Below are 70,895 nucleotides of genomic sequence, written 5' to 3'. Positions count from 1 at the left end.
CTGACAGTTTGCACCATGCACCTGGAAAAGCCACAGACACTCAACGCCAGCCCATGAAAGCAGGGAAAGGAGGGGGATTGTACCCTGCAAAGCCTCAGGGGTGGAGGTGCCCAAGACCATGGGAGCCCATTAGCATGACCTGGATGTGAGACGTGGAGTTGGAGGAGATCATTTTGGAACTTTAAGGCTTAATGACTGCCCTATACGTAAGACTGGGTAACTTATAAACAACAGAAATTTATTTCTCACACCTCTGAAGGCCAGAAGTCCAAGAAGAAAGTGCTGGCAGGTTCAGTTGTCTGGTGAGGGCTGCTCTCTGCTTCCAAGATGGCACCTTATTGCAGCATCTCGAGAAGGGGGGAACACTGTGTCCTCACTGGTCAGAAAAGATGGAGAGGGAAAAAAGGCATGAACTTCCTCTATCAAGCCCTTTTATAAAGGCACTAATCCCATTCATTGGGACAGAGCCCTCATGCCTCAATTACCTCTCAAAGTCCACACCTCCCAATACTGCTGCATTGGGGATTAAGTTTCAACATAAATTTTGGATGAGACGAAGACATTCAAACCATAGAGTCTGTCAGTCTTTGATGTCTGAAAATGTCTTTATTTCGTTCTCACTCATAAGTGCTAGTTTAGCTGGCTATGGGATTCTAGTTCATAGGTATTTCCCCCAAGAAAATTTGAAGATATTTCCCCATTGCCCTCCAGCCTTGATAGTACAGACCAGGAATTTTGCTAATTGTTATGCTTTGGAGGTAAATTAGTCTTTTCTTTATGGTGGTTTTAGAATTTTTTTTCTTTGTTTTTGGTGTCTTCCATTTTCACCATGATGTATCTGGTATAGACATATTTTTACTAACCTTCTTAGGATTCAACTGCTATTCACTGCTATTTCAGTCTGAGGATTCATGACTTCAGTCAATTCTGAAAGACTTTCAGACATTATTATTACTGTTTCACACATGACTTTTTCTCCTGTGGCACAATAAAAAGATATATCTAGTCTTTGCCTCATCACAGAACTTCAAAAACCCTTGGAATTTCCAGAGTCATAGGAATTGTTTGTTATACTAATTAGGTGACTCATGGTGGGCCCCTAGATAGCTTCAGGGTGGAGGCTGGTCAGTAGAAAGACCAGTCATGTGATTACTGGATTGAAAATTTGGGCAAGCCTAACTTCTGACCTCTGGGTAGTGGTGTGGGACTAGAGATTGAGCTCAATTACGCAGCTATCATACCTACATAATGAACGCCCAGTACAATCTCTGGATACTGAGGCTCAGTGGAGCTTCCTGGTTGGTGAATGCATTGATTTGCTGGGGGTGATGCACTTGGATTCCATCAGAAAACGACATCAGAGCTCTGTGCTGCACTTCTCCCCACCGCCTTGCCCTATGTGCCTCTCCATTTGGCTGTCCCTGATCTGTATCCTTGATAAGGAAACTGTAACTGTAACTGTTAACCATAGGACTTCCATGAGTCCTACCATTTTTCTAATGAATGATCGAAACTTGAGGGGTTGTAGGACCCTCTGGATTTATCAATCAGTCAGAAGTGTGAGTGACCTTTGAGACTTGATGTGAGGTGAGTCTTGGAAGGACTGAGCCCTTTAACTTGTGGGATCTGATGCTCACTCCGGGTGGTTAGTGTCAGAATGTATTGCAGTCACCCAGTTGGGGTGGAAACGAAACATTTTGGAAATTGTGCAGGAAGAAGTGCGGGTGGCTTGAGTACATCTGAAACTTGTGACTGATGTCTTAAGTGGGGGCAGTCCTGTGAAGGACTATGCCCTTAATCTGAGGGGGCTGAACTAACTCCAGGTTTTTAGTGTCAGAATTGAATTAGACTGTAGGACACGCAGCTGGTTTCAGAGAATTGGTGTCAAAATATAACCCCATTGCCTAGGTTGCATTTTTCTAGAATTCCTATATATATATATTTTAGATCTTTTTTGTCTTTTGTGATCCAGCTTCTCTTTTATATTTTTCTTCTCGTTACCTCTCAGTGCTGCATTCTGGCTAATTTCCTCAGCTCTATTTTCTGGTTAACCAGCTCTCTTTTGAGCTGTGCCTAATACGCTATTTTATTCAGCCACTGAATTTTTAATTTTAGTGACTACGTATTCAATTTCTAGAAGTTTTAAGGGATTCAAATCTTTCCTTTCCTTCTTATGATTTATAGTCCTTTTATCTATTAACCTTTTAAATACAATTATTTTACTGGAACTTCTGATCTTTCTAGTATCTCAAGTTCTAGTGCATGCAAATTTATCCCATGTGCTAATTCTTGATTATGGTGATGAAAACTTCTGATTGTGACTTCAGTTTCAGAAGTTCCTGCTCCATGCCCCACCCTGGGACTCCTCTGCAAACTGGCTTGAGTGCTTTGTGTTTTCTTCTAGGTACCTCTGATACTGCACCATTTTTAAGTTAATTTATGAGTCAAGTGATTCCTGTGCCAGGCAAGTGGTGTAAATTTGAACACCAAGTTCATGTGAGATATAGGGCTAGGATTTTGGTACCTCATAAGAGAGTTCCTCCAACATCTGCCTACAGAGACCAAAGAGAGAAAAGCTTTATTTTTATCTTCTCAGGTCAGTGGGTAGATGCCTGTCTCCCCTCATTTCTGCCCATTTCCATCTTGTTGAAGGTATAGCCCTTGAAGTGTGCTGGCTTTAAGTAGGGGACTCTTTCCTACCTTCTCACCTTTGGAACCCAAGGTCTATTCTTTTGACTTGGTGGGAACTTTAAACCCAAGCCCTCAGACTTTTATTTTCCGTATTGAAAACATATGACTCTTTAAACCCCTGTGATCACCTGGCTTTTAAGTGGTACATTTAATTGAGCTGCTGCCTGAGTAGAATTGACCGTTTTGAATACTTGCTGCACAGTTGTTATCTAGGGATTTGTTTTCCTTGCTTTCTTGGTTAATTCATTTTTTAAAAGAAAATTATGAATTACTGTTCTATGAATTGCACATTTTTCTGCAGTACTCCCTCAAACGATTTTTTTTTCCCCCAGAAAGGGTATATGGGAGAAAAACGTTTTGAGATTTCCTCTCTTAAAACATCTTCAGTTCCCCTTATGTTTGATTGATAGTTTGACTGGGTATGGAATTGCAGGTCAAAATTGCTCCGTTCTTGGTGGCATGGACTCTACCTCTGATCCCTCCACTGAAGGATGAGATAATTAAGGGGACTGATAAACCAAGGTGTGTGATGGCGCTGGCAGAGGTCCTGGCTGGCAGATGTCTGGCTTAGGTCTATCTAGTCGCAGGGCAAATGACTTACTGTGTCAGTGACTTATTGAGGGTGTGCTATAAGGAGAAACCATAGGAAAGTCAGGGAAGCAGGATATGGTGTTGGACACTAACCAATGACATGGCTCCAGCCTCAGACTGTTCCTACGGGATCTCTGCAGTGTGAGTGACACCACTGAGCTATCCCATTCTAAAGCAAAGGGGCTCAGGTTGTGTACCTCTTATCAATCAATCTTGGCTCTAATCCAAGATATCTGTCGATCTTAGAAGAAGAAGATGTCTGTAGTCCTTAGCAGAAGAGGACTTTTGGGTATACAGATGCGTTCACAGAGGAAAGGCCAGGGGAGGACATGGCAAGAAGGTGGTGTCTACAACAGCCTGCCCCCAGGAAGGAAGGTGTAACTTCCCAGGGGAGGGCAATCCTCTGGCCAGAGCAGCTATGAGTTTAATCATCACAGCAGCTGGGGGTGGGGGCTCTGCAATAGACCTCTGGGTGGGGTGACAACAGTGTTATTTCAACGTTTAATAAATGATTGTGCCTTTTGCTCTTCTCTCCCTAGCTGTGCCCTGTCTGGGAATATATGCCATTGCGAACAGTAGAGAATACATGATGCCTGTTCTGGAAAAATGGGCCTCATATTAGTCAACCATAGAAGAGACCACAGACTCCTGTTGTGGATGTTACTGGGAATGCCAGAAGAATATGACGTGCCTGTGTCACATTCAGGAGCTTGGGGGCTCTAGGTTGGAGAGTTGAGACAGTTCCCATCTGACGATGAATTGGATGAGTGGTAGGCACAGTGAATACTACAGAGTAAGAATAGGGAGGTAAAGTAGGGGAGACCTAGGGACAAGACCAGAAGAGAGGTTGAGTCCAGGTGGAGGAAGGCCTTAGACTGTGAGCAACAAGGCACTGCTGATGAAGCCAGCCAGAAGGAAAAGATACACAGCCCCAAAACCATTAGAGAAAACAGTGGCCAACATATTGACCAACTGCTAGATGTTCCTAAAGGAGCCAAGAAATCAGTGAGGACTTCCGGAGTCTGGGAGGTCTTCTGGGGACACTGGGATTTGAGCAATCTCTAGGGGATGATGAGGACTTGGGTTGGGGAAGAAGGGATGGGGAGGGCATTTAGTCAGAGGGAGCAGTACAGGCAAAGGCAGGAGAGGGGGCTGAGCTCAGCATCCTCAGTGCATCACCTGGGGCTGCTTTGTTGGGCGGTAAGTGCCATCTTGCCATCAAGGAGGGGGTTCCAGGGCCCAGAGGAGCCCTCACGGAGACCTGAATCCTGCCGCCATGTCCCCAGCAGAGTCCCCCATGTGTCCTAAAGGGCAAAATTGTTTTTCATATTTAAGTTAAAAATGGCTAATTCCATGGGGCTATGAGATCACCTGGAAGGGAAGGGAACACCCCAAGACCAGGGAGCTGGAGAGCTTTGGGTCTTTGTGCTGCCAGGACCTGGAAATTCAGAGACCAGTCCAGGGAAGCAGCAAGATCACCACTCCTGGAGGGGTCCTACAGTTTTCCCTCCTCAGGAGAAGATGACACGCACGGGGGGGGGAAGTCTAGGTGTGTAGCATGGATAGGGGTAAAATTTGCCAGCCACAGGAGAGGTCCCAATTTCTGGTAAGTGACCTGTCTTTGGACTTGTCCTCCGAGGTGGTTTTCTCTGCGGCTCCATTCCCTCTTGCTGCGTGAACACGTCCATATTATCTGTGTTACGGGCTGAGTTGTGTCCCCTTGTATTCGTCTGTGGAAGCCCTGGCCAGCAGGACCTCAGAATGTGACTGTATTTGGAGATAGAGGATTAATGTAAAATGTGGTCATACAATTGGGTTCTAATCCAAGATATTTGTCGATCTTAGAAGAAGAGGATGTCTGTCGTCCTTAGCAGAAGAGGACTTTTGTGTATACAGATGCGTGCACAGAGGAAAGGCCAGGCGAGGACACGGCTAGAAGGTGGCGTCTACAAGCCAGGAAGGGAGGCCTCAGGAGAAACCAGCCCTGCCAACACCTTCCCACCCTCTCTGCTTGGCTTCTTTCTGCTCTTCCATCAAGATTTCCCTGCAATGAGACCTCCCGGGAGAGCTCCCCATTTCTGGGCTCCTTCAGCCCTCTCGCCTCCCTTCTCAGAGCAGTGACCGGTCCTGGGGGCAGGATCTCTTGGTCACTTTCCCCCAAGCTGGCTGGTGTTCTCCTTGGGAGGGGCTGACTTCTCCATCCCTGTGTAGCACAGGCCTGGCCCAGCCCTGGGTGAGTGCGGCCTGCATTGGCTCAGATGTGTTGATGGCTTCTCCGGCAATCAGTGCCTTTCCTAGTTGCCTGCTGTGCCTGTACGTGTGCTGTGCTTTCTGCTGCTTCCAGATTGACTCTTGCTCATCCCTGCAAGGCCTGCATTGGTGTCACCTGCTCAGAAGCCTCCTCTATTGGGTTGGTGCGGCACTCCCCTCTACTTCCACTACAGCCCACAGGCCCCTCTGTTTTTGGCACTGTGTGTCATGGCTCTTTCTGCCATGCCAGGAACTCTCTGCGAGAGAGTGTGGTCTTCCTCATCTTCGTGGAAGATCCCGTTGTTCACTGCACGGGATGAGCTGCCCAGGGGAAGGGATGAAGTCAGGAAAGAACTGGCCAGTCTGTAACCGGAACCGAAAGGAAATTCAAGAGTTCAGAAATTCTTGGGTTTTCTGGGTTAGAAAATAAAACTATTTCTCATCTTTAGCTTCTCCCAGAGCAAGAGCAAGACACAGCCCTGGTAAGAATTCTAAAAGTATGAAGGTGGCACTTTAGTGAGTTCCTCACCGGGGACAGAAGGGCTCCTAGCAAGACAGAGGGCACGGTCTCACTGAGCCCCATGCTGCCCAAGTACTGGAATGCAGTCTAGACAGCAGGGCATGCCTCGCAAGGAAGCTGTGGGCATGCTTGTTGGCATATGGAGGGAGCCACGATCAAACCCGTGGAAAATCCTCATGTCTGAGAGAGCTCTGTTGGCAAAAGTGCTGCCAGCCTAAAAGAGATGGCAATGGTTCAAGATGTCAACAGATCTCTGGGTTCCTGATTCGCTTCGGGGCTGTAGAAGCACATGTTCCCCACTGCCCCCATCACACAGGATTGGGAGGATGCTGGAGAAGGAAGGAGCTTCCCTGGAGTGGACCCAGGAGTTGGGAGAGTAATGGCAGGGATGCTGTCCCCAGGGAGCAGATCCAGGATCTGATCAGAGGGTAGTCCCTGCCCTTAGGGTGTTGGGGCCTGACAGTGTTTTCCCAGAAGTGTTTTGAATTTCTCTGGACAGTTGTAGTTCTTGGTCTCTGGATAAAGAGGAGTTGTGGACTTGCCATATGCACATGACCCTGGACCTCAAGGCTGACGCTGCGGTTGGGTGAGGCTTCTAGAGAGTCTTGGGAAAGGCATGTGTTTGTTCAGCATGTGCACAGGAAGTGATAGAGCAGACTGTGGGAATTTAGGTTATTATTCAGCAAGCATTGGCTCCCTCTCTCTCCTACTAGAGACAATATATTTCCCACTCCATGGATATATGCTGACTTTGGCCACAGGACTTGCGTTACCTGATGGAATGTTGGCAGTTCATGGATGAGAAAGGCTTGAAATGTGCTTGTGGTGTTTGGTTTGTCTTCTCACCATCTTCACTTCACCTGGTCTTTCCCTTGGGTTGCTGTTGTCCCTTTCCTGGATTAGATTTGAGACCAAGCCACAGGGACAAGTCAACCCTAGCCAGACCCACAGCTGAGCCAAGCCCATCCTAGATCAGTGGCCTTTCCTAACTAACCAGCATCTTGTGAGTGATGCATGGGCAATGATGTTTTCAGTGACAGAGTTTGGAGTGGTTTGTTATGCAGCTATAGCTGACTGATACACCTTCCTTCTAGAGAGAATAGGTGGCAACCAAAGAAATCATAGCCAGGCCTGTTTTCTGGGCTGGGTGGAGCAGCACACAAAACAGCACATAGTCAAAGCAGGCAGAGCTGTGGCCCTCAATCCTTGAGCAAGCATCCATCTCTCAGCTTTCACTTGGCCTCTCTAGGCTCCAGTCTGAGTCCCTGCAAGCTATTCTGAGAATAATGAAAAAGGAGAAGGATGATGGGGCCATGGGTTCACAAAAATACCCTAACAGGATCATTTCCCTTAAATGAAGATGGAATGTGCCTTGTTCTTTTCAATTACAGGATAATAAACATTCTTTTCTCCTGATCAGCTTTCCTAACTACAGGCAATGCCGTTAACTGTAAAATGCCGAACACGGACTCCATGTACTGTCCCCATAACATTACTATTAAAGCTACCATCAGACAGTTATTGCCAGTGTTAGTTTTGAGCTACAGAAGGGAGATTTGATTTATCGAAAAATCACACACCCATGTGACAGATTTATGGGACCTCAGCAAATGTTCTTTTAACGAAAATTGTAATTTTAAATACTCCTCTGAAAATGGTGTCATTAAATCTTATGCCAGCCCATGTATTTAAACAAAATTCAAGTGGGTTTATTGTCTTCTCTTTCCTTTGATAATTAATCAGACGAAAGTTTATCTTTAAAATGGAGTTAGCAATTGCCTTGAAAAATACAAATTCTTGATTCTTTTTCCCAATCTGGCTGTCCCCATCTGCCCGTTGCCTCTGACTGGGTCCTTACAGGGCCAGAAGTGATTTTGCTTAAATAAACATAGTGTAAGTGGGACTTTTTACATTGCCTGATCACATTGCAGTGTGCATAGTTCTCCTGTGTCTCCTCTACTAGCCTGTGAACTCTCCTGGGGCAGGAATGAGATCGTGTTTGTGTTTATGCCCCTAGTGCCTCCAAGGGTGCTTTACACAGATGGGTGCTCAATTGTTGATTAGGACTGAATTGCAGGAGTTAATCTCCCAAGGCCTTTGGGGAATGGAAACCCCTGATGCATGATTCAATCACATCTGTGCAAATTCAGCACAATTGCTATCAGCGCCCACTTACCATAATGAAGGGTGAGCGTTGGAGTCAAGCATGTGCATGGCAAGTCAGGGTAAGGAAGACGCAAGCAGAGGTCCTGCACAGGAACGTGGGCTCTTCCCTGCTGTTACCCTGTGTCCCAGCCTGACTGGTGAAGACACGAGTGGGAGGCCCTGTTGTCAGAGCTACAGCATTAGGTGGGGATGGAGAGCGAGAACATGCTCTCCCTCCACCCTGGATGACCCCACATTACCACTGGCTTGTTCACATGTCTTCCTCTTTTGCCACCAGAAAAAAGCAGCATGAAGTCCAGAGGCTCTTCATGTCCATTTTGAGCTTGGCCCAGAAGCCATTCATGATTCTCTCAACCCACTGATGTAGTCCTTCCCTGGAGTCTTACAGAACTCAAGTTAGGTCTTGGTGAGACGTTGATTATAAAGTCACTCAATGCTTGCTCATATCTCTACACTTTCTTCTGACTGAATTAGACTGTAGCAACAGTTTCTGGTGTCCTTCCTGCATCTTCTGTCAGTTATCTGTGAGAGGGGTGTGTGGGCTTTAGAATGGGACAAGCCCGTGGTCTCCCCCTAGCTCTGCCACCTGCCTGGATTTCCAGAGCTGATAAGTTCCTGAGAGCTGGGGCCCTATGGAAAGACCCTCAGTAGGGTAGATAGAGAATCCCTAGGTTTGGGGCTGCCCAGACATGGTCACTTACTGCTAGAGCTTCAGGGCATGAGATGTGACGCAGGCCTGGTGACCTGGCTCATGGGTGGAGATTTCTGTGAGCTGACATGAAGCTGGAGTGCTGGGCAGGGAGCTGCAGTATCATTCTGCTCTCACCTGGAGACTGCAGTCCCCAGGAGCCAGCCCACCACCACAGCCTTTTCTCAGGTGGGTCTTTGGGAGTAAACTGAAAGGGTGAGGGTGTAGTGGGGTGAGGGAGCAAAACACCCCCAAACTTTGAATGAGTCTAGCTCATTCTTCTTCAGTGCTTAATGCTAATGTGTGGCTGGGTGAGGCTCTGCTGCCAACTTCTCAGAGTCCCAGTGAGTCTTCTAGCAGCCTGGCTCCGATTAACACAATGGCCATCCTCTCCTTTCCCTGCTATCTAGGACAGAGGGAGATGGTCCCACATCCAAGAGTTTTGTTGGGCCCCTCCGAGTTGGGGTTTCAGAGCCTGGCTGGCTGCTTTTGTAGCTCAAAGTGGGCATGAAGAACCTCTGGCCTTCACACTGCTTGAGATGGCATGGCTCGGAGGTGGGGGAGGTGGGCTTAAATAGAATATCCTGGAGGCCATTGGTTTGGATTGAGCTCCTGCCCTAGGCCCCACAGATGGAAACAAACCAGAATGGAGTCACTTGTGCTAGGTGCCACGTCACAAAACTGAACTTGGAAATGGGCCAGCTTTTTTAAATTAGGAAAAATTCATCACAACCAATTAGAAGGGGCCTGGTGTTCCTGAGCTGCTGGCAACATAAGGAAGTCCCTCTCTTTTAATCCTGTTAGGAAAGTCACTTTGAAAGCGCCCATCTTTTGTTCTCTGTGTCTGCTTCCCTCTACCCTTTCTGTCTGTAAAACCTACCTGCTCTGCTCAGCTCAGTGGAGCATCCATTTCATACATAGGATGCTGCTTGATTTATGAATTGCTAAGAAAAGCGAATTAGATCATTAAACTCATTTTGTTGAAATTTTGTCTTTTAACAGTGGGGAGAATGAACAAAAAGAAACAGCCTTTCAAAATAATCAAATGTACTAACTCCTGGGTAGAGCAGCTTTGTGCATTTTGGGGGAGTTGGGAAAATGATTTTTGTTTTCTTATTACTTTATGTGAGGAGTACAAACTCAAGGGCCATCAGCAGCTGAGCAAGGAATCATACCGAGTAGGTAGGGACAGCCCTGGGAAAGCCAGTCTGGCTTCAGAGGGTGGGGGCTCCTGAGGTCTGGCTGCCTTTGCATCCTCAAACATAGGATCCCAGGAAGATCCTGCATTCTGTGCTTTAAAAAAATGTTTAAAATCAGGATTTTAGTGTGGAATATCCCACATTTTAAAAGCTGGAAATCAATTAAAAGTGATCTTTGGACCTAACAAAACATATCTGCAAACTGGATTTGATTTCAGGCTGTCAGTGCATTCTGCGTGAATGACACTGCCCGTGACAGGGGTATGGGGTGGGGAAGGCAAGGGAGGAGATGGAGGGAGAGGGGAGGGAAAGGGAGATGGAGAGAAGGATTACCTGCTCATACCCAGGAGACTAAAGGGGAATAGAGGGTGTGTCTCAAACTTATCGGTGGAGAGAGCTTCAAGTGGATTGAACTTGAAGTGCTGAACTCCAGCCTAGACTCTGGCCAGAGGCCCCTGCGCATATCCCAGGCCTGGAAAGAGGACTGTCTGGTAGGGAGATGGGGCTTTGTGGACAGGGGCTGCAGCTTCCATAAACATGGCTAGGTGGTTGACAATTTGCGTTATAATAAGGAGCTATGTGAGACGATGGTTATGTTACTCTGCTTCACCAGAGTACCCATCTACATGTGTCCTATAACGTCATGTTGCATGCCTTAAATATACACAATAAGATTTATTTCTAAAAAGAGGAACTGGAGCCTGTGGCACCCGGGAGACCCTGGGGAAAGGCTTATCTTTTGGAGTACTTTGCCCTTAGATCATGAGAAACAGTGGCCAGTGAGAAATTGCCCCCAACTTCAGCTTCCAAAAGGGAGGTGGTCTTTTTTTTTTTTTGAGACGGAGTCTCGCTCTGTTGCCCAGGCTGGAGTGCAGTGGCGTGATCTCAGCTCACTGCAAGCTGGGAGGTGGTCTTTAAAAGGGATGAAAGCAGCCCATTGGCCTTCAGGAGGGTGAGACCACTTCCCAGGGGTGTGGAGAGGAACAGTGAGATGAGGTATGGGAGAATGTCCACCTCTCTCGGCTCTGCTGGCTGATGCACCAGCCTCCAAACTGGAGAAAGAGTAGCCTGGCCCTGCCCTGCAGGGCTATACCCTCCACGACAGGCCTGTGAAGGGAACTTCTGTGTTCACCTTGGGAATGGAGCCAGCCACAGTCACTGCACAGGAGTGTAGCCCTTGGTAATGGCTAGTCATTTCTAAGCTGTGTGGGCTGTGGGGTGTGTAGCCCTTTTGCTTTTGCCCAGACACACTTTCTGTCATGGGCAGATGCTATGGGAGATCCACTCACAGGTCCCTCTGCTGCAACCCAGCACAGACCCAGGGGTCCTGCAGCCTCAGGGGCAGAGCACAACCCAGGTTACAAAGAGGTAAGGCAAGGCCCACCTCCTACCCTGCCCACCCACTCCCAGGGCACTTGAACTGGAGCAACCAGAATATTTGCAAGGCCCTCAAAATGCCCCCTGCTATGAGAAGACCCACTGGTTTCCTGCTGCCTATTCTCTCTGATCTGAAGCCACTGCTGGGGTTCGGCCTTGGGGACATTAGACCTTCAGACCTTCAGATTTTCTCACCAACAGCCACAGCCTGGCCCTGGCTCTGAGGGGTTTACATTTCTTTTCTCCGAGAGTAGTTACAAAGTTCCCAATCAGAGAGTGTTTCCTGCTTAACTCTCTCCTACACATTCATGTTCGTTTAAAAATGGGGAGGAAAGGGGCCCTTGGATTCCTCCTCTTCTCCACCCACTGCTGGGCAGCGGGTCTGTTTTGGCAGTCACAGCTTTGCAGGCAACAGCAGCTGGTTGCCATGGGCACAGGAGGTCACTGATTCCAGGGAATGCTGGGAAAGCCATCTGAGTGCTGCCTCTTCACCTGTTTTCCTCCCTCTGCCCACGGTGAACTCTGGGTGTGCCTGACTTAGGTGTGCATTGTTTCCATGCTGTCCGTATGGCTTTGCTTCCTTTGTCTGTATCCTCATATGATGGGAGGTTCTGCTTTGGAAAGCTGAGCACTAAGCTCAGGCCTAAGGAGAGGGCAGCACTGCCACTGTTGGATGAAGTCTTCCAGGGCTAGAGAAGCTGGGTGGAGTTTCTGGGTGGAGTCTCTGGGTTGCAGTCAAGCTTTAGCTTCTCTGAGGAACATTTACAAGAGTCCTTGAAAAGAACAGGATCCAAGTCTTTGCTGTTGTGAATAGTGCCTCAATAAACATACATGTGCATGTATCTTTACAGCAGCATGATTTATAATCTTTTGGATATATACCCGTACCCTAGAACATAAAGTAAAATAAAAAAAAATATGCAATCAGGGTGCTATAAACTTTTAACAAGTTAGTGATGGAAAATTATTTTTTTTTTTTTTGAGACGGAGTCTTGCTCTGTCACCCAGGCTGGAGTGCAGTGGCACGATCTCGGCTCACTGCAAGCTCCGCCTCTTAGGTTTACACCATTCTCCTGTCTCAGCCTCCCGAGTAGCTGGGACTACAGGCGCCCGCCCCCCGCCACCTCGCCCGGCTAATTTTTTATATTTTTAGTAGAGACGGGGTTTCACCGTGTTAGCCAGGATGGTCTCAATCTCCTGACTTCGTGATCCGCCCGTCTCGGCCTCCCAAAGTGCTGGGATTACAGGCTTGAGCCACCACACCCAGCCAGTGATGGAAAATATTTCTAAAAAATAAAGTCTTCTCCTATTTAAAAAAAGAACGGGATCTGGTCGGGCTGTAGCCTGTGGCTGTAATGCAGTTTGGATGTTTGTACCCTCCAAATCTCATGCTGAAATGTGATCCTCGCTGCTGGAGGTGGGCCTAGTGGGAGGTGTTTGGGTCATGGGGGCGGATCCCTCATGAATGGCTTAGTGCCATCCTCAGGGTAATGAGTTACTGACAGATCTGACTGCTTAACAGTCTGGTGCCTCGCTCCTTTCTCTCACTCCTCCTCCTGCCATGTGACACGCCTGCTGCTCCTTTGCCTTCTACCATGAGTGGAAGCAGCCTGAGACCCTCACCAGATGCAGTTGTTAACACCATGCTTCTTGTAAAGCCTGTACAACTGTGAGCCAAATAAATCTCTTTTTAAAACAAATTTCCCAGTCTCAGGTATTCCTTTTTTTTTCCCCCAAACAAAATCTTTCTCTGTTGCCCAGGCTGGAATGCAGTGGTATGATCTCGGCTTACTCCAACCTCCACCTCCCAGATTCAAGCAATTCTCCTGCCTCAGCCACCCAAGTAGCTGGGATTACAGGCACCCACCACCATGCCCAGCTAATTTTTGTATTTTTAGTAGAGACAGGGTTTCACCATGTTGGCCAGGTTGGTCTTGAACTCCTAACCTCATGATCCGCCCGCCTCGGCCTCCCAAAGTGCTGGGATTACAGGTGTGAGCCACTGCGATACAGCCAACCAATGGGCATCTGGCAGAAATAGAGTCAGAAGGAGCCTTCCCTTCCATAGTGCCTTCTTCTCAGCCGGCTGCATACCTCTTCCAGGAGCTCCACCTCTGGGCAATGTGTCAGAGCAGAACATGCTTCTGTAGGCTGAGACAGTGCTCTCGGCTGATCCCCGCAGCAGGCATGGAGGAAACGGGAAAACTTCATCAGCACGTGGAACAGACCAGGCAAATCCACCCAGTGATCTAGGCTTGAGTCACCCAGGCCATTTGTCTGGAGGTTGAAAAAAAACTCACAGATGGTACAGTGGCAGTGTGGATCTTGGTGGTAACAGCCATCAGCACGTCTTCCCTTCAGTCATCGCTCTGGCATGAATGGGATGTCCTCCGTATCTGCCACATCATTTATCCTGGGGTCTTTAATTGCTTCTCTCCTGTTGGGTTCTCCTCCACCTTTTTTTGGTTTCCTTTTTTCTTGGCATTCATTCTCATGTGGTGGAATACATTCTCCAGCTTTTTATCTTTTGAGAAAGGGTCTGCTAAATGTATATTTTTTTGAAAAGTGCACATCCAACAATGATTTTTCCCCACTCAACACTCATACGTATGGTTTGGCTGAATATAGAGTTCTAGGCTGAAAGTGATTTTCTTTCAGAATTTTGAAGGCACCCCTTTACTGTTTTCTTCCTGTGTTACTGGTAAGAAGCCCAAAGCCATTTTGACATATGATCTTTTGTTTGGGCTGTTTTTTTCTTTTGGGTATTTTTTGACTTTTTTCTTTGTATTAAGTGATCTAAATCACCACAAAAAAGGAACATGGTAGAGTATGTTTTCATCCACTGTGTTGAGCTAATAGGCAGGTCCTTTTAATGTAGCAATTTATAAACTTCGTTTCTGGGATAGTTTCCTGATTAATTTCATCAATTATTTTCTTCCTTCTATTTTCTCTTCCTTTCTTTCTGGAATTCCTGTTACTTACATGTTATATGCCCATTAATTTGCTGTTTTATTTCCTGTTTTCCAGTGCTTGTCTTTATACTCTACTGTCTTGGACGTTTCCTTAATCTTATCTTTTAATATTTCTATTAAATTTTTCATTTCTGCCATCATGCTTTAATTTCTCAAGAGCCCTATTTTGTTCTCTGAATTTTCCTCTTTTATAGCATCCTGTTCTTGTTTCACAGATGCAGCATTTTCTCTTATCTAATTCTGAAGAGATACTAGTTTTATAGCCTTTTAATTTTTATAGTTTTTGTTATCCTGAATGGTCATCTCTTTATGATAAAAAGTGGGAGTCTAAACAGGTGACAGAAGTCTAAGGTCCTGGGCGAGCCTTGTCAACTTGGAGCTTCACTATAGGACTCATTGAGGAGCCCTTGTTGAGAGTATATTTAGGTCTTTCTTCTCGGACTGTGTAGATTCCACAGAGAAGAGTTATTCTGTTCCTTTATGGAGAGCTGTTTTAAAATATGGATTGGAGGCCAGGCGTGGTGACTCATGCCTATAATCCCAGTACTTTGGGAGGCTGAGGCGAGTGGATCACCTGAGGTCAGAAGTTCGAGAACAGCCTGCAACATGACAAAACCCCATCTCTGCTAAAAAAAAAAAAAACAAAAAAACAAAAATTAACCAGGCGTACTGGTGTGTGCCTGTAATCCCAGCTACTCGGGAGGCTGAAGGAGGCAAATCGCTCGAACCTGGGAGGCTGATGTTGCAGCGAGTGGAGATCGCACCACTTCGCTAAAGTCTGGGCAACAAGAGTGTAACTCTGTCTCAAAAAAAACCAAAAAGGATTGCATTATTTTCAGGTGTGGTGAGGCCAACAGATCAGGAGGCAAGACGTGCCACATAGGGCCACATAGGGAAGTACCAGGGTGGGTCAGGAGGCAGAGGGAATGAAGGGAAAATGTGGGCAAGGACCCTTATTGTGGTTTCTGTGGGAAAGAATGGGCGAGACAGTGTAAGAGGGTTTAGCAATGGGTAGTTTGAATAATCTCAGCCACCTCTGCTGTCGAGGGGCTGAGCCCACTTCTGGTCCCTGGTGCTGAGAGTATCACAGTAGGTGGGTAGTGGCCTGGAGTGTGAGAGCCCCATAAAGGAGGTGGTCGGGGTTATAGGCTCTGGACTGGTTGGTTTGCAATGGAAAGGCACACTCGCAGGCGACTGTGAGATTGCTTGCAATCTCTAGGAGTTAGCTAGCCCTGGGAGGCGTGGGCCTTCTAGGGTCAGCCAGGCCCCAGATGTCAAAACATCAGAATGCAGAATATAAAGAGAGATGGTTCATGCAAGGGTCAGAGTCCCACTGCTGACATTCTGGATACAGAGGGTGAGGGGCCTCTACATTAATCATGTCCCATGCATACAATCACCCAGACAGCTGTTTTTGATCCAATATTCACACTTTTGCCAGTGTCTGGCACCCGCACTGCAGGCTTCTATGGAAGGGGAGGAGGGGCAGTTTCCAGGGGCACAAAGTGGGTCAGGGGTTTCTTATGCACTCCCCCAGCTCTTTCCTTTAGCCTACCCCTGCCTGCCCACAGCACAGAAGACCCTGGCACTGCCGGCCCCTGAGGAATTTGAGCAGTGGTGGATAAGGTTGGGAGCATGGGCAACTCTAGCAGGGCGGAGAATTTTATCAGTGTTATTGTTTAAAACTGTCCATGTGTGGTGATAAAAGCAGCAGACTAACTGGTCATCGGTTTTATTCTTGCTTTACTTTTTCTATACATAATGCACGCTCCTACCACTTGCAGTAGGGGCCGATGGCTTCCTCTGTTGTCCCTGTCCCTCCCCTGTGGCATGTGACTGGCCTTCAGGATTCTGCAGCATCACTTGGGGTGGGTCTCCTTTTCCTCTGTTGCTGGCTTTGGATCTGACTGTCTTGAGTCTACTAATTCAGGCACCTCCAGCTATTGAAGTTTAATTGCTGCTGTCTTCTCTCCTGTTCTCCCATCTCTGTGGGTTTATGATTTTAACAAATCCTTTAATATAATTTTAATGGAATTTCAGGAGGGAGAAAAATTAGATAAATATATTCAATCCTCCATCAGAAACCAGAAGACTCTTTAAGAATTATTTTCATAAACATCCTCATAACCCTAATGCTTCTCTGGAGCATTCTGGATCCACAGAACCTAAGCCAGAAGGACCCCAGCATATGAAGATTTTTAAGCTACAGCAGTTGAAATTTCCTACCCATCCATTGAATCCTGCTGACTTGTTCACTAGGCCCCTGGTGTGAAGAGGTGGTTTGCATGGTGGAGGGGACTTCTGGGACCACAGGTTCATGTGCTTGGAGCATTGCACAGCTCAGAAATGGAGGGTGGTCTTCAGGGGACCCCACCACATTCATCCTCCCCACCCTTATCCCCTATTTCCATTTTTCTACCATCAGTCTTTAAGGCATATATTGGATCATATTGTTCCCCTGCTTAAAGCCCTCCAGTGCCTTGTCTCACTCAAAAGGTGCAGCTTTCTGACATGAACCATGTAGTTCTGCATGATCTGGGCTGTGGTTCCTTCCCCTCGTCCTCTACCTTCTCCTCACTCACTCTGCACCTCTCATGGGCTGCCCTGGGCTTGGAGGGCTCGTCTCTGCTCCTCTTCTTGCCTAGCTTCCCCACTTTCTGGTCTCAGATTGAGTGTCAGCTCCCAATACAGCCTTTCCTGAGCACCCTTCTGTCCAGGCCCTGCCTCGGCTGGGAGTTCCTGCCTGCTCTACGTCAGGCCAAGCCTGCTCTGTGTGGTTTTACCTCAGCTAACATCTGCCCACATGGGAGGGGAGGCAACGTCCAGACTATGGACATTCCCTTGTAGCGTGAGAGGAATGCCCACAAGAATCCCCATATAAGGGATTGACTCAGTTATCTGTAAGGAGATCCAAGAGTGGGCCCAGAAATGTGCAGCTGAAAACTTTGGGGAAGACTCGTCAAACGGCCCAGGCGCAGTCCTGAGAGGGTAGCATTGTGAAGTGACTTGCAAAGGTAGACAGTCCTGGGCGAGAACCTAAGCTCTGCTCTTCTTCGTTCTGTGCTAGTGTCATTTAAATGTCCTAAGCCTCAGTACCCTCACCCGTAAGTTGGAGATGGAAAGAGCAACCCTCTCATAGTCTGGGATTTGGAGATGGCATTGGCGAGGGCTCTCTGGCTCTTCCTGGCACAAAGAAACCCGGTACACGAGCAACCCTTGCCCTCTGGAGGTTCCAGGAAGGTGCAGTTGGTGGGTGCAGAACTGTGGCCTGACCCGGATGGTGGACAATGGTCATGAAAAGAACTGACAATGGAGGTGGAGTGCAGGGAGGATGCACTGGATGGTCCAGAGTAACGGTGCTGGGAATGAGAGGAGGGTTTTAGTCCCCAGGACTGGTAGGGGTTTCTAGAGGAGATGGGCTCAGACAGCCATGGGTACAGGTCCCTGGTGATGTGAACCAGGCGGACACTGTGCAGGACGCTGTTGCTGGGTTCATCAGCAGAGTGGGGAGTCAGTGATGAGTCTCCGCAGCATGTCACAGCCGCTCCCCGGGGACTGCTAGCAGCTTCCTGGCTCACCTCCTTTGGCAAGAGATGCTGCGATCTGCAGAGTGTGGGCTCTGTCTCTGCGTGTCTGCTGGTGCCAGCTTCCAAACTGGCATTTGACAGAGTGGTGCTCCTGTGCCCCACTCCGAACTACAAACAGAAGCGAAAGTCTTCTGAATTCCCCAAGGCAGAGAAAAATACGGAGCTTTCACTGCAAGCAAATGTGATGATATAGTTCTTTCTCTTTAAAAGTCTCATCAAGGGGATGGGAGCCTAGTCAGTTTTTACTAGTTAACACCATAGCATGGGAACAGCTTTTCTTCCGGCAGGATGAGACTTACGTTTTCATTTCTCATTAACTTGTCTCATTTCCGCTAAGATTCTATTCCTGAGAATTGCCTCGGTCTCTCTCACTTCCTGCTTGTAGCAGTTTCAGCAGGAAGTCAGGATACAAGGAGGAAAGCTTGGTGCAAGGTCTTTGGACCTTTGCCTAATCTCTCTGGGTTTTGGTCTGAGATGCGGCATCTATGAAGCGGTACACTCCGGATGCGTCCAGGCCAGCACACATCACCCGCACACACCCACACTTTACAGTGGTTCAGCTGGTGGGGCACACTGCGTTCTGACATCTGTCCCAGGTGAAGAGAACCTTCATGGGGGGTTATGCCAAGACTGGGGGTGGTCTCTATAATGTACCTGGCACAGAGCCTGGTAATTGAAGGTGCTCAACAAATGAGTGACTAAAAAGGAGAAATAGAAAAACTGATTTCAAAGAGCAACGCCCACACTCAAGTGGAATTTTCCATTGCAGACTAGGCAGTGGCCTAGCGGCATAGTGGGATGGGGCCAGCTAGCACCCCTTCAGTTGATAAAAGCGGGCACCCACAGAGGAAATGAACTGTAGCGACTGGGGTAAGGGAGAGGGAAGACTTAATCTTAGTTCCCAGGTTTCAGATGCCATGGAAAAGTCTAGAACGCTCTTTGGAAAAAAGAAGTGGCTGAGTAAGCAACATTCTCCTTAGCCCCCAATTTCTTCCTCTGCAAAAAGAGGATTGTAATGTACGCTCCTGGTTGGTATAGTTAAATGAGATAAAGTGACAAGTAGCTGAGAAACTAGAAAGCATCTAGGAAGGTTCCTCCCTCTTGTCCAGAAGAGTCTCTGGTTGTATGTGGTGGAGCCAAGACACGCATGAGGAGTGTTTTTTGAGGAAGAGTTTTGGTGTGACCACAGATAGAAGGGAGGGGCCATAAAGCATGTGTGGAGAACAAAGCCTGGGAGATTCAGCCAAGGCTAGAGAGGGTGGGGAGGAAGGGGAGGGTGGAGTGGGGCAGGTCTCTGGAAGGCAGCCCTGCTAAGAGGCTGGGGACCGTTGTTCAGGCTGCTCTAGACTGGTCAGGCTCAGGGGTACATGAGACACTTCTAGAGTCCTGATGAATGATCATTTACTAACAAACTCTCTCACTTGTCAGCAGGAATGTTGGTGGCCTCTGCTCATTGGCCAAGAGGAGGGCCACTCTGGAATGCTATCAATGAATCTCCCAGAAGTGCATGGACATGTGCATACACACACATGCACACACACACACACACACAGATATACATAAAGCAGCCACACCCTATGCCACTGTGGCTTTAATTTGCATTTTCTAAATGGCTAATGATGTTGAACATGTTTCCACATGCTTATTTGCCACTTGTACACCCTCTTGTGTAAAATGTATCTTCCTATTTTCTACCCATTTTCTAATTAGATATTTTTAACATTGGCTGTTGCATTTTGAGAGTTATTTTTATAGTTTAGATATTAGCCTTTTGTCAGAGATGTGCTTTGCAAATATCTTCTCCCAGTCTAGAGCCTGTCTTTTCATCATCTTAACAGGACCTTTATCAGGGCAGAAGTTTTTCAGTTTTGATGAAGTTTAATTTATCAATTTTTCCTTTCATGAATTATGCTTTTGGTATCACATGTAAGAGCTCCTTTCCTAATCCTAGATTCTGAAGATTTTCTTGTATTTTATTCTAAAAGTTTTACAGTTTTATTTTACATTTAAGTCCATTATCCATTTTGAGTTAATTTACGACATGTGAAACTTACACTGAGGCTTGTGTTTGCTATGGGTGTCCAACTGCTCCAGTCCCATTCATTGAACAGGAATCTTAAATATTTTTGAAAGCACTAATCAGTCATTTTAATATTAATATCTGATAACTCACTTGTGGTCACTCGTAGGTTTATTTCTTTTGTCTGTTTTTTCTCTTGATCCTATTTTTCAGGGGTATACCTGTTAATATGTGTTTGGATACTGGACATTATAAAACATCATAGGGACTATAGATGATGGTATTTTCCTTCACAAAGTGTTTATCCTATCCTCCATCAGTGAATGTGGAATAATAGACCCCTTTACTTTGTCAAGGGCTGAATGCCTTGAAACTTAGTTTCATGCTTTGTAGGGACTGGTTTGCCTCTTGTGCACATGCCCACTTTCAGAGTATAGCCTTCCCAACCAATATCCTGGAGTATTTACCAAGGATCATCTTTCTATGTGGGTCAAAAACTCCAATTTTTATTTCCCCAGCATCCAAATCTCTAATCAATTGCATTTCAGATACTGTCTGCTTGGTTTCTTTGTCTTTAGCCCTGCATTGCATGAGGGTGCTTTGGAGGGTGGGGAAGAAATAGATGTAGTATGTTTGTTTAACTTTTCTGCACCTCCCTACTTTCAGGTCTCTGAATCCTTCACTTTCTGTTTCAGCATACTCAGACTCCAAGTATTGTCTCCTCTGTCCCGTGATGTTGCCAAAAGCTCTCCCAAGCTTTGAGGTCATCCTCAGTCAAGCCCCTGCAGTCTCCCGGCTGCTCCGATAGCTCACCCACGCAGAGGGGCACCTGCAGCAGGACACAGGGCTCACTCAGGGCACCCCTTCTCTCCAGGACCTGAATGCTTAGGGCCTGCCTCTTCTTATGGCTGGACACAGCCTTTTTGTTTTGTTTTGTTCTTTGATGTAAGTTATTTCTAGTTGCCCTTGCCTGGAGTGTTAGTCTGCTGTAAGTTGCTCTGTCATAGTTGAAAGAAGTCCTCCAAACTCCGTGTTCTGACCAAGGTTTGCCTGACTCTAAATTCCTTGACCTTTGTATTCCAGCTAAACTTAATATACAGTGTTCATGAAAATACACCCATAAACAAGAAAACTCTCTGATAGAAGATTCATACACAAAGACAAACACACCAATTCATGCTTCATGTACGTCACACTCAGGGTTTTCTATTTTTACCGCATGCATCAGAAAACAGCCACTCTGGCTACTTTTCAGGTAACGGTCTTGGTCCTAATTTAAATACAAAAAGAATACAGAAAACACCATGGCTGACTGGAGGGCCTGGCATCTCCTGTGTCCTAGATGGCACCAGCCCCCCAGGCATGTGGAAAGAACCACAGTCCCCTGGAGCTATGCCACCTGCCCGGGGGCTCTGACCCATTCATGCAAAATGGCTGCACCTCCACCCTTGCTATATGGCGCTGTCCTTGGAGTGCTTTACATCTTCCAAAGCCACGTGACATCTGTGGACTCCCCAGTCTAGTAAAGCAAGAAGGGTGGAAGGGGTGCCTCAGTGGAGGCATATCTATTCACACCCACCCATCCACTTGGCATCTCTTTCTTGGTCACAGGACTCCCAGCGTGCCACGCCTTCCTGCTGCTCTGGGAGTCTCTGTCAGTTCTTCTTTCTCCTCACTTAGGATCTTACACTCTCACTACATGCTTGCTTGTGTTACCCACTCCAGCCAGACCACAATCCCTGGAGATTCCTGAAACTCTCAAGGTATCTCGGACCTCTGCTCCTCAGCAATGCCAATCAACACACTCCTCTCTCTCTTCCTGCCCTTCTCTGGGCTGTCACATGGGTGTAAGACACCACCTCAGGGAAGCCTTCCTGGATCCTCCAGCAGGGTTAGAGGGAGGCACCTGTGGCTGGGGACCCACCCCTGCCCTCTGCCGTGGCACTCTCTGCCCTGCTGCCATTTATGCTCTGTTTCTGTTTAGGCCTCTGGCAGTCCTTGGCTGTTTTCCAAGAGGCAGCCCTTACCATGGGGTGGTGCTGCTGAAGTCAGCCTCAGGCCAAGCCTTTCAGGCTGAGCCGCCAGCTCCAAAGAGCGAGCACAAGGAGGGCCTAAGGAGACATGCGGTCTCCTTTTAGGAGCTGGGCTGAGGACCCTGGCAGGGCTTCGGTGGACTGAAGGAGAAAAGGGGAGTGAGGACTTTGGATTTGCACCCGTGGCATGGCCAAATACTGGACAGTAAATATGAGCCAGCAGGTTCCTGGGTCAGGGTACACCAGCCTGGCGAAAGCATCACACCCCCATCTCCTTGTGCTCAGATGGGGAAACTGAGACTCAGAGGGGGGTACCCAGGCCACTCTGCCCTTGTCTTAGGTATTGGAATTAGGTGAGGCCTGGATGAGCCCTTAAAACCATCGTTTTGGGACCAGGACAGGATGGTTCTGGAGAGGAGGGGAAGAGTGAGCGGATGGGACATGGCACTCAGGAGAACTCGGGAAGAGATCTCATCTCAGCACCTGGCAGGAGACAGACAGCACAGTCAACTAGGCTATGAGGAGGGGTTTTAATGAAGAAACTCTTTACAAAGGTGTGAGTGTAGGCAAACCACGAGACCGTGCTGTCTCCTAGGCCTCAGAGCTTTGGGGCCCCAGGACCCAGGATGGAGGGTGTCAAGGGAGGGGGTCACCAGGACCCAGAGATGAGCGAACTTCCTGACGGCAGCTGCGGCCTCTGTTCACTTCTGGAAGACATGCGGGCTGCCCTGTTCCTGCTGAGGGAGAAGCAGCTGGGCGTTTCTACCCTGACCTCCCGCTGCCCTGGCCTTCTCCCTGTCCCTCTAACCTCTTCCTGGGAGTCTCCCCTGGCCAAATCCAACCCAGAGCAGAGAGCAAGGCAGCCACGTTAATGGTCCCTGCGGGTCAGGGCAGGGCAACGAGGGTGAAGACGGGGTGTGCAGGGTACAGGGACAGCTGGGGGAATAGCACTCTGTAGTGAGGGTGGGAGGCCTAGAGCTTTGCCATTTATGTGTCCCGGGTCCCTGGCCCCACTGTGTCTGCATATAAGGGGGCTGATGTGTGGCCTTCCCGAGATTCCCGGCCCTCGATCCCACTCTGCTCTGCACGCCAGACCCCAGGAGGTCAGCACTGGGGTTCCAGGCCCTGCTACTCCCAGGGCACACCCAGCTTTTCCCTCCTGGGAGCCCTCGAATTGGGTCGGGGTCTCCTTTCCCAGTACCTTTACTGCCTCCTTCTTGCTGTGCCAGTAAAGAAAACATCTGGGACAAGACACAGGGTGGAGTCAGTCAGGGAATAGGTGTGTTTTCTCTGGGGATGCTGGGGCTTGGGGAGGTCACTCACCCACCTCCAGTTATGGCCAGGAGCAGAGCACTGCTGAGACTCACAGCCCACAGGGAGATCCGCCGGTTCCTGCCTGGGGTGTGAAAGAGGGAGCCAGGCGGCTCAGAGAGAAGGCCGCCATCCTTTCATTCTTTGATTTGTTCACTCATGATTTGTTTGCAAACTCTTACTGAGCACGCTGTGTGCCCAGCACATATCTAGACAAGCAAACAATCATGGTGTGGGTTTCAAGGGAAATAGGACAGGAAATGGGAGGGGAAGTGACAGTGAGGATGGCTGACAAGCCTCTGGGGTGGGAGGTGTCAGGGAAAGCTCCTTAGGAAACAGGAGTCTGAGCTGGACTTGGAAACACAAATAAGGGATCAGTTCAAGGGCAAGGCTATGTCCCCAGCACAGGACATGCTCAGAACAGAAGCATGGGGCTGCCCGTATGCACTTGGTGTGCCTGAGGAGGAGGGGGCCCCCGAGGAGGGTGGGCTTTATCTAGGGGCATTCGGGAGCCACTGCTGGTTATAAACAGGGAGTGTCACAGGTAGAATTGCTCCTTGAGAAGGAGTTCAGAGTGCGACGTGGCCCAGAGGGACAGGGAGGCTAATGGGAGATGTTGCTGTAAGTTGGATGAAAGATGAGGAGGCCTGAGAGTGGAGGTTAGAATGAAACTATGGGAACACATAGAAGACTTATTTAGCAAGACATGGTGATTCTCCATGCTAAGTGGAGGCAGATTCCCGGTTTAGGAGGCTGAGGGCATGAGTGGGGCCATTTGTTGAGAAGGGCCCTGGAGGAAGAGCAGGTGTGGGGGTTCGATGGGATTGGGCATGTTTCACTTTTTCTTTTCTTTTCTTTTTCTTTTTTTTTTTTTTGAAATGGAGTCTTGCTCTGTTGCCCAGGCTGGAGTGCAGTGGTGCGATCTCAGCTCACTGCAACCTCCACCTCCTGGGTTCAAGCGACACTCCTGCCTCAGCTTCTTGAGTAGGGATTGGTCATGTTTCTAGGCATGGCATCTCTGATAACCAAGTGGCCTCCCAGAGTGATGACCTACAGGCAGATGCCTCCAAGGCTCTGGAGCTTGACATGAGGAGATCAAGAAATCCCAGGAGGTGCTGCCTTTACCCGGGGTGAGGATAGAGAACAAAAAAACCTTGAGTTGGGCAAAAGAGAATGACAGAGACAGTAACAGCTCTGGGAGTGCAGGGCAGGGAAGGGAGAGGCTGGAAAGCGTGGCGGCCACTTACCTGGGCAGAAAGTGGGGTCATTGCAGGAGAGGAAGTAAGTCTTGCAATCGGCACAGCTGGTGACCTTCAGTGTGGACTGTATGTCTATGGGAGGGGAGGGACAGGGGCTAGGGGATGCCAGGTGCCTTTCAACCCTCCCCCAGGCCCAGTCCCCTTGCATACTCACCACAGGACTCATTGCAGGCTGCCAGGGGTGAGAAGGTAGAGAAACTGAGGTGTTGGGGAGGCAGACAGAGCCAAGGGGGTCTGGGTTGCAAGTAGGAGATGGAGCTGGAGAAGGTGTTCATGGGCAGGAGTGGGGCTCCTGGGGATGGTCGAGGGGGCTGCAGAGTGAACTCTGCATGCCTTCGGTCTTGGCAGGTGCGGAGGGCTGGGCCACGTGCAGGGATCGTCCCCACCCCTTACCCTTCTCCTTTAGCCCATCAGATATCTTATTCAGTCTCGCAGTAAAGAGATTCTTGTGCATGTTGATCTCTTCCAGAAGTACTGTTTTATCTAGGTAGAGCAGGAGGGAACGGATGTTCAGTGTTACAACTTGCTCAAGGTTGGGTTTTCTGACCCTTGTTTCTAAATGGAAGTTCCAGAGAGCACAGAGAGACAGACGGCATTCATCTCCCAGCTTCACAAGACCTTCCACCCATGGCCACATGGGCCTCTGAGAGTGCCTTGGAGGGTGGGCCTTTGTCAACCCAAGCCCCAAGGCCCTGGGACTCTTGACTTCCTCACCATCTCGTAATGTTTTAATGGCTTGGTGTACTTGAGTGAAGAATTTGGCTGTTTCTTCTTCCAAATGGTCACGATCTAAGGATGAGATACAGGTAAAAGAGAAGTCAAGGGAGTAAGATCCCAGGTCAGGTAAAGAGGCCAGATCCAATTCCTAATCTCCTGGCTGTGGCTTACCAAGGTACCAGGGTTTGAGAAAATTATTATCCTCTAGGAACAGAGAGTGAACGCTTTGAGAAAGTTCTGTGGGTGGCCCCGGGGTGCCCCAGAGAATCTGAAGGTCGTAGTCTATCCAGGCAGACAGTTCCGGCCAGCAGCGGAGGCAGTTCTTCCCTTCGATGGCGGGCAGCAGACAGATGATCAGGAGAGGCAGCATCTTCTGGGGTCCTCCTACTGTGCCCCAGTGCCCTGCCTGGAAGTTCCACGTGGAACACTGGTGTTCTGTCCCCCTGGGAACCACATTCTTTTGGCAGGACAAAGTGCATTCTGTAGGGTGAGGCAAGGCTCAGCTGTGGAGTCACAATATGAATCCAAGCTTTGGGATTGGACCTAAGTGGGAGCCTTGGTACATAGTTCCTCCCTTGAACTTGGAGTCACTTGCTCAGCAGGGAAGGTCCTTGTGAGGATCAGAGGGACGGCTGCACTGCCTGGTGGTGGGTGCTCAGCTATCTTGACTGTGTTCATCTGGTATGGAAGAGTTTAATACAACTGAAATTTGAGAGGCAGAAAAGAGCAGCACAGCAAGAGGGTTAGTTGAGTGAAGAGAATCAGAATCTCTTCACAATTTTCCACAAAGTTTCAACCAAGGAGAAGTTGATGGAAAAAACATGTTTTCATGGCATAGATAAACTGACAGCTGTCTCATGTTTGGTCAAGCCAGAGGGGCTTAGCTTCTAATACCACAGTGCAGGCAAAGAGTATAGACAAGTTCCAGTCAGCATTGCACAGAAGTGCAGACAGAGAAGCCACGTTCAGAGCAGTGGTTCTTTTGTGAAATGCGCCCTGAAAAAAAGCAAAACTCCCTACTCTTTTGTCATAAAGAAATCCAGTGGGATCTTTGTCACTCCTCAGCTGTCAAGCTTTGCCCTTCCATGCCATGATTCCTAGGGCCTTGGGCTGGATCACGGGCAGCTAAGACTACCAGGCATTTAAGGAATGCCTCTAACATGACCAAGAGACAAAAACCATAGCAAGAATTCAAAACAAAGGCAAACAAAAACAGCAGGAAAAAGGAAGAGTACAGAGTTATGACAAGAAGCAGAATAAAACTTAGAACCTAGCCAGGCGCAGTGGTTCACGCCTGTAATCCCAGCACTTTGGGAGGTTGAGGCGGGTGGATCACCTGAGTTCGGGAGTTCGAGACCAGCCTGACTAACATGGAGAAACTCCGTCTCTGCTAAAAATACAAAATTAGCTGGGTGTGGTAGTGCATGCCTGTAATCCCAGCTACTAGGGAGGCTGAGGCAGCAGAATCACTTGAACCTGGGAGGCAGAGGATATGTGAGCCTGAGCCTAGATCATACCATTGCAACTCCAGCCTGGGCAACAAGAGCGAAACTCCTGTTAAAAAAAAAAACACAAAAAAGGAAAAAAAAGCTTAGAACCTAATTACATAGAACCTAATTACAATTAAATTAACAAAATATTGTTTTTCCCAGACAAGAAGAAGTTGCTATGTAAAAGGAAGAGTTATTGGAGACTAAAAATATGACAGTGCAAATTTAAAAATTCCATAGAAGTGTTGGGAGATCATTTCAGAAATCTTCCAGACAGAAGTACAAAAAGACAGAGATGGGAAATAGGAAATACAAATACAATACAATTAGATAATCAATCCATGAGGTCCAACATCCAGCTAATACAAGTTCCAGAAAGAAAATGGAGAGGTGAAAATTATTTATAATAGAAGTTGTGTAGGAAGTATATTCAGGAAGAGATTCTATTGTATATAGAGAGGGATGTGGCATTGAGGTTTGCTAGAAGAAATAGTTGAGGCTGGCTGCAGTGGCTCATGTCTGTAATCCCAGCACTTTGGGAGGCCAAGGGAGGTGGATCACTTGAGGTCAGGAGTTCAAGACAAGCCTGGCCAACATGGGGAAACCTCGTCTCTACTAAAAATACAAAAAATTAGCCAGGTGTGGTGGTGTGCACCTGTAATCCCAGCTACTCGGGAGACTGAGGCAGGAGAATCGCTTGAACCTAGGGGACAGAGATTGCAGTGAGCTGGGATTGTACCACTGCATTCCAGCCTGGGCAATAGAGTGAGACTCTGTCTCAAAAAAAGAAAAAAAAAAAAGAAGGAGAAATAGTTGAATTAATAAATTCAGGCTGTACTAGTCAGGTGGGCTCTGTGATGAGAGGGTGATTCCGAGTACTGCAGAGATGTTGCTCTATCCCTGGCTTTGTATGGAATCACAGATGAGGAATAAGCCTGTTTTTTGCTCCTAAGTCAATATCTCTGGAAAGGCAAGGCCTGGAAGGGCCCCAAAACAAAACTTCCATGTCCTCAAGATGTATCACCCTCTAGGCAATTGGTGTTTGTCACACTAGAAAGCTCACGCAAGACATGGTGTTCAGAATTTTTACTGGAGTTTCATTATGTAGGTGTGATTGACTGAATCACCGGCCATGTGATTGAAGTCGATCTCCAGGCCCTGTCCCTCCCTGGAGGTTGGGCTGATATTCCCTGGTTCAAAGCCCCAACCCTCTAATCACACGGTTAGTCTTTCTCTTGTGGTCAGCTCTTTTCCTGAGTCATTTTGTTAACATAAAAAGATACGGCTAGGTAGGGTCTCACAAGCCCACCATGAATAATAGACCCTCTTATCACTCAGGAAACTTCTGAGGATATAGAGTTTCCCTCTCAGGTACCAGGGACAAAGGATAGCCAGATTCTTTGCCACACAACAATAGCACATAAAGTTCTGATTACCCATTAACATTTGGGCATGAATTCATTCAGATCTAGGCTTTGTAATACTTCTTGGTCTCCTGGAATCTTCTGGGAGGATCTCAAGTCCCAGGCACAAGCTTTTGTTTTGCCCATTCTGAGTTGTGGAGATATTAGAATAGAGGCAATTAGAAATCCAGGGACAAGTGGAACATGACAAGGGCATCTATCTTAGCAAATTAACTCATTTGGTTGGTAAAATCATCTTAGAGGTCACTGACCTGCAAATCCTGTCCAGTTATTATAGATACCTTGTTTGAAAGAACAACATTTGATACATCCAAGAGGCTGGCACCTGGTTGGTCAATGCCTTTATAAAGGGTTGGATTTAGTTGTTTGATTTTTTTTAATGGAAAAATTACAAAAAGCTCATCATCAGATAACCTATCATAAATGAAATATTCATTTCATTTTCTTTCTGTTAAAACTTGTGTCTTGAAATGCTTTGTTGTATCTACTTAGAATGATCAATGGGGATGCCTGGGGGGAATCTCTCTTGCAGAATTTGTTGGTAGAGAACATTAAAATTGCATGAAGCCAGTCATGTAATTTTAATGACCATCAAAAGGATTTTGCCTAGAATTGGGAGGAATTGAAAGTGAGATGATGCTTGTGGGAAAGGTTGAAACCTTGGGTGTTCAAGGAGGCAAGTTTCTGGATCTATAGGGCACTCCCCCGTCTACCTCTGCTGCTGGGCAGAGACATTCTCTCCCTAGTTAGTGGCTGTGGAGAATCTGCAAAACACAGGGCGCCTGGCTGTCTCCTTCTGGTCCTAGAGAGCCATGCAGGGCTAGTGCTGGCAGTGGCCTTGCCCAGGACTCAGTGTAGCCCATCCACTGCTCTAGGGAGAAGTGGCTGACGCCCTGAGGAGAACAGATGAGGGTTCACATTCATGCTTTGTGCCCTCCAGACCAGTGCCCGACACCCCACTCCTACTCCTCTTTCTCTCGAATTCTTTCCATTTTCCTGACATTGAGTTCAGCTCTGCATCCATGAAGCCTGCTCAGGTCTCTCCACCCACAGAGATTTCTGCGTCCTCTCATCTTTGTCAGGGGCCACGTTTGTGTCTTTCATTAGGCAATTAGCCTAATGAACATGCCAGCTTGTGACAGGCTTTCTGTTGATTCAAAATGTCATTAAAATCTGCTGTAACCTATACTTTCTCAGGCCTCACCAGCCTGCTTCTAAAAACAGGTTACAGTCACAGTAGCATTTCCTTGGGCCATCTCCTTTTTGCAAGGTCTGCTCTCCTGGCTCCCCTGGCTATCAGAGTCCTTGGGCCATCTCCTTTTTGCAAGGTCTGCTCTCCTGGTTCCCCTGGCTGTCAGAGTCTGGGTGGCCCTCAGGGGCTGTCCATCTGATGCCATGATGCAGCTCATGTGGCTGGCCTGGGATGTCTGCTCCTCTCTCTGTGGCGCTGGACTCACCTGCCACTCCCCACACACCATGTTCCCAGCTTCTCCCCTGTTTCAGTGAAAGGGGTTCTCGCTACTTGAAGGAGCCCAGGGTTCACTTGATGGCCTTGATGAGATCCCGGGCCCTGACCACAGCCCTGGAGAAAAGGAAAAATGGCTCCTCTCATTTAGCCACAGGCCCACTGCAGAGCCTCTGTGTCCCAAGCTCTGGGTAGGCCCGAGGCCGCTGGCTATCTTCTCATGGAGGTGAGTGGCAGTCCTGGAAGCATGCCTGCTCATCGCCCTCTTGGCTTCTTACCATAGCTTCTTTCTCACAAAGCTCCTTGTCTGCAAGGATGAGCCTCCCCAGGAGTCTTGCAGACAGGTCTGAACGCTAAGGTAACGGAGACAGGTGGGGACAAGGACTGCATTTATGCTGGTCAAAGGTGATTTTGATGGGACAAGCTCTGGTTCCCAAATGAGGTATTTGTTTTCTCTGGAGAAGTAGGAGCAGAGATAGAGGCCCCCGCGCCAGGCATGGGATGTCTTTACCCTACCTCCTTGGGTTTTTGGGTTTTGTTTGGGGCCACGAATACATCTGAGGACGAGAGCACTATATCTCCTCTCTGAAGAGATGGTTGTCAAAGCTCTCATGATAAACACCTGAGGTCAGGAGCACATGGCCACTGCCAGGAAGGTGGAGCATCTTTGAAGGACAAAAAGGGCTTCCTGCCCAGCCCTGCTGACATCCTTCTCTACGGCAATGTGTTCTCCTTGTTCGGGAAGAATGAGGCTCTGGTCTTCCCACACACATCTCTCAGGGCTGGTGGCACTGCAGAGGGTCTAGAGACCCCTCCTCCGGTTGGGTGACTGCCCCTCTCTCAAGGCAGGCAGGGTGCTGTGTAGTGCTCCCTGGGTGGGGAAGAATTCTGCAGACATTAGGAACATTGTTGTAGGAATGGAAGGGTCCTGTCCCTGAAACTTACTAATTACACCTGTTTCCTTTCAGGTTGTGGCAGATGGTACGTTTCCAAAGAAGATGGAGCCTCATGTCCCACCCACAGACTCTTCTGCAGTGGGAACTGGCCACTCCCTCAACAAGAGGTAGAGTCCAGTTCTCCTCCCTTTGATTTGGGCTGACCTTACGGACTTGTTTGTAATTAGTAGAATGCAATAGAACTGACTCCTTGTGACTTCCATGTCTAGGTGAGAATGGCCCTGCAGCACTGGTCCTGCTGGGAAGCCCATTCTCTGGATGTTCACTCCAGGGACGCTCCTTCTTGGGATCCAGCCACCATGCCGGGAGAAGCCTTAGGTACATGAAGAGGCCACGTATGGATGGTCTGGGCGACAGTGGTCCCAGTCCAGATACCAACACGTGAGTTAACAAGTCTCTACATGACTCCAGCCCCTAAGCCTTTCAAGTGTTCCCAGTTAAGGCTCCAGATATTGTGGAGCAGAGCAAAGCCACGTCCAGGCCTGTGTCCTTTCGTCCAGCAAGAAATTCTCGGAACACAGGGCTCTGCAAAGTGCACAACACAAAGACTTATTCATTCAACAGGGGAAGGACTCGGCCTTATTAGTGATGGTCCAGGGGTGGGGCCCCTAGCTGATGGGGCCCTACAAAGCAGGATTGGAGGGCTCAGTCAGGGCAGGAAATCAAAATGGTGGTGGCCTGTTGCTGCCTGTGTGGCCCCAGTCCTGGGGACTTGTGCATGGAGAAGTTTGGGATCTCCAAGTGAGCTTTGACTACAGAACACCCGGAAGCCACACAGAAGCTCACAGGCCTAGGCCCCAGTTGAATGAACACTGTGGCCACTCCCACCCACCCCACCCTCCAAGAAGAAAAAGAGGTGGAGCGAAAAAGGCAGACAAGGTGCACTCTGACACTTCCTGCTGGAGGGTAGGATGGTGGAAATGGGGAATAAACCTTCATGCCATCTTTGCTTAGATGGATTTATTTCAAATCTTGTTCAGACATTTCTTTTCTTTTTAGACAGGGTCTAGTTCTGTTGCTCAGGCTGCAGTGTGCAGCACGATCTCTGCTCGCTACAAGCTCTGCCTTCTAGGTTCAAGCAATTCTCCTGCCTCAGCCTCCCGAGTAGCTGGGACTACAGGTGCATGTCACCTTGCCTGGCTGATTTTTTTTATTGTGTTTTAGTAGAGACGGGGTTTCACCATGTTGGCCAGGCTGGTCTCAAACTCCTGACCTCAAGGGATCCACCTGCCTCAGCCTCCCAAAGTGCTGGGATTACAGGCATGAACCACCATGCCTGGCAGACATTTCCTTACTGTGTGATCCTGGGCTCGATTCTTCACCTCTTGAGCCTCAGTTTCTTCATCTTTAAAATGGGGCTAATTAGAGTGCCACCTCTGGAGAGTTTTGAGATCTCTGTCAAGTGCTTAGCATAATGTAGGCCCTCAAATCTTCTAAATCCTTTCTCTTCTCTTTGGAAGGAACTTTAGGCAGCTGGGCCCAGTTGCCAATAATGACAGCAATGCATTATGAAGGGCATGCTGCGTGCCAGGCACAGAGCTTAAGGCATAGACCCCTTTGACACCACCGTCACTGGGAGGCTGCCTGCTAGTAGGCCAGTGTGCTGGGGCAGGGGAGTGGATCAGCTGCAAGGGAAGGCCTGCAGTGTCACTGACTAAGCTTCAAAGGAGTCTCTTGGCATCAGTAGAAAATATGAGGTCCCAGGTGGTAGTGCTCCTGTTGGTTCTCCAGCCATGTGACTGGGACCTCAGGCACGTGTCTGTGCCATACACTCATGGGTGAATATGCCCGTACCTAAGGGTGAGCCAGCACGAAACACAAAAACTGACTGCTATTGGCATTTGCATCTGGGAAACAGTGGATCCCTCTGGGGCCAGAGCATATGGCAAGGTATTTAGCTTTGAAGGCTGTGACAGGTGGGGCTGCTGTGGGCCAGGCCCTTGTGGAGACTCCTCTGGTGCCCAAGGAGGAGCCTCATGACAGAAGAGAATCCCAGACTCACGGCTGCTGGGCGAGTTTCCCACCCTCCCCGGGTGTCTCACCTGGCATGTGGCCTTCCCCTCATGGCTGTGAAATGCCATTTATTGTGTGCCTGCTGCCTGCCAAGGGCCGTGCCAGGAGCTCCGCAGAGACGATGGAACGTAGAGCCTTCTGCCACCCTGGGAGCTGATGCTGGCTCTTGCAGGGTCTGCTAGGGAGATCAAAACTGGAGAGTAATGAATGGGGCACGCACAGCCATGGTCTAGCCACGGGCAGATGCTCAGCAAGCGTCAGTTGTTGTTGTTAGGTTTGGATTGTTGGCTCTGCAACCACTCAGGGGAGGGTGCACTAGGGTCCTGCCTTCTCTTACTGGTCAGGGGCTGTGCTATGGGGTGCTGCTGCCTGCCAGGTCCCGCTCCTTGCCTTCCTGATTAGTTCCCTCCTCCCTGCTCTTTATCCTCCTTACCCTTGACTGTATTCCAGTATTCAGCAGAGCTATGGGATGCATTTTCTGATGGAAGGTTCCCTGCAAAGTGGTGAGGAAGGTGGTCAGTCTGGTCTTGGGCATCTGCTCTCAGCTCCTCGGGTCTCCATGTCTCCTCCTACTCCTCCCCAGACTCTGCTCCTGGAAACTTCTTGCCACTGTCTGAGCCACAGTTGCTTTTTGGAAAAAAAGACTGCCCTCCATCACTTACACGTCAGTATGTACAAGCGTGTGTCCTTTCTGCTGGGGGTGTTTGACTTCTTTGCTGTGGCTGGGTCTTGCCCTTTGGGGTTTATGCATCAAGGGGACACAGTCATCATTTCAGAGCCTGCTGTGTGCCAGGTGCTCTATCCACTGAGTCACATTTAATCTTTACAGTAAGTGTATCAGTCAGGGTAGGCAAGGTCAGGCCCTGGTAACAAACACCCGCAAATCTCAGTGGCCTAAAACAACAAAGATTTCTTTGTCTTTTATGTTACTTATCCATACAGCAGAGGTCTCTGGTCATTAAAGCCTCTCAAAAGCCGAGCAGATGGCACAGTTCCTCCCTTGGGTGTTAGGGGCCACCCTGCCAGGGGGAGAAGTGAGTGTAGGAGGGTCCTGAAAGCCTCCAGCCAGGAAGTGGAAGATGTCACCTCCACACACAGGTCATACACAGATCTAATTATATGGCCTCTCCCAGCCTCAAAGATGGCACCTTATGATGTGGCCTGGTGGGGGGCGCCTGCCGAGGACCTGCCCTGAGGAGAAGTGGCAATGTCTGGTGACCAGTGTGGGGGACTCCCAGCCCAGCCTGTGAGGAAAGTCTGCATTCCCACATGACCCATGGGAACGGGAGTCGCTCCTGCAGGCAAGGATGAAACAGCAGACGGAACCCAGATCCTGGACCCGAAGATCCATGCTGTGGGTGAAGAGTTTCATTTTCCTAGCTCATTAATCTTTATTGGAAAAGTCATTTGGAGGATTTTAAGAGGGTATTGAACCCACACAAAGCTCCAGCCTAGAAATTGGTCATGTCCTCAGGAAACCCAAAGAAGAAACATTTGGGAGCTGTTGATGACATGGTCCCTGCCCTCTCCCCTGCTGTTCCTCCCAGAGAACTCTGTGACTCCAGAGGGGGCAGCAGAGACAGAAACAGCAGGGGGCCTGGGGCCTCCATGTAGAGGCCCACTGCATGCTGAGCTCATGCCAGCGCAGGGTGCTATCCTCACTTTACATGTGCCGGAAGCAGGGCTCAGGTTAAGGGACCTGCCAGGGCCACACAGCTAGGAACCTCGAGGTGAGGTGATCAGAACCCCATCCTGACCCTACTCCCTGCATTCCCCTCTAAAGCCCTGTAAGATAACCCCCTCATCCCCAGTGCCCCAGCCCAGGAGCTCTTGCCTAAGCAGGTGATTCTGGGTAGGAAGATCTGGGGGTATTTATGGACCTAAGAGCCTCTCAAGAGGCTCTCAGTGCCCAGCAAGAACGGATGGCTGAGTCTGGCAGTTCCCAGTACAGGGAATAAGGCCGGCTGGCTTGTGGCTTGGTGAGTCCCAGAGAGGCAGAGAAGGCAGAGGCCAGAAGCAAAGGGAAGACTCTCAGGTCCTGGGAGTGCTGTGGGTCCTGGCCCAGAGGAAGGGGGTGCCGGGTGGTGTCACAGGGTCCATGCACTGTGTGGATCCTGGGAGCTTGGAGCATGGACCTTCAGGCCCCACTCCAGGCTGGGGCAGCTGTTCTTGAAAGCTCCTTCCACAGCAAGGAAAGCCCATCACTCCAAACAGGCCCTGAGGAATGAAACATCTGCCACTTAATTTTTCCTTTCTGCTTTCCCCTCCTCTGGCATTCTGCCGAAGTCTGCAGGACCAGGTGTGCTTTGTAGGCCAAAGAACTAAATCCTCAGAGCAAGACCCTCTTCCCTTCCCCACTGAGCAACTTCCACCCTGCTCAGTGCCCTGCAGAGCCTGGCAGGGTTGGAAATGGACAGGGTTAAGTGTGTAGATACTGTTGCCCTCGGTCTTCCAAGTAGCCACGTGTGGCAGGCACGTCTATCTCCATTTCAAAGGTGGGGGAAACTGAGGCCTAGGGAGATTAGAGTGGCTTGCTCCAGGCTGCCTGGTTAGCAACGAGTGAACAAGGTACTGCCCCAGGTGTCTCACCTCAAGGCCAGTGCAGCCTGCACACCCACTGCTGAGAGAGGAGGGAGGGCCCAGAGGTGTGGGGGCCGTGTAGGGTGCAGGGCAGCATGCTTCCCAGCTCCTGCGTGGTCCTCCTTCTGCTGTGGCGAGAGTGTGGCCCACTGGGGAACCAGGGTTCTGTCAAGAAGGGGTGGGGAACTTGTGAGCCGCATTTTGGGGGAAGCAGTGTTGGCTTTCGACTGGGGACGGGCAGCCCCAAGTTGACAGAGTGGAGGCAGCTGCTGCAGAGGAGGAAAGGAGGATTCCCCAGTCTTGAGGGAACGCAGTTTTCTGACAGGTAGACTTGGGTCACTCAACTTTGTAAGGAATGGCTTTCTGACACCTGGAGACCCCATCTGCAGCAGTGTGGGTTCCAGACTCACAGAGATTCAGGGAGAGTCTCAGCACAGCCCCTAACCAGCCACATGGCCTTAGGCAAGTCAATTACCCTCTAGGGGTAATAACAGAGTTGTAATGGGAATTATTTAAAATAGGTGGTGGAAAGATCTGAGCCCACGCCAGCAGGTAGTAAGCATGAGTGCCAGTGGTGAGCTCTGTTGTTATTACGGCAGTGGGATGGGGCTAGGGAGCGGCTTAGCACTGGAGCTCATCCAGCAGTGATGGGATGGTCTGGCTGGTGCTACAGGGGAGACCTGCAATGGGAGAAGGTAGAATCTGACCACATTTAGGTCCTTTCATCTCACTTTTGATAATGTTTTTGAGGTGCTGGGTGATCCCTGGGCAGGTTACATGGTTACATGGCCCTCTGGGACATCAGTTTCTTCCTTTGTAAGCTCTCCTCTCTTGCCAGGGTGAGAGAATGGCAATTCAATCCAACAAGAGTCCTGTTGGTGACTGAAGCACTGTGTCTCAGAGGGAGAAGGAAGAATGGCTTTGTGCTGCAGAGGCAAGGGGTTAGGGTGACTTTCCTGGGGCACGGTGGTTCTGCGGATTCTTTGGGCTCTGATCTAAGCCCCTCCACTGGCTTTGATCCAGGGGCACTGGCTTGAGAGCCTCATCTTCCCTGCAATCGGCTCTGGTGCTCACTGAAGCAGAGTGCACACAACTCCCCGTAAAAGCCTGGTAATGTGGCTCAGAATTGGGCCCTGCAGGGTTATTAGAGCCATCCATCTTAATTATACTGAAAATCACTTATGCGTTTTCCCTAATAACACTGCATTCACATTTCCCAGCTCTGAGCCGTCTCCTGGCAGGGCTGTCACTCTCAGGGTGGAGTGTTTTCTACCAGTCACATTTCTTTGTTCTCTCTCCCTTGGTGGGACGATGGACTGGGCATGACGGTATCCTTTCCCGTGGGCCGTGGAGGCAGGGTCAGGCCCTGGGGAGACTGAACCCTCCTGAGTGCTAGGTACTGCCCGGATTCTTCACACCCAGCATGTGATTTAACCCTTTGCATAACCCTGTGAGATCCATGTGCTTATTTACAGATGAGAAAACAGAGGCTGGGAGAAGCTAAGAACTTATGCAAAGCAACTCCCTCAGAAATGGGGGCTTCAGGAAGAAAAGCTCCTCTTCTGCTTTCCTTTGATGTGTTCACAGACGCCCCATCCACCCTTCAACCCCACCATTGCAGTTTCCATTCTGGCTTTGCCAGGGAGCTGTGAGAAGAAACGCTTTCCTCAGGCTGGGTGAGGTGGCTCACACTTGTAATTCTAGCGTTTGGGAGGCCAAGGAAGGTGGATCACCTGAGGTCAGGAGTTGGAGACCAGCCTGGCCAGCATGGTGAAACCCTGTTTCTACCAAAAATACAGAAATTAGCCTGGTGTGGTGTCAGGCGCCTATAATCCCAGCTACTTGGGAGGCAGAGGTTACAGTGAGCCAAGATCACGCCACTTCACTCCAGCCTGGGCGAAAGAGTGAAACTCTGCCTCAAAAAAAAAAAAGAAAAAAAAAGAAAAAGAGAAAAGCTTTCCCCCCTTGGTGCATCCTCCCCATAGAGCCCCAGAATGCACACAGCACACACGTAGACACATGCACAACACACACACACATGCACGCACACATTCTCTCTGTCTCTCTCTTTCTCTCTCTCTCTCTGTCCCAACTACCGACAACTCCCTCCCTGTCTAGTATAGGGTCTCGGTTTCTCTAGTCAATGGGGAGGGCTAAGGCTGTGTCCCTCACTCGCTACTCACATGCGGGCAACCTTGAAGGTGACAGTAAATTGGACCTTGCGCTGCCTGGGAAGAAAATGGACTTGCAGCGGGTCTCAGGAGGCAGGAGCTGGGGCAGGCCTGGGAGTAGACCTGGAGGGCTCATGTCTGTGGGTGCTCCAGTCCGGGGGTTCTGGCCTGAGGGGGCTCCTCCCACGGTCTTGAGACAGGAAAAGCAGAAGCCAAGAGACAAATATTGGGAGGGAGGAAAAACAAGACAGATGTAGTGTATGCCAACCACATGCCATCTTGCCCTAGGGGAAATGCGTCGAGACTGAGCTTTGAAGGGCTTGGGCCGGGAAGAGAGAGGGAAGAGGGAAGGGGCAGGAGGCCCTGAGCGCAGAGGTGTGGTGTGGGGAGGGAGGGACGGGGAGACAGGAATCAGGCGGAGCCTCTGCCTGCCCTGGGTCAGCAGGTGATTTAGGGGAGGTGATTCTTGCAGGTGAGGAACCGGGTGGAGGAGGCAAGAGGGAAGAGTCTGGCAGGGATCAGATACGGGGGTTCAGGCACGATTTACTGCCAATGGGAGGGTCACTCAGAGGGGCTCCGAAAAGGCACGGGCAGAGCCCCACACCTTGTGGGGCGGAGGCCAGCAGCTGGCCTTAGGCAGGAGCAGGCGCGCTGGGAGCTAAGGGCGAGCCGGCGGTCGCACGCGAGGGGGCGCTGTGGGGCTGCACCACCTGGTCGGCCAGGCCACGCCCACCCCGCTGAAGTGCCGCCGGGGTGTGTTTGGGGCTCTGGGTGATGGACCCGACTGAGGATAGGGGGCTGGGAGGGTCGGCTTCGTGTGCCTGATCAGTCCTGTGGGGCCGGGTCACCCTGGGCACAGAGCCTTTGCTTGCAGCTGGGCTAGGGCCAGGTGACCGGCTGCTAGAGGGCGCTCAGCCTCTCCGGACATGGCCTGGCTCCTGGGTTGCAAGACTGCGGAAGCGCGTTCCAGCACAGATTTCCAGGGCCTGCCTTGTGGGTTGCCCCTGACGCCCCACTTCCCTTCGCATCCCAGACACTCTGGTCCAGGAGGTGCAGAGTTCAGGGCCTGCAGAGCACGTCCCCCCACGAAGCCATCCTTGGGCGAGCACCAAGAAAGCTGGCTGATGAATGGCTTCCACCCGGAGGTCCAGACAGCTGCCTGGCCTGCTGACTCAGCTCGGGAAAGCTGCCGAGGCAGAAACTTTTCTAAGAGCAGAAAAATAAGGCGCAAGGCCCTGGCTCGGTCTGTGGTGAAGGAGTGAGGTTTGAGAGAGGCCTTGAACCCTGGAGGACCCTGGAGGGGCCTGGACCTCCCAGCTTGGCCTGCTCCAGCCCAGGAGGGAACAGCAGCAGCACAAGTCTGTGCATCCCAGATGGAGGCTTCATTTGTCAGAGCCCGCCAGGCGCCTTTGGGAGCTAAGATGTGGGTCTCCCAGTTCCCATGTGAGGATTCCGAGCCCCGCGGAAATCCATAACGACATCCAGCAAGGTAGGATGGACCCGCTGGGCCTGGCGTGGAGCCTGCCTGTGCAATTTGTATACTCACTGCCTCCTCAGCCCCTCACACCTCCCCTCTTCGGCTGCTCCCCAACTTGGAGACTGGGAGTGTGGCCAGAGGCTTCCTAGAGAGATGGTCAGGGCTCTGCAGAGAAACAGAATCAGTAGGATATATACACACACACACACACACACACACACACCACATATATATGATATAGTATATCTACGTATGTATCTATGTATGTATGTATCTATCTATCTGGAGAGAGAGAGAAAGAGAAAGAAAAGAGGAGACAGGCTGACAAGTTCAAAATCTGCAGAGCTGATGTGCCAACTGGAAGGCTGCCAGGCAGGAGGAATTCCCCCTTGCTCCAGGTCGGGCCAGGTCAGCCTTTTCTCTTATTCAGGTCTTCCACTGATAGGACGAGGCCCACCCACTTAGGGAGGGTAATCTGCTTTACTCAGCCTACTGATTCAATGTTTATCCACAGACACATCTACAATAATGTCTGAACAAATGCCTGGGCACCCCATGTCCTGGTGGAGTTGATACGTAAAATAGGCAGAGCTGCTGCAGGTGCCTGGGCATGAGCTCCACCGGTCTGTTTTTTCATCGGTAAAGGGCATGTCGTGAGCATGACTGAGGCTAATGAGTGGACACCATCTATAAGCCATGATGTGTGTGGCCCGTGGTGGCTCTGTCAGACTCACCCTGGGCAGTCTCCATTGGCCCTCCCAGTAGGGACCATGCAGGCAGTAGTATCAATGCTTTTTTATTTTTTTTTAAGATGGAGTCTCACTCTATTGCCCAGGCTGGAGTGCAGTGGCACAATCTCGGCTCACTGCAACCTCCACCTCCAGGGTTCAAACAATTCTCCTGCCTCAGCCTCCAGAGTAGCTGGGATTGCAGGCGCTTGCCACCATGCCCAACTAATTTTTGTATTTTTAGTAGAGACAGTGTTTCACCATGTTGGCCAGGCTGGTCTCGAACTCCTGATTTCATGATCGCCCACCTTGGCCTCCCAAAGTGCTGGGGTTACAGGCATGAGCCACCGTGCCCGGCCGGTATCAATGCTTTTAAGTACTCGCCAGCTGCTCCTTGGCCAGGATGACTGTAGCTGATGTCTGCAGGACTGAGGGTGATAAGCTAAGATGACACCTGCTCCCTGGGGGCCACAGAGCCACCGTCTATAGATCTGTGAGGTCACTGACCTCTAGGGTCCGTCGGTCCCGCAGAGGCTGATTTTATCTGAGGGCAGAGGAGCCAGGGAGAGTTATGAGCAGGGCTCAAAGCACATCACATTTGCTTCACGGAGACGGTTGGGGGTGCTCCCCTTCCCTTTATGGTGACGGGTCCCAGTCTGGGCTCAATGTGTAGCCCACAGGCCTCTGTGCTGGTCAAGGAGGTAACTACAGTGGGATGTTCGTCCCACACCTCCTGCCCTGATGTGCCCCGGAACCAAATCTGGTATGAGAACGCCTGTACTTAAGTATGTGAAAGATTTAAGGTATTTTGAAAACAACTATGTAGGGCTGCCAGGGGGGAACAGATGTCATATTGGCACAGAAACAACTAACTGGGACCACCTGCATCCTTCACTCACCATCACCTACACCATCCAGGAGAATGGCATTGTAGGGAATAAGCTGAGGGCCATGAGCACTCCGGGCCTGGAAATGTGTTGGTCACCACCATTCTAGATAAGAGACTTCTTGTTCCCCACTACCTGCAAAACTCAGTTTCCTCACTGAGTGGGGCACAAATCTCTAATAGCCACATAGCTGCCCTCAGGGGTACGGTCTTACTGGCGAGTCCAGACCTGGCCATGGGAGGCTGTTCTGGACACTGCCATGTGTGCAGAGCTGAGTTCCAACTACAGGCAGCCATAGACCAGCTTCCTGCACAGTTCTGAGGCCTCAGCCAGCCAGAGTAATCCTGTGCTATGTTTTACCTGCCTCTAACATGGTCCCTACCCTATCTATGCACCTTGTGTTTTCTGTAAGCACCCAGCATCCAGGACAGGGCCGGGCATAGTGTAGGTAGGCAGGAATGTTTATTGAGTGAATGGATGAATGGATGGATGGCTGGGTAGTGAACAGATGGAGAGGTGAGTGGATAGATGAACAGGTGGGTTGATGGGTGGGAGATGGATGGGTGGATGGCGCCAAGGGGAGCAATGTCAGTATGGGTGGAGGGAGCTTTACCCATTGTTTTCCCTACCACAGGGCAGAGACTGTCTCTCCTCTAGGGCTTGGGTGGCACTGGGGTCCCCTTTGTTCTCTGTCTTTGAAAGACCAAGGTCAGATAGGCACCTGATTAGGTAGGAGGCAGGTGATGTCTGAATCCCTTTCATACTGTGGTGCTTGATTTACCTGTACATAAAATGAGAGCCCACACCCTGACCCTTGTTGCCATGGCAGGGCCAGGGCAGCACAGAGTGTGGGGTCCCAGGGATCTGCTGCTGGGTTTCCAGTAAGCATGACGTCATTCCAGAAAAGGAGAGCTTCGGGGTCAGTGGAGAAAGCTGGAGATGATCCAGGGAATAAACTCAGGGAGACAATGCATCTTGGCCTCTGGTTGCGGGCTGCGATATGAGATCTGGGGAGGTGAGCAAGCTGCTAGGGAGTGGAGTGTCCAGGCCTGCCCTTCCTTCCTCTGAAGGCTTTCGGGCTGTCCACCTTCCATGCTTGGAGAGGCCTCCCCTGGCATTTGAGAGCCTTGTGAACTCCCCTCTGTGGGGAGGTGGGGTGACAGGCATATCTTCCTTGACCAGGAGCTCTTTCTCAGATGTAGGTACTGATGCAACCCTTTACCATGCTATGTGTCCCTGTTAATTAGCCAGGGCCTGCTCTGTGGTGACTCAGCGTGCTTTGCCCTCCAGTCTCCCTGGTTGATGCGGGGCATGTGGGCTACTCTGGTGTTTGTCTGAACTATTGCTGGATGCCCAGCATGGGTTAGCACCAAAGAGATGCTCCTGGGTTCAGGAGGCCCAAGAGGGGAGTCATTCACGCTCTCAGGGCTCCTGGTGGGGGCTTTCTGTGTAGATGCTGAGCTGACTAGTTGAAAGAAAAAAGGTCACAGGTGCGCTTGGTCCTCCTACCTCTCTCTCCCCCACTCTCAGGGATCTGTGTTGTTCTTGGGGGTGAGAAGGGGACAAGGCTGAGTTGAGTGGGTTACGGAATGGCTGCAGGGGGATGACGCCATCTGCCCGAGCCATGGGCCAGGTGTGGAATCCTGGGACATGTCAGAAAGGAGAGAGGCTTTGTGGCCAGACACACCTGGCTTTCAATCCCTCTCTCAATGCCATGCATGTGACCTTGGGGGCATCCCTTAACCTCTATGGGCATCAGTGTCCTCATCTTCAAAAACGCAAATGGCAACATCTATTTAGGATATTTCTTATTAGGATTGATGAGATTTTATAAGAAAATTTCTAGCCCATGGCGGACTCCCAGAAAAACTAGCTCCTATCATTTTTTCCAATGCAAGTAGTTGCTGGGTGAGCAAGACTTCCATTTCCCAGCCTTTCCCATGTTGCAGAACACACAGAACTGTTTGTCTGGCACAGGGGTATGTGGAGGCAGGATGTGTTAGGGGGTATGTTGGCTGCAGATGCCCCTCCTCCTGTCCACTGGGAGCCATTCCTGGCCAACCTGGTCTCCCTCTGGGGCAACTTTCAGCTGAAGATCCTTGCCCAGGGGTCTACATGGAGCTGAACTGCTCTCTCCCTGCCTGTGGGGTGCTGACTCATGTCTTCACCCAGGATGGATTCCAGACAGGACTCTTGAGGATAAGGCAGAGGCTCCTTCTTCCTGCTGTGACCTCCTGCAACCTGCACACATCAGGGGCACGGAGGAGGCAGTTGATTGTGCTAATCATTTCCTAAATGCCTCCTCCAAGCCAGGCAGCCTGCAGGGCCGTTTGCATGCATCGTCATCACAAATCCTTGAAATCTCGAAAGAGAGAGAGGCACAGAGAGATAAATTTCCCACAGTCAACAGCTGCAACGAGCCAGATCTGGATTTTAAGAAAGTTTGAATTTTTAAAATTGTGGTAAAATTCGCATAACAAAATTGAACTGTTTAAGCCTTTTAAAATATACAGCTCGGTGGCATTAAAGTACATTCACATCGTTGTGCAACCATCACCACCATCCATCTCCAGAACTCTCCATTTCCTCAAACTGAAGCTCCGTCCCCATTCAACACGAACTTCCCATTCCCCTCCCTCCAGCTCCTGGCGCCCCCATTCTGTTTTCTCTCCATGGATTTGACTATTCCGGGCATCCCATATAAGTGGAATCATACGGTATTTTCCCTCTATGATTAGCTTGACATGATGTCCTCCAGATTCATCCACATCATAGCATGTGCCAGAATTTTCTTCTTCTTTAAGGCGGAACCACATCCTTTTGTGTGTGATACCACATTTTGTTGATCTGTTCATCCCTCGATGGGCACTTGGGTGGCTTTCCTTTTGGCTGCTGTGAATAATGCTGCTAGGAACATGGTATGCAAATATCAGTTCGAGATCTTGCTTTCAGTTCTTTTGGGTATATACCCAGCTGTGGGATTTCTGGGTCATATGGTAATTGTATGTTTAACTTTTTGAGGAAACTCCCTGCTGTTTTCCACAGCAGATGCACCATTTTGCATTCCCACCCCAGTGCACAAGGATTCTAATTTCTCCAGATTCTCAGTGCTTGTTATTTTCTGCTTTGTTTTGTTTGTTTGTTTTCTTTTCATTTGTTTTTTGATAATAGCCATGTGAATGCAAATGGCTCTATTGCCCTGGGGATTGTGGGAGGTCAGGAGTGGAAGCGCTTTGAACACAGCAGTAGGGAGGCAGCTCTTCCATGTCTCAGCTTTGAAGCATCTATTGTGTCTTGCCTGCCCCCTCTTCCACTTCTTCCACCCCTGCCAGGCTGGACCACTGCACGCCCCTGCTGTGTCCTGTCTTCTCTTGGCTGCTCTACATGTCTTTCCCTAGACGAATCTGACCATGTCACTGACCAGCTTGAGGGCCTGAGCATGCTCTTTGCCACCTAAAGGCAAAGGCCCTTAAAAGCCCCCAGGTTGCACCACTGTAGTGGGTTTCATGTGAGTGGTGGCCTGGTCAGGATCTGGCCTTGCCCACCTCCCACCTCACCTGAGCTACACTCCCCACTGGGTACTTGGCATCCAGCCAGCACACCCGCCAGGCCCAGGAGGCTGCCCCTACCCTCCTTGTACCTTTGCTGTTCCTATGCCTGGAGTGTCCAGAGCCCCACCTTTCATCTGGGGAGCACCCACTCATTCTTTGAGACTCTGCCCAGCCTGCAGCTCCCATACAGGCTGACCTTGCTCCCATGTGCTCCCCCCCAACCACACAGGGCATATATGTGCATGTATGTGTGGTTGCAGGCATGTGTGTGGGGCATGTGCATGGAGCGTGAGGGCATGTGTGTGGGAGGATTGTAGGAATATGTGTATGTCTATGTGTGTATGGTTGTGGGAGTGTGTGTGTTTATGTATGTGGTTGTAGGAGTGTTTGTGCATGTGTGCATGACTGTAGGTGTATGCAGGTCTGTGTGTGTGGTTGTAGGTGCCTGTGTGTACATGTATGCATGGTTGTAGGGGCACGTGTGTGCATGTGTGCATGGTTGTAGGAGTGTCTGTGTATGTGGTTGTAGGTGCCCGTGTGTGGATGCGTGCATGGCTGTAGGGGCATGTGTGTGCATGTGTGCCTGGTTGTAGGAGTGTGTGTTTATGTATGTGGTTGTAGGAGTGTTTGTGCATGTGTGCATGACTGTAGGTGTATGCAGGTCTGTGTGTGTGGTTGTAGGTGCCTGTGTGTACATGTGTGCATGGTTGTAGGGGCATGTGTGTGCATGTGTGCATGGTTGTAGGAGTGTCTGTGGTTGTAGGTGCCTGTGTGTGGATGCGTGCATGGCTGTAGGGGCATGTGTGTGCATGTGTGCCTGGTTGTAGGAGTGTGTGTGTCTGTGTGTGTGGTTGTAGGAGTGTGTGTGTGGTTGTAGGTGCCTGTGTGTGGATGCATGCATGGTTGTAGGGGTATGTGTGTGCATGTGTGCATGGTTGTAGGTGTATGTGTGTTTGTGTGTGTGTGTGTGTAGGTGTGTGTGTGTCTGTGTGGTTGTAGGTGCCTGTGTGTATGTGTGCATGGCTATATGGGCATGTTTGTGTATGTGTGCCTGGTTGTATGAGTGTGTGTGTCTGTGTGTGGTTGTAGGAGTGTATGTGTCTATGTGTGTGTGGTTGGAGGGGCATGTGTGCATGATTGGGGCGTGTGTAGGAGTATGTGTTGCGTGTATTGGCCAGGTTGTGCTGTATTGATAAACAACCGCTTATCTCAGTGGCTTTACAAAAGAATTTAGTGCTCCTTACAGAAGGTTGGCAGGGGCTCCACTCTTACTGTCACTCAGGGACTGAGGCTGATGAAGGTCCCATCTCACATGGGTTCTTCCATCACCGAGATGAATGGAAAGAAGTGTGGTAAGGCGAGCATTTTCTCTTAACACTCCTGCCCAGGAGTGACACATGTTGTTTTGCCTTATGTTTTATTGTTCAGAACAAGTCACGTGGGGAGACCTGGCACACTTGCGAATAGCTCTGTGAACAGCCATGGGGGCCGTGAGCCACTGGGGACCAGTTGGAAGGGCCTTCGTTCCTCTCTCAACACCTGGGAACTGAGGCAGGACCCACGGTCCCGGGACGAAGTCTGGAAGCACAGACCGGAAAGCTAAACATTCTGCCAGACTGTCTTCCTGGGCTAGAAGTTTGGATATCCTTAGAGGCACTCAGATTAAGTAAAATTCCAATTTGAAAAATACCAGTCTGTTTTGGACATTCCAAGAGGAGAGGGTACAGTTCGCACTTCGGTCCTGGGGACGTGTCTAGCCAGCAGGTGTGGACCTGATGCTAGAAGGTGTGGGCTCTGGGGCCTGGGAGTGCACGGCCCTCGCCGTGACTGCTCAGCCGCTTTCTGGCTGTGGTCTTGGAAGGCTTCACGGCTCCACTTTGCTCACCCATTTATAACCTGGGGCTGGTAATCGTGGCACCATTCGAGCAGCTGTGCAGAGTGAACGAGGTCAGCCTGGACGGCATGTGGCCCCAGGCCTGGCCTGGAGAGGACGCCTGGCCTCCGCTCGTCATCCCTGGGGTTGACCTCATCATAGCCCTGCTCTGTCCCTTGCTGGCTGTGTGAGCGTGGACAGGTTGCTAAATGCTTCCTTTGGTTCTGAATTTCTTATTTGAAAAAATGGAGATAATGGCACCTCCATTCAGTGCTGTACTAAGCTTATGAGGCCAGTACTGAGCCAGCACCTAGGGAGGGTGGGAGGTGCGTGGGGAGCACAGGCAGGGCTGGCTGTGTGGCCACCCTGGGGACGCGGCCCGCCACACCTCACATCTGTGCAGAAGCTGCTCAAAAGTGATTCTACTCTTTTCCTTAATTGGGACAGTGCCTGTCCTTCCTTTCATTAAAAAATAAATATCTCCATGGGACGTGGAATCCTAGGAGCCGGCCATAGCCAGTGGTGGCTCTGTGGACAGGCATACCTCTCAGTGTCCCTCCTGTGTGACGCGGGAGCTGGAAAGACTGAATGGGCAGGGACTGTTCACCATGACAACATCTTTTTCCCCATCCCATCGGCATAGAACTAAAGTGTTCTCGACAAAGAGGGTGGAGGAGAGAGGCCATTAATTCCAGAGTGCTGGGGAGCCAGGATGGGCGCCATCATTAGAAAGTTCAAAATCACATTTTATTTCCATTTTGATGAGATTTTTATGAGTTCGAAGAGATGAAGTCGAATCCCATGAGCGTAATGGACCCAGAAAGATCACAGACACAGGATTGAATCCAACGAACCATGAGGAGTTTAGTAAATTAATTAAATTTAAGAAAATAATGATTTTTTTTTTTTTTGCTACTGGATTAAAATTTCTAAAACGTCTTAAAAAGGCAATGGCAATTCTCATTCATGGGAACTAACAGTGACGCCGGCACTCCCTCAAACTCTTCCTTGTGTTTGTTTTATGAAACTGCATTGGTGGGAGAATGTTCACGGTGAGGGTGGTGAGGGGCCGGGTGGAGGAAGCTCCTCCAAAATGCTCCTGCTCGGTTTGGTCCCTGAATCTAAGTTCTTGAATCCACAGACGCTGGGTCACAGCTCTTTCTGCCAGCATACAAAGCAGTTTACCGTGCATGGGTTACCACTTCGGCCCACTGACTCCGGCTGCAATTTCTACTGCTTGCTCAAGTCTGGTAGATGGAACACTCACACAGTTACATGAAACAGCTTCATTACCCACAGACAGGGAGCAAGCGGCAATAGAAGCTCGGATTCATGACAAGGGTCCCCTAAGGCTCAGGAAGCTGCTCAGGGCAGATGGGTTCTTGTCTGCACGTGCCCACTTGCACCACAGCTGAGGGGCTCTGGAAAGCAACCTGCCCTGGGGTTTATACCCCAAGGGCACCAGGACACTCTGGGCTAAAGCACTGCAGGACATCCTGTTGCAAGAGAGACTGGCACAGAGCTGGGGCTGGTCTGGGCTGTTCCTCCTTCCTCAGGATGTTGCATTCCCAGCACATTCTATGGTTATTCTTGAGAACTACAAGAGAGAAAGTGGGAGAGAATGGATTGACGGGCCACCCATAGGACTGTCCTGCAAGGGGCAAGGTCAGAATAGTTTTGAATTGGGGTTGTTGTAGTTGTTGTACAAGCGAAGCTGACCAGTCACCCCGAGGGGATGCAAAAGAAGCCCAGGCTTCCAGAGGAGAGGTTTGGAACAGGAAAAACTGGTTCAGGAGGCAGCCCCCATCTGACTAGAATCCCACTGTAATCTCCGCACTTCACCTCCTCAGTGCATTTTAGCCTCAAGAGGGGGTAGTGGTAATAGATGGGGGGTTTCATGTTGAATAAATACTTCGTTTATGCTAGAAACTCTACATATATTTAACTAAATCAGCAACCAAACTGTGACCTAATTATTGCCACGTTGCAGACAACAAAAAAAATACGACTACATTGATGTGTTTCACTGTAAACTCAAGACCACAGTCCCCAAAGTGAACTCTTCATTCTGCCCAGCAATCATGTTGGTTTGGCAAATGGGCTGTAAAGGGCCAGGTGGTAAGTATTTCAGACTTCATGGACCACCCGTCTCTCCTGCTGTCAGTCAACACTGCTGCCACGGGCACTAGGGAAGTGAAGAAGTGTGGCTATGTTCCAATAAAGCTTTATGTCTGGAAACTGAAATTTAGATTTCATGTAATTTTCACATGCCAAAAAATTGTTATTCTTTTGATTTTTTTTTTTTTTTCTCAGCCATTACAAAATGTGAAATCCTTTCTTAGCTCCTGGGCCACATATGAACCAGGCAGCAGCAGGATTTGGCCTGAGGGCCATGGTTGGTGGACTCCCGCTGCAGGCCAGCCCTCTCCCAGATGCTAAAGGACTCTTTCATCCTTTCCTCCACAACCTCCTCCCTCATCTTCATGCTCCCTCTGAAAACCTTGCTTCCCACTTCACTGCAAAAGGAGAAACAATCAGGAGAGATTACATCCACAGAGCCCAGCATATCATCCCCCACCTGTTACCATCTTGTCCCACATCCTCTGCCCTCCTGCCCCTTTGCCATAGAGGGTCCACCTGGGTTCTAACTTCAATTTCAGCCCCACTTCTGGGGATCTAGAGCTCACATTCTCTGTCTTCTCCAGGAAATCACTCCAGCAGTCCTTGCCCTTCTCCCAGCTCATTCCCATAAGCATTCAACTGTGCAGTCATCTCTCTTGTCTTAAAAAATAAACAAATATGTCTTCCTCACATTGTCCCATCAGCTACTGTTAGAAACAAATGCTTGTTCCTCAGTGCTGAAAAGAAGAAATAGCACCTGAATGTAAATATACTTTTCTCAGCAAGGCAATTTTTACTTTTATAGAAGGGTGCAACTCTTGGATGGTACAAGGGTGAGAACACACCTGAACGAGGGAAGGGAAAGGGTTCTTATTCCTGATGCAGGTAGCCCCTACTGCTGTGTTTTTCCCCTATTGGCTAGGGTTGGACCACACAGTCTAAGCTAATTCCAATTGCTTATTTTTAAGAGAGCAGGGGTACGAGCCAGAGTGGTGGGGTTAGTAGTTTGGCAGGAAGGCTGGTTATAGAACAGGTGACTCAGGATGAGTTAGGATGGAGCAGGTGACCGGGGTAACTCAGGTCAGAGCAGATGACCTGGGGAACAGATGTGAGCTACTGATTAGAATTGGCGGGAAAGTTGTTTACTGAAACTAGAGGCAAGGTGGCGAAGAGAACCAGGAAGGTAAACTTTAAAATGGCGAACCAAAGAATAAGAGGGCTGAACATACTGACATACTGATTATTTGAAGAGAAACTTGGAGTTCACTATATCTAACATACTATACCATTTCTCTGCTCCCATTTGTAGCAAAACTTCCTGAAACACTTGTATGTGTACTGACTCCAAAGCTCCTCCTGTCGTTTTCGCACTTTAAAATGTTTGATATTTTTAAATTGAGGCAAATTTAGATAGAGGAAAGTAAACAGATTTCAGTGTACAGTTCAATGATTTTGACAAATATGTATTCCCATGGACAGTATATGTATTCCCATGAACCCAAATCAAGATATAAAATATTTCCATCATCCCGAACAGCTACCTTTCAATCCTTTTCAGCCAAGGCAGTCATTGTTTTGATTTCCATCACAGTAGATTAGTTTTTCCCGCTCTCGAACTTCCTATTTATAGAATGTGTCTGGTTTCTTTTGTTTAAACAATGTTTTTGAGATTTGATCCACCCAAGTATCAGTGGTTCAGCCTATTAGTTTTTCTGGGGATACCCTTGTTTAAATATATTACAATTTGCTTAATTTGTTTATTGATTATCCTGTTTATATATATCTATTTTTTTCTAGCTCTGAGCTATTATGAATAAAGCTGTTATGAACATTTTTATGTAGGTTTTCTTGTGGGCCTACACCTTAATGTCCCTTGGTTATATTCCTGTGTAGGGCAGGTGTTTGTTTAACTTCAACAGAAGCTGCTAATCACCTTGCTAGAGTGTTTAAAGCCTTTTCACCCTCCTGACACTAACACATAAGAATTTCAGTTGCTCCACATCCTCATCAGCACTTGGTATTGTAAATTTTTAATTCTAGCCCTTTGTGCAGGTGTGAATGACATCACTGCATTTTCTAGGTGATGATGTTGAGCACCTTTTCATGCACTTCCTGGCCATTTGTTTGTTTTCTTTTTCTCCTTTAAAATAATTGTGTTGTCTGTCTTTTTCTCATTGACTTGTAAGAGTTCTTTATACATTTTGGATGTAATTTTTTGGTCTGATATTTGGTTTAATAATTATATCACAGACAAATCTATAGCTTTTCTTCTCTTTTTTAAAGAGTAGTGTCTTTATGAGCAAAATATTTTAATTTTAATGAAGTATAATTTATTTGTTTTTTTAATTTTATGGCTTATGCTTCTAGGACCTGTCTAATAAATCCTACGATTATGGCCGGGCACGGTGGCTCAAGCCTGTAATCCCAGCACTTTGGGAGGCCGAGACGGGTGGATCACGAGGTCAGGAGATCGAGACCATCCTGGCTAACACGGTGAAACCCCGTCTCTACTAAAAATACAAAAAAACTAGCCGGGCGAGGTGGCGGGCGCCTGTAGTCCCAGCTACTTGGGAGGCTGAGGCAGGAGAATGGCGTAAACCCGGGAGGCGGAGCTTGCAGTGAGCTGAGATCCGGCCACTGCACTCCAGCCCGGGCGACAGAGCGAGACTCCGCCTCAAAAAAAAAAAAAAAAAAAAAAGAGAAATCCTACGATTATAAAAATATCCTCCTATTTTTCCTTCTAGAATATTTTTAGTTTTAGCTTTTATATTTAAGGCTATGATCCATCTTGAATGAAGTTGTGTGAATGGTGCAAGGTGATAGCCAAGGTTAATTTCTTCCATGTGCTATGCGGTTATTTCAGCACAGTATGTTAAAAATACTGTTCTTTCCTCACTGCTTTTGTGCCTTTGCCAAAAATCACTTGGCCATATGGGTGTGGGTCAATTCCTGGACTTTATTTTCTGTTAACTTTGATGTCTTTTTCTATCCTTGAGCTAATAGCACACGGTCTTTATCATTGTAGCTTCAAATCAAGTTTGGAAATCAGGTACCGTAAGTCCTCCAATTCTGTTCTCTTTCTAGATTGCTTTGGCTGTTCTAGGTCCTTCGCATTTGTGTATAAATTTTAGAATCAGCTTGTCAGTTTCTATAATAAATCCTGCTGGGGTTTTGACTGGTGATTTCATTGAATCTATAGATCAATGTGGATTAGAATTGGCATCTGTTACAATAGTCTTCCAATCCTTGAGTATAGGATATCTTTCCATTTATTTAGGCCTTTACTTTCTTTTAGCAATGTTATATGCTATTTTTTGTGTAGAGGTCTTGCACATTTATCAGTTAAATTTGTTTCAACATATTTACTTTTTTGAATGCTATCAGAAATTGCATTAGTTCATTTTTGTTACTTAGAATATCTGAAAGTAGGTAATTCATAAAGAAAAGAAATTAATTTCTATAGTTACAGAGGCTGAGAAATCCAAAGTTGACAGACCGCCTCTAGCAAGACCCTTCTTGCTGATGAGGACTCTCTGAAGAGTTCCAATATCAAGGTGAGGAGGCTGAGGTGCTACCAGGCTAGCTCAGGTCTCTCTTTCTCTTCTTGTAAAGCCACCAGTTGTACTCCTGTGATAACCAAACAATCCACTAACCCCTTAATCCATGAATGAATTAATGCATTAATAAGGGCAAGGCTCTCATGATCCAATCACCTCTTCTTCTTCTTATTATTATTATTTGAAACAGAGTCTCATTCTGTCATCCAGGCTGGAGTGCAGTGGCACGATCTCAGCTCACTGCAACCTCTGCCTCCTGGGTTCAAGTGATTCTCCTGCCTCAGCCTCCCAAGTAGCTGGGACTACAGGCATGCGCCACCACACCCAGCTAATTTTTGTGTTTTTTAGTAGAGATGGGATTTCTCCATATTGGACAGGCTGATCTCTAACTCCCAACTTCGTGATCCACCTGCCTCGGCCTCCCAAAGTGCTGGGATTACAGGTGTGAGCCACAGGGCCCAGCCTCCAATCACCTCTTAAAGGCTCACCCGTCAACACTGCTACATTGGGGATTAATGTCAACATGAGTTTCAGAGGGGACGCATATTCAAACCATAGCAAAAACAATATCTTTTAATAAAAAATTCATTTTCCATTTGTTGCTAGTGTTTAAAAATAATACTGCTTATTTTATTTTGACTTTTAACTCTCCAATCTTGTTAAATTCACTAATTATTCTAGAAATGTGTAGGTTTCTTTGGATTTCTCTACAATCATGTCATCTGCAAATAAAGATGGCCTACGTCCTTTCTTTGTCTCGCCTTAGAGGACTACTAAAACCTTCAGTACTGTACTGTATCAACTTGATAGGAATGAATGTCTTTGCCTAGTTCCTAGTCTTAGAGGGCAAATGTTGAATATTTCATCCTTATATATGTTGTCGGCTATGTATTTTTCATAGAAATTCTTTTTCAGATTGAGGAAATTTTCTTCTATCTTGTGCTTGCTGAGAATTTTTATTTATGGATAACTTCTAAGTTTTTTTTTTTTTTTTTTGAGATGGATTCTCGTTCTGTTGCCCAGGCTGGAGTGCAATGGCAGGATCGCGACTCACTGCAAGCTCCGCCTCCCGGGTTCATGCCATTCTCCTGCCTCAGCCTCCCGGGTAGCTGGACTACAGGCATGCACCACCATACCCGGCTAATTTTTGTGTTTTTTAGTAGAGATGGGGTTTCACCGTGTTAGCCAGGACGGTCTCGATCTCCTGACCTCGTGATCCACACGCCTCAGCCTCCCAAAGTGCTAGGATTACAGGTGTGAGCCACTGCGCTTGGCCGAATAATGCTTTCTCTTAATCTCTTGAGACTATCACATGGTTTCGCATATTTATTGTGTTAATATGTTGAATTATATTGATTACTTTTTAAAATGTTTTTAATTTTTGTGGGTACATAGGTGTATATATTTATGGGGTGCATGAGATGTTTTGATATAGGCATGCAATGAGTAATAATCACATCCTGAAGAGTGGGGTCTCCATCCCCTCAACATTTAGTCTTTGTGTTGCAAACAATCAAATTACACTCTTTTAGTTATTTTTAAATGTACGATTAAGTTATTATTGACTGTGGTCCCCCTGTTGTGCTATCAAATAGCAGGTCTTATTCATTCCTTCTATTTTTTTGTACCCAACATTTATGAATTTTTAATGCTGAGCAAACCTTGCATTCCTATGATATACCCCATACATTTGTTTTTCATCTGTTTCTGGATTCAATTTGCTAATACTTTGTTAACGATTTTTTGCATCTCTATTTATATTAATCTGCAATCTGCAATTTTTTTTCTTGTACTATTATTGTCAAAGTTTTGTATTAGGATTGTTAATCTCATAAAATGAGTTGCGAGTGTTTCCTTTTTTGTTCTCTGATAGAGTTTGTATAAGTTTTTTTTTTTGTTTTTTGCAATATTTGGTAGAATTCACTAATAAAGCTATCTGAGTCTGGAGGCTTGTTTGTTTGCTTTGGGTGGGTTTTTTGTTAATGTTTAAAGTGAGACTATTTTAATTTATAGCTTCTATTTAAAAAATCGAAAGCTCTTGAGATTCTTATTTTTTCTTGTGACAGTTTTGGGAAGTTGCATTTTTAAAGGAACTGTTCCATCATCTAAGTTAATGAATTTCTTGGCACAAAGTTGTTCGTAATACTTTATTATTATCTGCAGAACATTCCTAATTTCATTTCACTCTTGATATTGCTAATTTCTCCCTTATTTTATTTTGTTTTCTGGATCATTCCTGTTATTTTATTAATCTCTCAAAATAATTGATTTTTTGCTTTGCTGATTTTCTTCATGGCTAGTGTATTTTCTAATGCAGTGATTTTAATTTTATTTTTGAGACAGAGTCTTGCTCTGTTGCCCAGGCTGGAGTGCAGTGGTGTGATCTGGGCTCACTGCAACCTCTGCCTCTCAAGTTCAAGTGATTCTCCTGCTTCAGCTTCCTCAATAGCTGGGATTATAGGCATGTGCCACCACTCCTGACTAATTTTTGTATTTTTAGTAGAGATGGGGTTTTGCCATGTTGGCCAGGCTGGTCTCCAACTCCTGACCTCAAGTGATCCAACCACCTTGGCCTCCCAAAGTGCTGGGATTACAGGCATGAGCCCCCCTGCCCGGCCTTCTTGCGATTTTTAAAAACTCTCTAATATTCATTATTTCTTTATTACTCTATTTGCTTTCGAGTTACTCTGTTTTTCTTTTGCTTCGTTCTGAGGTGGAAGCTTAATCCGCTGATTTAAAACTTCTTTGTTTCCTTTTACGTAAAATTAAAACTATAAATTTCCTGGTAAGCAGTGCTTCAGCTGTTTTCTACACATTTTGATTTGTTGTGTTTTTCAGATAAGAAGAGTTAATGATTTCCTTTTGAGTTTTTCTTTGCTCTGATATTTGGAGGGATTTTTTTCCTGGTGAATTTTTAAAATAATTGCTTATTTGTTTTTTTTTAAATTTAATTCCAGAGTGCATGAAAGCCTCCCTTGTAAGATTTCAATCCTTTGAGGCATGTTTTATGCACCAGCATATGGTTTATTTTGGTTGACGTTCCATGTGCACTTAAAAGGAGTGTGGATTTTGTATTCTACATGCATCAATTGGGCCAAATTCGTTAATTTTGTTGTTTCATTCATTGATATACAGATTTTTAAAAATCTGCTTTTTCTGCCAATTACGGAGTGTTAAGATCTCCAACTCTAGCTGTGAATTTGTCTGTTTCTCCTGTTTAATCTGTTAAATTTTGCTTCATGTATTTTATTTTTTTATGTTTATTTTTTTAGGCGGAGTTTTGTTCTCGTTGCCCAGGCTGGAGTGCAATGGTGTGATCTTGGCTCACCGCAACCTCTGCCTCCTGGGTTCAAGAGATTCTCCTCCCTCAGTCTCCCAAGTAGCTGGGATGACAGGCATGTGCCACCACGCCTGGGTAATTTTGTGTTTTTGGTAGAGACGGGGTTTCTCCATGTTGGTCAGGCTGGTCTCGAAATCCTGATCTCAGGTGATCTGCTTGCCTCGGCCTCCCAAAGTGCTGGGATTACAGGCGTAAACCACGTGCCGGGCCTATGTGCATTTAAAAGGAGTGTGCATTCTGTGTTCTATATGCATCAACTGGGCCAAATTCGTTAATTTTGTTGCTTCATTCATTGATATTGTACTGATTTTTAAAAATCTGCTTTCTCTACCAATTACGGAGTGTTAAGGTCTCCAATTCTAGCTGTGAATTTGTCTGTTTCTCCTGTTTAATCTGTTAAATTTTGCTTCATATATTTTAAAGCCTTGTCATCAGATGCATCCACATTAGGGCTGTCATATGCTCCTGATTAATTAATCCTTTCATTGTTGTGAGACATTCCTCTGAATCCCTGGCCATGTCTTGAAGTCTGCCATAGCTATTATTATTTTAGTTGCTCAAACTTTCTTGTTATGAGTTTCTACAAAGTGCATTTTTCTCTTTTTCTTTTGACTTACATCGTTGGCTAGATTTAACCTCTGTCTTTTGTAAATAGTATAGAATTACAGTTTTTTAAAAAAAAATCCAGTTTGAGGCCGGGCGCGGTGGCTCAAGCCTGTAATCCCAGCACTTTGGGAGGCCGAGACGGGCGGATCACGAGGTCAGGAGATTAAGACCATCCTGGCTAACACGGTGAAACCCCGTCTCTACTAAAAAATACAAAAAAACTAGCTGGGTGAGGTGGCAGGCGCCTGTAGTCCCAGCTACTCGGGAGGCTGAGGCAGGAGAATGGCATGAACCCGGGAGGCAGAGCTTGCGGTGAGCTGAGATCCGACCACTGCATTCCAGCCTGGGCGACAGAGCGAGACTCTGTCTCAAAAAAAAAGAAAAAAAAAAAAAAATCCAGTTTAACAATTTTTGTCTTTTAAGTGCTTACTTTCCATTTGAGATAAATATTGAGATTGTTGGATTTAAGGCTATCATCTTGCTATTTGTTTTATATTTGTTCATTTGTGTCTGTTCTTTTGTTCCTTTATTCCTGCCTTCTTTTGGAGTAATCTAGCATTTAAAGAAATAAAAAAAAAATTCCATCTTATTTTCTCTGCTATTTAGCTATGCTTTTCTGTATTATCAGTATTATTTTTGCTAACTTAAGCAAAAATATCATAATCTACCATAAGTTATTATATTGCTTAATGTATAAAGTAATTTTCCTTTCCTCCAGCCTTTTTGGCTATGACTGCCTTATATTTTACTTCCACATATATTATACCTTCTATATATCTATTATGTATTTGTATTACTTTTACTGTAAACAGATAATAATTTTTAGAAATTAGTTAAAAACAGTATTCTTTTATATTTACAGTCATATTTAGCATTTCTGGTGCTTTTCATTTCTTCCTGCATGTCTGGGTTTTCATCTGGCATCTTTTCTGTTCAGTCTGACGGACTTCCTTTAACACTTTTTTGTAGTGCTTGTCTGCTGGCAATAGATTTTCTCATTTTTTATATTTACCTGAAAAAGGTTTTTTTTTTAGCTTTGATTTTTTAAAGTGTTTTTCACCTGACAGAATTCTGAGTTTGCTTTTTTCCCATTTTGGCACTTAGAGATTGTATGCTTGTCTTCTCAGTTCCTTTTTTTTTTCTCCCTGGTTGAAATGTGGTTGTTTCTCTAGATATAAAGTGTCCTTTGCCTCTGGATAACTTAAATATTTTTCTTTAGTTTTTATTTTCACCACTTTGCCTATGACATGTTAGGAATGATCTTCTTTGCATTTATACTCGGCACTTTGGGATATCTGGGTTTAGATATTTCATCAATTTTTGGAAAAAATTTTGGTTATTTTCTCCTCAAGTATTTCTTCTACCCTCCCACTCTCTCTTTCTTTGATATTGCTCCATAAGTATTGGACCCCAAAAAATTCTCTGTGTTTTAGTTAGATAATTTCTGTCAATATGACTTAAATCCACTTTTTTTTTCTTTGTGTTAAGTCTGATGCTAAACTCATCTAGTACATTTTTCATTTGTGTATTGTATTTTTCAGTTCCAGAGTTTTGATTTGGTTCTCATTTTATAGTTTAAACTCCTCTTTTGAAATCCTTCATATGTTTGCTCACCCATTCTATTCATTTTTTCCTCTTAACTCTTTAATATATTTACAACAGTTAAAAAAAAGTCATTGTCTTCTAATGCCAAAATTTGGATGATCAACATTATTCATGCTTTTCCTCTCAATTGTAGATACGTTTTTATGCTTCTTTGAATAACTGTATATTTTTAATTGTATGATGGATATTGCAAATATCTTGCAAAGACTCTAGATTATGTTATCTATCACTAGAGGTTGTTGAACTTTACGAGATGTGTATGTGTGTATGTAGCAGTTGAATTACTGTTGGATCAACTTGGTCCCATATTGTTTCCTCCTTTCCTCTCTGTAACTCTTAATGCCAGAGGGTCCCTGTGCTCCTTTCTTCTCTGCCCTATTTATACTTACCTCCTGGGTGAGTACATTCAGTCTCATGAATTTAAAATACTCTACATATGCTGATGATGGCATATGTAGAGTATTTTGTAAGTCAGCCTTGACTTCTCTCTTGAAGTCTATTTTTTTTCTAGATTCAATAACTGCACACATCACATCTCTTCTTGGATGTCTCATAGACATCTCAAACTGAACATGTCTAAAACTGCCTAATGTTAATCCCCAAGACTGTGGGGAAAATGTCTCCAGGCCATGTGGGAGACCTTCACAGCAGCCCCTCCTATCACAGATCTGGAGACCCACAAGGAAAAAGTGGTTTTGTGGGCTGGGCCCAGAGTCCCCATGTTGTGTGCAGCCTCAGGACTTGGTGCCCCTTCTCCCAGTGACTCTAGCCTTGGCTGGAAAGGGCCAAAGTAGAACTTGGGCTGTAGCTTCAGAGGGTGGAAGCCCTAAGCCTTGGCAGCTTCCAAGTGGTGTTGAGTCTGTGGGTGTACAGAAGTCAAGAACTGAGGTTTGGGAACCTCCGTCTAGATTTCAGAAGATGTATGAAAATGCCAGAAGATGTATGGAAATGCCTGGATGCCTGGGCAAAAGTTTGCTGCAGAGATGGGGACCTCATGGAGAACCTCTGCTAGGGCAGTGTGGAAGGGAAATGTGGGCTTGGATCCCCCACATAGAGTCCCTACTGGGGCACTGCCTAGTGGAGCTGTGAGAAGAGGGCCGCCATCCTCCAGACTCCAGAATGTAGATCTGTTGGCAGTTTGAACCGTGCCCCTGAAAAGGCTGCAGACACTCAATGCTAGCCTGTGAAAGCAGCCAGGAGGGGGGCTGTACCCTGCAAAGCTGCAGGACCGGAGTTGTTCAAGATCATGGGAACTCACCTTTTGCATGAGTGTGACCTAGAGTCAAGGGAGATCATTTTGGAGCTTTAAAATTTGACTGCCTGCTGGATTTCAAACTTGCGTGGGCCCTGTAACCCCTTTGTTTTGGCCAACTTCTCCCATTTGGAATGGCTATATCTACCCATTACCTGTACCTCCATTGTATCTAGAAATAAGTAGCTTGCTTTTGATTTTACAGGCTCATAGGCAGAAGGGACTTGCCTTGTCTCAGATGAGACTTCGGACTGTGGACTTTCGGGTTAATGCTGAAATGAGTTAAGACTTTGGGGGATGGTTTGGAAGGCATGATTGGTTTTGAAATGTGAGGACATGAGCTTTGGAGGGGCTGGGGCAGAGTGATATGGTTTGGCTGTGTCCCCACCCAAATCTCAACTTGAATTGTATCTCCCAGAATTCCCACGTGTTTTGGGAGGAAGCCAGGGAGAGGTAATTGAATCATGGGGGCCAGTCTTTCCTGTGCTATTCTCATGATAGTGAGTAAGTCTCACGAGATCTCGTGGGCTTATCAGGGGTTTCCGCTTTTGCTTCTTCCTCATTTTTCTCTTGCTGCCAGCATGTAAGAAGTGCCTTTCACCTCCTGCCATGATTCTGAGGCCTCCCCAGAATGTGGAACTGTAAGTCCAATTAATCCTCTTTTTGTTTCCAGTTTTGGATATGTTTTTATCAGCAGCATGAAAATAAACTGCCCAACTATGCTAATGGCCTGGCAGCCGGGCTGGGTGAATTAAAATTTTTCTTTTTAATTTGAGCTTATGTGAAGCAGCCTGAGAGGAAGGGGTGGTTTTGTCCATTTGTGTCTCCAAAGGCATTTCTGTGGTAGCTGGGGCAGGGGGTTGGTGAATGAGGACACTCAGCAGGGAGCCCTGAGTATGAAAAACAGATCAAGTTTTGCCATCAGACAGGCTAGAGTTAGGGACTGTCTACATTTTTTAGTAGTTGTGTAATCTTGGGCATGTAGTATCAACTCTCTAAGCCTGTTTTCTCATTTGTAAACTGGGTATGATGAAGCCTCCCTTGTAGGATTAACTGCCTGACACATAGTCCACACTGCTAGCTCCGTGGAGGAGGGTCAGAGGCAGCAGAGACTGGAAGACCGTCCCTTCCCTTTTCCTTTAGCTTCAGGCGTTTCTTGGCTTCCCAAGGAGTGCCCCCTAGCAGACTGGATGATCCTGTGCAAGGGCAGTCCTTGGGCCTTTGCTGTGTGGAGGGTCAGCCTGATTTTACAGGGCATATCTTTATGAGGGGCTCTGACCTCATCTGGAACATCTCTGAAAAGGCCAACCATTCCTTCCACCATTTCATCCACACCCCTTAATTTTTTATTAGAAAATATATTTCAAGCATATGAATAAATATATAGTAATATCTGCATGTGTGCTTTGAACAGTAGCGATAACTTTGTGAACACCTGTGTATCCACCCCGCAGCCTGAGCAATAGAACATTACCAGTAACTCTGAGGTCTCCAGAGTACATCTTTCTCAATTGCAATCACTCTCTTGAAATTGAACTTATCAATCCTTTACTTTTTTGGGGTAGTTTTTGTTGTTTTATAGTTTTATTACATGGGAATGTATCTCTAAAGGTTATAATGTTTAGTTTTGCAGGTTTTTGAGCTTTATCTGAAATGGAATAATTTTGTACCCATTCCCTTTGGGCTGTTTTTATTCCATTGGATACTATGTTTGTGAAATCTGTCTTTGTTTGATATAGTATTCTGTTCGTTCATCCTCCTATTGATGGATGTTTGGGGGATTCCTGTCTTCGTACTCTGTGAGCAACGCTGCATTTTCTACATGTGTGGTGGTGATCCTACTCACACGTTCCTGCTGATTCCCATTTGGTATCTAGAAAGAGGATGGATGGGCCACACAACATGTGTATGTTCAAGTCACAGGACAGTCACAAATCATCTTCCATGATGCTTTCCCTGTTTACATGTCCACAAGCAACGCGCTCTCATTATTCCATATTTCCATCAACTTTTGTGTTGTCAGGCTTAATTTTGCCAATCTGAAAGGTGTTGAATACATCCTATTGTGGTTGCCATACTCTTTCTTTACAGGAAACTTCCAGGACCAATGTGAAGGCTAACTCCAGCTGGGGACATGTGACTTCAAGTCTCAAATATGCAAGGCTTGTCTGCCTCTACCTTTCCTAATCGGACACCAGCTAGCACTGGCTGATGGGGCAGAGGCTGGAAACATAATTTGATTGGCCTTGCCTCTTTGAATTTGGAGATTTGTACCCCCCACCCTGCATCTTTGCCCAACCTGCTCTCAATTGTTGATTAATTTGCCGTAAAGCCCTGGAGTGGCACAGCCCAGTGAAGGGTGAGAAATAGGGTTGGTTTGTGGTTGGTGACTGGCGGGCCATCCATCACTCTGAGGGGAAATTGCTCTTTTAAGGAGAAGTAGTGAATTGTTTCTGGTCCAAGCATAAGTCAGGCAGCCATGTGGAACAGTGACAGTCCTCGTAGCCCTGGGCTGGGTCTCTGATAGGTCATTTGTTGCTGTTGAAAGTGTCACACTTTGCGGATTTGCTACGGATAGGCAGTTTGATGAGTGGGGAAAGAAGTCACAGTGACTTGGTCTCAGCTTCCTAATAGAGATGTTCCAGGGCCTTCCTACTGCTCACCAACTCTCATCTGACTCTGTTCAGTGCCATGTTGGGCCCCCGTCTTCTTTAAGATGGCCAATAGCTGTTCATGTTTTTATTCTTTGTTTCATTAACACAGTGGCTCCCAGCTGGGTGATTCTGCCCTGCAGGAGACATTTGGCAATGTTTGGAGAGGTTATTGGTTGTCACAGCTGGAAGGTACTACTGGCCTTTAGTGGGTGGGAGGCCGGGGATGCTGCTTAACATCCTACAATGCAGAGGACAGCCCCGGCAACAACAAACAATGCACAGGACAGCCCCTACAATGCACAGGACAGCCCCTGGCAACAAAAAGAACCATCTAGCCTAGATTGTCCACAGTGCTGAGGCTGAGAAACCCTGCATTAATTCACTGGAGGGTCAACACACATTTGTTGACTACTAGGGATGGGTCAGGAACTACTCAGGCACAGAGGACAGTTGTTTTCAGCTCAAGTTTTTGGGATCTTTCATTCTCAGTGCCTCCTTGGCTACCTGGACCCAGGACGTTTCATTCCTACATTGTCTCATTGGCCAAATGGGAAAGCGCTTGCTTTTCAGACCCCTTCCTTGGCCATTCCCTATTCTAATCAATGCAGATCCTTCAACGAGCCCAAATCTGAGAGGTGACAAGGAACCCAGAAGCCAGTGGCCCAGGTGCAGGGGGGTCAGCTGGAGTGCAGGCGTGGAGGCCGACCATGGAGAGTGGTACTGTGGCCGTGCGTGATGGGTAGTGGGGTGTAGGTGCTGAAAGCAGGAGTCGGTGGTGGATGGTCTGGGATCTAGTCCTGGCCCGCCCCTTGCCAGCTGTGTGAGAGTGCCTCAGGACCTTGTTTCCTCATCTGAAATGCAGACAGGAAGAACACTGAAGATCTGGTGTTGTTATGGGGTTACATGCACCAGTCCATGTGGACGGGTCTTCTCGGTGTCTGAAAGAAGGTTCTATTTTGTGAGTGGCTGGAAATGTGGGGACTGAGTGTTTGGGAACATTCTGGCCTCATTCCTTCTGAGGCTGCCTGTTTCCCCCTTAGAATGTTGCCTTTTCCATGTTCTTTTATTTCCTTTTAGTGAGTTTCAGTACAGAACAGATGATATCGCAGAGGCCCAAGCGCTGCTCACTTATTTCTTTCTGGCTCTGGGCCCCTCACTAATGGCATATACTTGGGGGGTCATTCTGGAACCTGGGGCAAAAGGAAAGATTGGGAATTAGAATCTTATCTTTGTTCCCATTTTAATGTTTTATTCATTATGATTTTTTGCATTAATTTAGACTTAAAAGTATTTTTATTTATAATTTATTTATAAATATAAAATTCTAATTTATTATATTTTTATTTATAATACAATATATAATGTAATACAAATACAATAAATATTATTTTCCTTGATTACTGAGTGTTTTGGTGCCTCTTTAAATTTTGTACCTGAAGTGAGTACTTCACTCGCCTCACCCTAGTACCTGATGGGGTGGCAGCCCTGTTCTGTGTACCCCATGAGGGTGTTGGGGGAGGAGGTACTGGACCACCCCACTCTTGGCACTGCCGGTGCAATGAATAGATTTCTTCTGCTAGGGATTTTGGCATATGATGGCTAATTTTAGCTGTCAGCTAGACTGGGTTAATGGATACCCAGATAGCTGGTAGAGCATGACTTCTGGGTAGACCTGTGAAGTGTTTCTGGAAGAGGCTGGCATTTGAGTCAGTAGACTGAGAAAGGAAGGTTCACTCTCACCCAATGTAGGTGGCACCATACAATCCACTGAACACCCATATAGGGCAAAAAGAGGAAAAGTGAATTCCCTGTCTCTTCCAGAGCTAGGACACCCTTCTCTTGCTTATCGGAACTCCAGGTTCTCCAGCATTCAGACTCCTGATTTGCACCAGCGACCCTCAGGTTCTCAGGCCTTTGGCCTCAGATGAGAGTTCTACCGTCAGGTCTCCTGGTTCCCAGGCCTTCAGCCTTGGGCTGAGCCAGGGTACCAGCTTCTCTGGTTCTCCAGCTTGCAGGCAGCAGGTCACAGGACATCTCAGCCTGTGTAGTTGTGTGAGCTAATTCCCATAGTAAATCCCTTCTCCTTTATCTGTATCTATATCTAACTCATTGGCTCTGTATCTCTGGAAAACCCTGACTAATACGACGTATCCCTGGGCCAACTTTATCCAACTAAGCCTGGCTTCCTCTTTCAAAGTTCCCCATGACTGTGAGTAACAAGTTATCTTCTCAATGGCAGTCATGTCCAGGCTCTTGGCCTCACTGTACCTGAGTTACAGTAAAACCCACATTTTACAATAGCTGGTCATTTACTGTCTCCAGGGATTGCCTCGCCCTGGGAAGGGCAGCCTCTCAGAGCTACTAACGGCCCAGATGTCAAAACATCAGAATCCAAGAACAGAATGAGTTCAAGGAGCCTGTCCTCTTGCCCATACCTGCCCAGAGCAGGGCTCAGTAACCAGGAGAAGCTGTAGCTCTAGACTGGGAGCCGGAGAGAGGAGGATCCCTGTCTTTTTGGTGGTACCGACTTGGATTCTAGCTCCTGGAGTGCTTTCTCTAAGACAGAGCTTGGGACTGGGGGCTGAGCTAGTTCTGTCCACAGATGCTCCCTGTTCTTATGAAGATTGGGTAGCTTTTCTTGAATAAATGCTTCTCCATGTTGGTATGTCACCAGAGCAATTTCCAGAGACTTTAAATGATTGTTTTTATAACTTTCTCTAGGTGAACGGTGATTTGCTAGGGAGAACATCTGCTGTGGTCCTCACGCTCCATCCCAGAGGTCAGTCTCCTGCAGTTCATCCTAATACAAGGTATGGTTCGTTTTTATGGTGACTGTTCTGGAAAAACTTCATGATTTCTAAAGTTTGCTATTCAGTCAATAAATATTGATTAAATGCCCACTGTAATGTATATCTGTTGGGCAGATAAGCAAAATATACCAAATATAAACCAGTGCCCTAATATAATAGGCTAGAACTGGACTTCCCTCTCATGTGGGTGTCCACATGAGACTCCCCTCTTCCTGCTCTGATGGGTTCAGTGTGCAGTTTCCATCACATAGTCCAAGGGAACTGGTCCAGCTCCTTCCTTCAAGTTTGCCTTCTGGATAGTGGCAGAGGAGGACGGGGAAGGGAAGGACGTGTCTTTCTCTTTAAAGACATGTCCTGAAATTTGCATGCGTTGCATCGACCAGAACTTGGTTATCTGGTCACAGCCAACTGCAAGGGGACCTGGGGTCCAGCTGAAACCCAGGTGTTCTGTTGTTAAAGAAAAAGGGGGCTGTGGACAATGACTCGCTGGCTGTTAGTGCCACAGCCAGTGTGTGCCAGGCATTGTGAGCTGCTGGGTATACTTGCAGAAGCGAAATAAGATGAGCCCTTTTGTGGAGAACCAATGAGACCTTCCTCTTTTAGACATGACCCCCAGAGCTGCATATCCCTGGAAGTGGGCCTGGTCAGAGCCTGATATCCAGGAATGGACTCTCACAAAGCTACAGTTTGGGGAGGGATTTGGACACATTCATCTTCTTCCCAAAATCTCCTTATGACCACATTAGCCATAGCAGAAGTGGAGAGACTCACCCACGCCCACAGTGCACATTTGTTCTTGATTCAGAGGACTACGGGGAAGAAGTAAGCTTTTACTAAGTATCTCCTCTGTCCCAGCTCCCGGCTGCTTGCTGTGGACATGTCATCTCTCCTCATCCCACTCCCGCCTCCCCTCCACACACACAGAGTGAGAAGCAGGTGCCATTGTCCTTCTTGCACAGAGGAAAAGCCTGTTATTCAGAGAGGTTGGCCACATGCACAGAGATGGGGAAGGAATGTGGTGTGGGCAATTGGATGACCTTGACTGTAAGTGTCCCTTGGTCACCCCAAGCGTGGGGCAGTCTGGAGGCTCATCTGGAGCAGCTTCCCTCAGCCCTGTTCAAAAAGCTGCACCAGGGTGGCAGAAGACAGCGGTACCCAGGCAGTCGACAATATGCATGTGTGGTGTGTGTGTGAGTGGGGCTGGAGAGAGGCGAGGCCATAGGCCTTCACCATGAGCAATCCCTGACAGCCTTTTTAGTGATTTGAATACACAGACTGCTAATTACATTCAGAGAGGATATGAAATTGGGAGGGAACGTAAACACCGGTGAGAATAACAAAGAATTTAGCAGGATCTCAGCGGTTATGAGAATGCGCAGAAAACAATGAAGTGAAATTCAAGCTAAAAAACAAATTAGATGAGAGATTTTTAAGGTGCCAAGGGTGACAGAAGGGGGAGAACATCCTACCTGAGTTTTAATGTGTGCCCACAAATCCCTGCCAAGCAGAGTTGCAGGTCAGCATCCCGAGTAGCAAGGACAGACGGCATTTCAGCCCCAGTGTGTTCTGGGGCAAGCTGCCTGCGTGAGAGTGGGAACCTGGAGACCCCAGCACGCCATCCTGGGCCTGGAAAGATGAAACAGGCGGAGAGAACAAGAGGGAGAAATATCTCACATATTATTCAGGAATGAAAGATGCCGGGTGAGGAGACCCAAGGAAATAAACATGTATTCAGGTCCCAGCAGCCCCAAGCGATCTTTTTGTGCATGTGGTGGTAAGGAGGGGGCCGGTGCGGACAGCTCTCCACAGGGTCGAGGTCATTAAATCTTTTTGTGTCTCGGTTTCTTCATCTGTCCAACAGGTTTTTCTCTGGGGCAGGAGGGAAGGGGACCTCTCCACTGCAGGAGCTTAGGAGGGGCTGGACAGTCGGAGCTAGAGGAAGGCAGGGAGAAAGAGCCTTAAAGGGGGCAGATAAGTTAGAACCCATTTCGTTTCTGTTTGGCTGGAGGAAGGGAGGCGGAGGCGGGTTACCGTTGTTTGGCTTCCCCAGCAAAAAACCCTCAGACAAATATTGGACTCTTCTGGAGGTGATCCCATGCCACACTGGTAGGAAGTTGGGGGGGTGGGCTGGAAGGGCAGGACGCCTTGGTTGTCAAGCAAATTAGTGCAGTGGATGCTTGGGTTTACTCCCACTGGGGAACTTTGGGGCCAGTGAAGAATGCACACCTCACAAGTACCCCACCCAAGGGTGAGGGAGCTGGGGTGTGTGCGCACTGCACCCTGTCATTGATTGGGGGTTGCTTTCTAGGGGAATTCATTCCCCAGCACCTCCGTGCTTCAGTAGCCAGAGAAAGACCCTAAGCAAAGGAATGTAAAGACTGGCACCTGGGACTAGTCCAGGGAGCCCTGAGGTTGCAAGAGACAGAATGGAGGAGTGGACACTGATAGGCCCTGCAGCACTGAAGTGAGGGAAGGGAGGGACCAGAGTAGCAGCCTGGCCAGATGACAGATGACAGGGATCCTGTTATCCCATTCAGCCAGCAAGCAATGACAGTGTCTGTTTGCAGGGAATCTAGACCCTGTGAATAATGAGTTGCGTGTCAGCTTCATGGGAAAATTGGACTATTAGAAACAGCTGCTAAGAATGGGAGTACATTCAGGGGCCTGTCCATGCCCAGGGATTCTAGCTGCCCTGGGAAGCAGCAGTTAGGAGTGCAAACCTCAGAGATCGAACCTTCTTCTGGAGTTCCCAGGCTGTGTGCCTCAGTTTCATCCCTTCACTCGTAGGTGCTTCTGTTTCCCAGTCTGCAAAATGGGGATAATGTTTGTCTGCACCTCTGGAACAAATGGCCAGTCCATGCTTCAGTTGTAAGACATTGGAAATGTGAGAGAGCCGTGGACCTCTTGTCTTCCAGATGGAGACATGGCCACAGGACTCTCACAGGATGGGCCACCTGTTGGTAGGGGACAGCTCCAGGCTGCTCCGGCTTGGCCTGGCTTTGTCTTCTGCCAGGTCGACTCTGTGTGCATGATGCGTGGGATTGCCCAGGGTCAGCATCTGCTTTACCCTAGACTCTGCCCTTCCAGAGACTCTCTAAGAGAGGATGGCCAAGCTTCCCTTGAGCCCTGTCAGGGTCCGCGTCCCAGACTCCTCTCTGGGTGGGGTTCCATCTGTCTGGGTTCACCAGCCACCACAGCCCTTGCCTCCTCCTCCTCCTCTAACCCCTGAAATCCCCTGACATGAAGCCTGAGAACTGCCAGGGTCCAACTCTGCCTCCCAAGGCGCACAGAGACCTGGGTGGTGTGTGCCCTCAATGTGTCCCGCCATCATTATAAGCTTCAATGAGTATTCTGCCTTCAGAAATCCCCAAAGGAGAAACCTGCACTGGTTTCCACGTCCACGTTCAGCCCCCCAGCTCTATGGGTGCATCTCAAGTCCTCTCCCAAGCATCTCCCCACAAACTTCTTTTTTCTGGGCTAACCCACAGAGACCCTGCAGCTTCTAGTGCACCCAGCCTGTAGCCAGGCAGGGTGCCAGGCTTCCTTCCTGGAGGTGTCCCCAGTCTGCGAGGGGTACTTGTGGAACCTCTCACTCTTCAGCTTTGCGGGGGAGGGGCAGTGACTGTGGGCACAATGTCCCTATGTGGCACTTCTGTTTATCTCGGTTCCTACAGTGGGGCTCTACTTCCTTCTTCCTTCCCTCCAGTCACCTCCTCACGTGGACTGGGATGGGGCTACTGTTAGCTGTGGAGGGGCCAGCCCACAAAAGTGACCCATGACTGGTCGGGTGGCCTGGCCTCTACATTCAGTCAGGACGGGGCACAGGAGTGGCCCAAAGGCCCAGGGGCCTTAAGAGACTAACCAGGGGCAGGTGTGAGATGAATTGTCTTAGTAAAGTTGGGGAGGAGGGGAATGGTCCCTATTGAAACATCTCCATTCTGCAGGAAGGGTTGGCGGGGAAGTAGGTCAAGCGTTGGTCCCTGAATGCGAGGAAGCCACCTCTTATGGAAATTACCTGCCTGAAAATCGGGTCATGCTTGCACAGCTGGGACCTGGGGGATCCCCAAGCTAATCTACTCTGGCCTCGCCCCACCCCCAAGCATCAATGAGAGTGTCCAAGGCTGGACTATTTTTAGCCACCTGTGAGCTGCTCATGTGCTGAGCAGGAGTTGGAAGGTGGGCACTGCTGAGCATCCTGGAGCTACAGAGACCCGAACCGTCCCCCTCCCAAGGCCTAGGTGAGGCATGGAAGGCCCAGGCCTCGGAAAGATGGTGAACATGACATCTCCATGCAAACAGAGTTCCAGAGAGAGTCTTCTAGAAGGTAGACCTACTGCGCCACTGACCTAAGTGTACAGTTGGTTATCATTCTCTGCCAAAAACCTTCAGGCACTCCAACTTCTGGCTGAGGAGGGTCTCCAGACTTGGGTGCTCCCACTCATGGCATACACTGCCTCCTATTCCCACCAACCCCAGCCACCTGCAGCTTCCCAAACCCCCCAGGTTCCTCCTGAGCACACACTGCAATGCCCTTCCCTCTCATGCCTGGCTGGAACATACTGACTTCTGCCTTAAAAGGTCTGTTCTCTGAGTATTTCACCCCTTGGGATCCGAGCATCACACCTTGAAAGGGTTTGTTTAAATGTCAGTCTCCCTTGTTGGGCTGCGACTCCTCAATGCCTTAGGTCAGAGCTTGACACGAGGTAGGTACTCAAAATATGTGATGGATGGACCTGTGCCATGCTCATCTATTGGGCAAGGGTAATGATCCGGCATGGGAAACTCATGAGAAGCTCTTGGAAAATAGACACTTTCCTTCAAATGCTGGAGCTGCTCACTGCCGCGGGGTGAGGTTCTGGTCTCAGCAGACAGAGTTCTTGGCTGACAGCCTCTGTGTAGGGAAGGTGGGTGAGGAATCTGACAGCCTTGGTGTAGGTTTGAAGGTTTTAGGGGCTGACCATGAGGTGGCAATAGTAACACAAGCTTTATGTGAGTGACGCTTTGACAGATTCTCATGTCCTTCACAGCAAGAGGTCATCTAGAGGCTCTGGTATGAGGGTTACCACTTAGAGGAGGAGGAGGACAAGGGAACCCCTAGGGGAGAGGGGGCTTGACGAGGGGGTCCTGTGTCTAGGTGAGGTTGTTTAGCACCTTTTCAGCTCAGAGAGCTCCAAAGGGCAGCAACAGCTTGGGGTCTTAATAGCTCTTGGGTTGATCTTATCTGTGGCTGCAGATGCTGCAGATGCAGGTTGTACAAAGTAAGCAGGCTATAAACAGCTGAGAATCTACTTATTTGGGCTATTTTAAAACAGTTGAATGTGTAAACATTTGAATGTGATTCCAGCAGGCTTTTGAACTAATGGGTCTTAGCTTGCTGTGAAGAAGTAACCAACCTAGGGGCCAAGACTCAAAAGTCCTTTGGCTCATTTATCTAACACGGGGGGAGGGCAAGGCTCAGCTGGGGTCAGCATGGTTTGTATCTTTCCTGTTTATGCCACAGACTTCTCTGTTGGCTGAATTGATGTAGTTGAGGGGATTCCTACATGTATTTGAACACCTGTAGGATTTTAGGACACCTCAACACATATTTACTGAGTTTCTAATGATTAAGATATAACGTTTGCCCTCAATTATTGCACAACTTGGTGGGAGGAACAGACCACAAATAGCTGATCACAAATCCATATGACACATGACGTCTGCAGGGCACACTGGTGGCTCAGGGAGGGAGGAAATGAGCAGTGCTTGGCAGCAGGGATACCATACCCAAGATTGTGAAGATTTAGAACTCAGAGTGGATGTGCTCAGATACAGCAGGTTCACACCACAGGGGCCATTTAACCTCAGTAGGTTTCAGGGCCAACTGAACAGCTCACCATGCAGAGGTGGGGCCTAGAACTTGGAACCTGCTGATGTCTGCACAGCTCTGCAACCTCTGCAAACTGCTTTCCCTCCATAAGCTTCAGTGTTCACTTCCTTACAATCAGGGGAAAAATCTGCACCTCTTCTGCACACCCTCTAAACGTTGGTGCCTCTCAGGCTCAGGCTCTGGCCTTCCTCTGTGTACAGTCTTTCCCAAGGTAAAGTCTGGTTTCGAGGCTTTAAATATCACCTTGGTGCTGATGGTCCTAATTTTTTTAATCTTCAGCCCTGAGCCCCTGGCCTTTCCCTAGAGCTCTAGACTTGTATTTCCAATTCCATTCAGGTTTATAATTTCTTACAGCAGGATCTGTTAGAGCGTCCTGTAATCAAACATATTGATATTTCTGCAGTGAAACATGTGGCTATTCACTCTAAGTGGGATTACAAAATCCCACTAAGTGGGATAACAAAAATCTGTTAACAGCCTCTGTATTCGTTCGTTTTTGCATTACTATTGAACTACCCGAGACTGGGTAATTAATAAAGAAAAGAGGTTTAATTGACTCACAGTTCTGCAGGCTGTACAGGAAGCACAGCTGGGGAGGCCTCAGGAAACTTACAATCATGGAGGAAGGTAAAGGGGAAGCCAGCACGTCTTACATGGTGGGAGCAGGAGGAAGAGAGAGTGAAGGAGGAGGTACTACACACTTTTAAACAATCAGATCTCATGAGAACTCACTCATTATCATGAGAACAGCAAGGGGGAGGTCCGCCCCCATGATTGAATCACCTCCCACCAGGTTGCTCCTCCAACATTAAAGAGCATAACTTGACATGAGATTTGGGTGGGGGCACAGAGCCAAACCATATCCGGTTCCTTCTCTGGGCTTCATTTCATATCAGGTCAGAATTTACTGGTAAGTGGATTACAAAACACCATTTGGTTTTCTGTGTTTTGTAGATTTTGGAATTATACATTCAATGAGGCTTGGTGGACCTGTGCTGTCTCTCCATTCATTTTCTGATAGGCACCCCAAAGTGAACATGCTTACTGTGACCTTTGATTTTAACACTCCCCACCCTAACTTGTTG

At 47.9% G+C, this 70,895-nt stretch overlaps 1 protein-coding gene across 1 annotated transcript; it reads right to left on the bottom strand.

Moving 5' to 3' along the window:
- Window positions 1-22,607: 22,607 nt before the first annotated feature.
- LOC105511558 lies at window positions 22,608-47,188 on the bottom strand. Its single transcript, XM_011941719.1, has 15 exons — window positions 47,048-47,188; window positions 45,581-45,701; window positions 42,082-42,215; window positions 40,193-40,229; window positions 40,066-40,113; window positions 38,329-38,686; window positions 35,319-35,474; window positions 33,878-34,024; window positions 25,607-25,824; window positions 25,379-25,453; window positions 25,058-25,147; window positions 24,653-24,736; window positions 23,422-23,490; window positions 23,296-23,335; window positions 22,608-22,828 (listed from the first exon to the last, which is right to left on the bottom strand). The coding sequence occupies exons 1-14, from the start codon at window positions 47,186-47,188 to the stop codon at window positions 23,298-23,300; spliced, it is 1,716 nt and encodes a 571-aa protein (XP_011797109.1). The 3' UTR covers window positions 22,608-22,828; window positions 23,296-23,297.
- Between the last annotated feature and the right edge of the window lie 23,707 nt (window positions 47,189-70,895).

This window comes from Colobus angolensis, unplaced genomic scaffold, assembly GCF_000951035.1.
Source record: "Colobus angolensis palliatus isolate OR3802 unplaced genomic scaffold, Cang.pa_1.0 Scaffold20, whole genome shotgun sequence".
NCBI lineage: Eukaryota > Metazoa > Chordata > Mammalia > Primates > Cercopithecidae > Colobus > Colobus angolensis.
The sequence above is the reverse complement of the archived record's forward strand: the minus strand, read 5'-3'. Positions and strand labels throughout refer to the sequence as shown.

Bases quoted from the DNA above. Each gene is read 5' to 3' on its own strand.
- LOC105511558 (XM_011941719.1), bottom strand. From the start codon at position 47,188: ATGCACGGTAAACTGCTTTGTATGCTGGCAGAAAGAGCTGTGACCCAG. The intron at 40,230-42,081 runs GTAGGAGGACCA...CTCTGCCCTCAG, and splicing joins TGAGAGTGGGGGAGAGAGAG to ATAAAATCAGCCTCTGCGGG. The intron at 23,491-24,652 runs GTAAGTGGCCGC...TTCACACCCCAG, and splicing joins TGACCCCACTTTCTGCCCAG to GCAGGAACCGGCGGATCTCC.